Below are 72,089 nucleotides of genomic sequence, written 5' to 3'. Positions count from 1 at the left end.
AAGATAAAGATCTTCGAGGAACATTATGGATTCTACTCATAGAACCCATACCTATTATCCTTCCCCCTTTGACTCCCCCACTGGCCTCTAACCATAAATCTAAATTATTAGTAACAGACGGCTCAGATCCCTCAATATTATCGCCATCACCTGAACTTCTTTGTGATAATGATAGCTCATCATATCTCTCCTATGAAAAATTAAAACCTTAATTAGAGCAAATAGATAAGTAATAAAATCTAAGTTAAAATTAAGATTAAAGATTAAATCAAACCTTAATTATTCTAGCTCTATCTCCACTCCAAGTCTTGTCTTTTTTTTGAAAAGTGCGGACGAAAGTGTCTATAAAATCGGACTCTTTTCCCAAATCCCTAGACTAAAAATAATACGGTTAGAAATAATATAATAACATCAAATATATTAAAAATCTAATTGTAGAGTTGAAAATTTACCAATCTACGTGAATGCTCCTTGATATTTATAGATCCTCCTGCATATATTGCACGTGAGTTTCCAGAATTATAAGCTTGATTTATTTTATTCCGCAAAATTGCAGATCCTAACCCAATTGTCCGTCGTGATAAAGGGAGGCTTTTTTCCAGTACTTTTGGCATGGTTTAATACATGGCGAATGTGATCACCACATTTCTTTTTGAAAATTCTTTTAACTTCCATCTCAAAATAAGGGTCCCAACTAAATAATCGCTGAAATGAAAAAAAACAATAGATTATACATGAACGTAATTGTTTTATATATAAAATAAATTAGTTATACCTTAAACTCGCACCACCATAGTTCTTTTGTGGGTGCTGGTGTGCTTGAGTATGACATTGAGTCTCCTTTCCAAAAGTTATTCACAATTTGATTAATCTCACGAACAACAGTTACTGAATTTTCAAATCTATCATAAAATTACAATAAACAACGTTAAATAATTAAGATAGTTAAAATATAATAATTTTAATACTTACGAGTCTCCAAGAGGGACTATATGCGGTCGAGCGTCGGCAATATCAACGGTTGAGTGTCTGGCAGGTATCAGCGACTCAAGTGGGGAAGGTGAATGGCCATGTGAAGGTCCTGCCGGTGACTGGCCACATGAAGGTCCTGTCGGTGACTGGCCACGTGAAGGTCCTGCCGGGGACGGTCCACGTGAGGGTCCTGCCGGCGACTGGCCATGAGAAGGTTCTGCTGGTGACTGCCCACGAGAAGGTCCTGACGGCGACTGGCCATGTGAAGGTCCTGCCTGAGGGGAGGGCGTAGGTGTTAGGACCTTCGGATGCGGCTAGAGAGGGGGGGGTGTGAATAGCCGACCCCAAATTCGCGTTTCTTTCTACAAATCAAGTTAGCGCAGCGGAAAAATAACAACAGAAACGTAAATGGAGAAATCAAACCTCAAGCACAACGATGTAACGAGGTTCGGAGATGATACTCCTACTCCTCGGCGTGTCCGTAAGGTGGACGAAGCCTATCAATCCGTCGGTGGATGAGACCTCGGAGAACCGGCTAACATGAACTCCTTCTGGGTGGAGAAACCTCACCACAAAGTCTTTGCAACAGCAAAACAGAGGAGTACAACAATAGAGGAAACAAACAAGAACAATAGAAATTGTAAATACACTTGCTTGCCTTCTCGTTGGAGTCCGTTGATGAAGCAGCAGCTTCACGGCTCCAGCAGCTAGAAAACCAGCACGAAGCTCACACGAAGCTTCAGCAAACCGAGAGCTCAGCAAAGCTCAAGAGGAGGAAGAAGAATTAGCAGAAGCAGCTCTTCCAGTGTTCTCTTTCGTTCTTCACTGTAGAGGCCTTATATCATCTGGTATCTCCCTGCAACCTGCGAAGAAGAACAGACGAAAATAGACGAAGCAGATAGAGCCGTTGTGTCGCAACGGCTAGGCCTGGACCGATCAGGCACACTCCTGATCGGTCCAGGAGGTCCCTGATCGGTCTGTGGACCGATCAGGCCTTAGTCTGATCGGTCCCCAGACCGATCCCCAACTATCTATGAGTGTTTCCGAAGCCTGATCGGTTTGTGGACCGATCAGGCTATAGGTGGATCGGTCCACAGACCGATCTCCCTACCTTCTCTGCCTCCTGATCGGTCTGGTGACCGATCAGATTACTTACAGTGAGCTACTGTTTGGTTACTGATCGGTCACCAGACCGATCAGAAAACCCATAGTATCACTGGATCGGTCTGCTGACCGATCCAATGCCCATGTGGATTTAGAGCTTCCCATCCCTAAATCCTAAGGCCTTCCTGGTCTTGAGAACGAGCTACCGAGCTCTCTCTGACCTAGTCTGGAGAGCGAGCTACCGAGCCCTCTTCGACTTCCATGTCCGATCCAGAGAACGAGCTCCCGAGCCCTCTCTGACCTAGTCCGGAGAATGAGCTACCGAGCCCTCTCTGACTTCGTCCGGTCCAGAGAACGAGCTCCCGAGCCCTCTCTGACCTGGTTCGGAGAACGAGCTACCGAGCCCTCTCCGACTTCGTCTGGTCCAGAGAACGAGTTCCCGAGCCCTCTCTGACCTAGTCCGGAGAACGAGCTGTCGAGCCCTCTCCGACTTCCCATGCCAAGCTTCCATGCTTGGACTTCTCCCGTGCCAAGCTCCTTGCTAGGACTTTTTCGTGCCAAGTCTCCATACTTGGACTTTTCCGTGCCAAGTCTCTATACTTGGACTTTTCCCATGCCAAGCTCCCTGCTTGGACTTTTCCGTGCCAAGTCTCCATACTTGGACTTTTCTCGTGCCAAGTCTCCATACTTGGACTTTTCACCAGATGTCTAGTCAACCTTGACCTATCTGGATTTCCCTTGCCTGACTTCACTCACCAGGACTTTCCAACTGCCTGACTTCACTCACCAAGACTTTCCCTTGCCTGGCTTCACTCACCAGGACTTTCCAACTGCCTGGCTTCACTCACCAGGACTTTCCCTTGCCTGGCTTCACTTACCAGGACTTTCACCTGGCTTCACTTACCAGGATTTCCCGAATCAGGTCGACTCACCTCGGGTTAACCAGGTCAACCTCGACCAAAGATTGCACCCACAATCTCCCAAGTTTGTATTCTGTCAAACATCAGAATACAACTTTTCTATTCTCGTCAAACATCAGAATAGGACTTTTCTATTCTCGTCGAACATCAAAATAGAACTTTTCTATTCTCGTCAAACATCAAAATACAACTCGAGTCAGGTCAACTCGAGTCAGGTCAACTAGGTCAACCTTGACCTAAGGTTGCACCAACAATCTCCCCCTTTTTGATGTTTGACAAAAACCATAATCCAGTTAGGTTAACCCGATAACCTAACTTAGGTTTTCCAATGTTCTTCGTTGAACATTCTCCCCAAACTCTAATGTTCTTCCTTGAACATTCTTTGGACATTCTCCCATTCTCCCCCTTTTTGACACACATCAAAAAGAGTGAATCAAGGTCAAGAGTTTCTTCCTAATGAAAGTCCCATACCTTTCATTGAAACCCTTAAATTCCCCCTTGATACTAAAGTCAACAATCAACTTAGTGATAATCCCATATCACTCAAGTCTTTAGAGTAAAAACTCCCCCTAAAAGTCAACTCCCCCTTGACTAATAGGTAAAACTCCCCCTAAAGGTTAACTCCCCCTTGACCATTGCACCAACAATGTCTTGGAGAGTTTCAAACCTTTAGAAATCTAAAATACCAACTTCCAGCTGAAATTTCTGAAATTGCATCCCCTGGACCGATTAGCATCCCCTGGACCGATTAGGGAACCTCCTGATCGGTCACACATCTGATTTCTAAATTTCTACCTCCCGAAATTCAGAAACCCATACAAAATTACAGAAAATTCCAAAAATTATAAAATTTTGAGGATACATTCCTCATAACATATACTATCATGGAAAAATAGTTTTCTATGAAAATAACTTCCATTTTCAAATCTTGATACAAAGTTTAAAAACTTTGAAATAGTTCAAGTTTACCTCAACTTTGTATCAACTTGCTCAATGATGAATGCTATCACTAGAAAAGCTTCATCAAGGTTTTTCAAATCAATTTTGAAATGATTTTAAACCATTCAATTTAGGACCACAATCTTAGGGCTAAGTGTACATGACTTGTACACAAGCTTTCCCTATGATCCTCCGTTTTGAATTAGGCTCATCTAGGTACAAGAGCTATGCACCTTGATCCTAACTCATAATCCTAATATCTCACACACATCTAAGGTGTATCAAACACATCCAAGTCAATTTTGATGTGAGATATGGGTTTAGGTCATCTTAGGCTAAGTTTTCATGCATTTTCTAAACAACAATTTGATCTCCATATCAAATTGTGTTTTTATCCTTAAATCAAATTAATTGATCATAAATGCAAGAGATGATGACATGGCATAAAATAATATCATAAGCGGAAACATGTGCCAATGTCATGATGTCATGTCATAAAGTATGAAACTTAAATAAGACATGACATATAACTAACCTAAGCATTATCATGACATTTCAAATGATAGTAAAATAAATATGATGTCATGACATGGCATATGACAAACAATATATGGAAAATAACATATAAAGGTATAGAAAATACCTAATTCTAGCTTTAGTTGCCATTTTTGATAATTTTGATCATTTTGCCATAAATTCTATATTCCTAAGTGTAATAGACCTAAAAACATATACTCAAGATTTTTAGATCACTATGTGCCAATTCGATTGACCCTAGAAAACTCCTCAAATGTGGTTGACACATCCTAATCACCTTAGGAATAATTTTTAATTTCATTTTCAAGGCTTGATTACACCTTGAAAATTCCTAAAGTGCCACTTTTGCCATGATTAGGTTAACTACTTATTCAAGTAAGGTTGGCACACCCTAAACCATCTAGCGTGATGGAATCACGCTCCTAGGAACCCAATACCTATTTGAGCTCATTGGGTTCACTAAATATTCACTAGGGATGACTTCCCTAGCAACCCTCCTAATGCCCCTCCTAGGCTTTAAAGCCTTGGTCATTTGGGACTCATCAAGATCAACTCTAGGGGTGACTCCCCTTGTGACCTTGGTGATGGTCTTCCTAGCCCTAGGTCTTGTTCCATAATCGAATGGAACATTATGATAAGTGGGCTTGACCACTTGAGACTTAGGTTTGTGACTCAAACCTCTCATGGCCTTGGGCTTTTGCTTTTGACCCTTAGGCCCTAAAGATGATTTCTCCAAATTCTTAAGGGTCTTTTCTAAAGTGTCAAGTCTTGACCTCAAGACTTGATTTTCCTTTTCTAATACCTCAAGTTTTAATTTGTCATTTTTCTTTGAGGTATTCCTAGGCATATGTCTAGTTGTTTTGGGATTCCTACCTAGGTTTTCCTTAACCTTAGATGAGTTAATTCTAGGGTTAGCATTTCTAGAATTGTCCTTACCTAGGCTAACATGTTTGGCACCTAAGCACGTGTATCGGTTACTATAGTTATCATGCTTATTGTTATTGACAATAGCAATAAGGCTACTAGCATGCATCCTACTAGAATTGCAAGAATGTGCCTTAGAGATTACCTTAGGGTTTGCCTTAGTTCCCCCTATAGACGTGCTCGATCTCTTGTCCTTGTGAGGTTGCCTCCCCCTCGGACATTGACTTCTATAATGTCCCCTTCGCTTGCATTGGAAGCACACAACGTGCTCCTTGCTCTTACGTTTCGGGACTCCGGCTTCCTTGACCTTTGGTGCCGGTGGAGTCTTCCTAATCCTCTTTGGACATTTACTCTTGTAATGCCCATATTCCCTACACTCAAAGCACATTATATGTAATTTACTTGAAATTAAATCGCTTGAGTTACCTAGGGTTGAGGATGGATGTAAGCTCTCTTCTTCATCCCTTCCGGAGGTAGAAGCTTCTTCTTGCACCAATCTTGAAGAATAACTCTCCTCCTCTTCTTCCATAGATGTTGAGTAGCCCTCAACTTCTAATTCCTTACCTCCATGATGTGAGCTACTTGGCTCACTTGACTCCTCTTCATGACTTGAATTGGAGCTCTCCTCATGGAACTTAGCCAAGTTGTTCCACAACTCCTTGGCATTGTTGTATCCACCTATCTTACACAAGATATCACTAGGTAATGAAAATTCAAGGATTTTCGTTACCTCGTCGTTGATTGTGGATTGGTGGATTTGTTCTTTTGTCCACTTCTTTTTCTTGAGAAGTTCTCCCTTTCTATCCACCGGAGGAATAAAACCTACTTGTACACAATTCCAATTTGCTAGGTTAGTCATAAGAAAATACTTCATTCTTACCTTCCAATACGCGAAGTCGCAGCACTCGTAGAAGGGTGGAATCGTGATGTCTTCTCCGAGTCGATCCATTCTCTAGCTTGTGCTCCCCCGGGTGTTAATCCGACGAAGAGCAACCTCGCTCTGATACCACTTGTTAGGACCTTCGGATGCGGCTAGAGAGGGGGGGTGTGAATAGCCGACCCCAAATTCGCGTTTCTTTCTACAAATCAAGTTAGCGCAGCGGAAAAATAACAACAGAAACGTAAATGGAGAAATCAAACCTCAAGCACAACGATGTAACGAGGTTCGGAGATGATACTCCTACTCCTCGGCGTGTCCGTAAGGTGGATGAAGCCTATCAATCCGTGGGTGGATGAGACCCCGGAGAACCGGCTAACATGAACTCCTTCTGGGTGGAGAAACCTCACCACAAAGTCTTTGCAATAGCAAAACAGAGGAGTACAACAATAGAGGAAACAAACAAGAACAATAGAAATTGTAAACACACTTGCTTGCCTTCTCGTCGGAGTCCGTTGATGAAGCAGCAGCTTCACGGCTCCAGCAGCTAGAAAACCAGCACGAAGCTCACGCGAAACTTCAGCAAACCGAGAGCTCAGCAAAGCTCAAGAGGAAGAAGAAGAATTAGCAGAAGCAGCTCTTCCAGTGTTCTCTTTCGTTCTTCACTGTAGAGGCCTTATATCATCTAGTATCTCCCTGCAACCTGCGAAGAAGAACAGACGAAAATAGACGAAGCAGAGATAGCCGTTGTGTCGCAATGGCTAGGCCTGGACCGATCAGGCACACTCCTGATCGGTCCAGGAGGTCCTTGATCAGTCTGTGGACCGATCAGGCCCTAGTCTGATCGGTCCCCAGACCGATCCCCAACTATCTGTGAGTGTCGGTTCTGAAGCCTGATCGGTCTGTGGACCGATCAGGCTATAGGTGGATCGGTCCACAGACCGATCCCCCTACCTTCTCAGCCTCTGATCGTTTCCTGATCGGTCACCAGACCGATCAGAAAACCTATAGTATCACTGGATCGGTCTGCTGACCGATCCAATGCCCATGTGGATTTAGAGCTTCCTATCCCTAAATCCTAAGGCCTTCCTGGTCTTGAGAACGAGCTACCGAGCCCTCTCTGACCTAGTCTGGAGAGAGAGCTACCGAGCCCTCTCCGACTTCCATGTCCGATCCAGAGAACGAGCTCCCGAGCCCTCTCTGACCTAGTCCGGAGAACGAGCTACCGAGCCCTCTCTGACTTCGTCCGGTCCAGAGAACGAGCTCCCGAACCCTCTCTGACCTGGTCCGGAGAACGAGCTACCGAGCCCTCTCCGACTTCGTCTGGTCCAGAGAACGAGCTCCCGAGCCCTCTCTGACCTAGTCCGGAGAACGAGCTGTCGAGCCCTCTCCGACTTCCCATGCCAAGCTTCCATACTTGGACTTCTCCCGTGCCAAGCTCCTTGCTTGGACTTTTTCGTGCCAAGTCTCCATGCTTGGACTTTTCCGTGCCAAGTCTCCATACTTGGACTTTTCCCATGCCAAGCTCCCTGCTTGGACTTTTCCGTGCCAAGTCTCCATACTTGGACTTTTCCCGTGCGAAGTCTCCATACTTGGACTTTTCCGTGCCAAGTCTCCATACTTGGACTTTTCTCGTGCCAAGTCTCCATACTTGGACTTTTCACCAGATGTCTAGTCAACCTTGACCTATCTGGATTTTCCTTGCCTGGCTTCACTCACCAGGACTTTCCAACTGCCTGGCTTGACTCACCAGGACTTTCCCTTGCCTGGCTTCACTCACCAGGACTTTCCAACTGCCTGGCTTCACTCACCAAGACTTTCCCTTGCCTGGCTTCACTCACCAGGACTTTCACCTGACTTCACTTACCAGGATTTCCCGAATCAGGTCGACTCACCTCGGGTCAACCAGGTCAACCTCGACCAAAGATTGCACCCACAATCTCCCAAGTTTGTATTCTATCAAACATCAGAATACAACTTTTCTATTCTCGTCAAACATCAGAATAGGACTTTTCTATTCTCGTCGAACATCAAAATAGAACTTTTCTATTCTCGTCAAACATCAAAATACAACTCGAGTCAGGTCAACTCGAGTCAGGTCAACTAGGTCAACCTTGACCTAAGGTTGCACCAACAGTAGGTACCATCCTATCAGATGGTGAATCAGTCTGGCCAATGCTTGAACGGTGTCGTCTATGGCATGCCCGTCGAAACTGCCAACCAAAAATCAAAATTAGAATAAAAAAAATAAAAAACTTAATGCTTGCTAAAGAAATATGAAAAACTTACAATATCTATAATATAAAAATCAGAGAGCGAGAATCTGTAGTGATAATGTCTCACCTCTAATGACCTATAGAAAAAAAAATAGCTCACATATAACATATATAAATTTAATAATGAGATATTATGTAGACAATTAATTAAACTATGAATTTTATAAATTTACAGATTAAAATTAAATATATAAAAAACTTATCGTACATGTTAAAAATCAAAGTTGTCGTCGTCGTCCTCGTCCTCGTCCTCGTCCTCGTCATCATCATCATCAACCTCATGAAATTCACTGGCATCCACATTTATCACTACTCCGCTGGGATCTCGTAATGTTGGAATAATATATTCCTCGGTCTGAAATGTATTTACAATCTCCTCTTGTTGATATGCAATGTCTTCCCAATGTTCCTCTATTTTTTTCCGTGCTTTAGTTTTACAAACAACCCACCAATCCATTTTATCACGTTTCAAGCTAGGGTATGAAGCATAGAACACTTGAATCGCTTGTTGTGCCAAAACAAAAGGTTCATATCTCTTATATAATCTTTTATGATTTATTTCAACCAAATTATAACGTGGATGCACCTTCATCCCTCTGATAGGATCAAACCAACGACACATAAATAAGATAGCTCGCATTTCTGGACCAGGGTATTCTATCTCTATAATTTCATCCAGTAGACCATAAAAGTCATTGCTTACACCTCCATCATTGGATGACTGAACACATACCCCACTATTCATTGTAGTCTTCCCTTTTCCATATTCTTGAGTATGAAAATTATATCCATTTATGAAATATGCTGGCCAAGTGTGTACCATTGCTTTTGGACCCCAAGATAGATGAAATAACATTTGATGTTCGAGGTGATCTTGATTATCATAAACCTAAACTCAAATGAATATGTTATTCATTTAAAAGTTAAAATATACTATACGAATACAGTAAATTAGAATACAAGGTAAAAATTACTTACATATGATTTGAACCAAGGTGCAAATTCTTGATCGCAGAAATGATCAAACTCTAGTGTTGGCATATCAGAATACAAGTTTTGAAAAATCCTATCATAAAAAATTGAATTATAATACCAAAAAGTTACGATAAAAAATTAGGAAAGATATACTAACTCGAAATATGGTGATACTTCTGGACAATTAAGTAAAACATATGTCTGGGTTGCTCGCCATTCTTGATCAGTTAAATATCTTTGCTTACATTGTCCACTCGGTCGACCAAGATAATTAAAAATTGAGAATATGTTCGTATTGGGATCAATAGGACCTTCATCATTTCTTCCAGGTCTCCGTCTTTTGGTCTGAATGTGAGGCTCAAAATAATACGATGCAAAAGTTGTTACTTCCTCCACAATGTATGCATTAACAATAGAGGCTTCAACATGTGCCTTATTTTTTACTTGTTTCTTCAAATGATATAAAAATCTGATTGAAATATAACAATTTGTATTAGATGAATATATATAAAAAAGTTATAAATTTACAACGCATTAATAACGAAGTATATAAGATAAAACAAAATATACCTTTCAAATGGATACATCCATCGAAAATGGACTGGTCCTCCAACTTTGGCCTCATATGGCAAGTGAACCAAAAGATGTTCCATTGAATCAAAAATGAAGGTGGAAAGATTCTTTCTAAATTACACAAAATAATTGGAATGTCTCTTTCTAACTTCTCCATCTGTGAATATCTCAAAACTGTTGAGCAAATATCATGAAGGAAAATGCTTAACTCTGTAATTGTACCCTTTACAAAATTTGGTAAGAGTTCCTTATAAGCAATTGGAATAAGTCTTTCCATAAATATATAACAATCGTGACTTTTCAAACCAATCAATTTGAATTCCTTCATATCGACACATCTCCCAAGATTAGAGACATACCCATCAGGAAATCTCAATGATTTCAACCATTCACAAACAACACGTCTCTGTTCTTTATTCAATGTATAAATTGTCTTTGGCTTTGGTCCCCTACTACTTTCATCCACATCAAGAGTGGGTCGTTTACAAATTAGTCGCATATCTTTTCTTGCATTCAAATTATCTTTTGTTTTTCCGACGATATCCATCACTGTATTTATGAGATTATCAAAAATATTTTTCTCAATATGCATTACATCCAGATTATGATGAATTAAATTACTATACCAATAAGGTAAATCCCAAAATATACTTCGTTTAGTCCATTTATGAGTGCTTCCATATTCATATGTTGTACCATGTGGTTCTTCAATAACAGATGGAAAGTGACGCACTCTATACCAAATATCTTGACCTGTCAATCTTAATGGTGGAGGTGTTCTTTCAATTCTATTCCTAGTGAACTCATCTTTATTCCTTCTGAAATTATGATTTAATGGTAAAAATTGTCTATGACAATCAAAATAACTCGGCTTTCTCCCATATTTCAATCTAATCGACTTTGATCTCTCCATACATATTGGACAACCTAAGATTCCCGCAGTACTCCAACCAGATAGCATACCATAAGCTGGAAAGTCATTAATGGTCCAAAGAAGAGAAGCCTTCATAACAAACATCTGATTAGTATGGACGTCATATGTAGGAAACCCTTCATCCCATAGTTGTTTTAGCTCTGCAATCAGTGGTTGCATATAAACATCTATTAACTTCTTTGGATTTTGCGGGCCAGGCACAACTAATGTTAAAAACATATACGGTGTTTTCATGCACATCCCAGGCGGAAGATTATATGGAGTTAATATAACTGGCCAACAAGAATACTGTCTTCCTGATTTACTAAATGGAGCAAAACCATCAGCACAAAGACCTAACCGAATGTTTCGAGTCTCCTTCTCAAATTCAGGATATGTTCTATCAAAATTTTTTCATGCCTCTGCATCTGATGGATGGCACATTAATCCCTCCTCTGTTCGATGATTTGCATGCCAAGTCATGTGTTGAGCAGTGGTCTTTGATGCATAAAGCCTTTGTAACCTAAGAGTTAATGGCAAATAAAATAACTGACTGTATGATTTACGTCGTTGTTGACTCCTTCTAGAGATCTTGTACCTGTCTTGATTACAGAATCTATAAACATTTGCATCTGCATCATCTCCCCAATATAGCATACAACCGTCTCTGCAAACATCAATTCTTTCCACCGGAAGACCTAATTTTTTCATAAGTTTTTTCATACTGTAAAAATCATTAGGCAGTATATTATCTTGGGCAATGCCTCTTCAATAGCTTGAACAAACTTATTGAAATTATCTTCCGACAAATTAGACTCTGCCTTGATATTCAACAGTCTTGCGGTGAATGATAATTTAGTATGATTGTCACAACCAGTCCATAAAGGTTCATCTGCAGCACTTAACACTTCCTGAAATTTAAGATATGTTTCATTATTCACAATTTCATCAACACCTGGTACTTGTACCTCTTCTAATGGTGATGCATATGTTGTAAACATTTGCTCAACTGTTGGAGGGCAGCTAGAACTGGCACCATGTGGTTCAGGAATTAAATTCGGAGCCGCTGCATCAAATATCTTTCTTTGATATGGATTTAATTGATTATAATAACTTTGATCCCTAGAGACTTGTATGTTGTGTCCATAATAATCCTCATCAGATATGAATGGTTCACCATGACATGTCCAATTATAGTAATTCGGAGTAAAACCAAATCTACAAAGATGCTCTGAAACTTTATTAGATGGTAAAAATTTACCATTATGACACTTTCTGCATGGACATCGTATCTGATTACCATCCATAAACTCAACATTACTAGATGCAAAATTTAAAAACTGTCTCAACCCAGTGATAAACTCATCAGTTAAACCCCCACGGTCAGGTAAATTTTTATTATACATCCAACTTCTTTCATTCTGCATGTTGCCTGTTTCAAATAAAATATAGTAATAAAAACTCCTAAAGCACAAATACTAATGGTCAATATTACTTAGCTCACATACAACTGCAAATAACATATAATAGAGGAAAATAAAAACATGCAATCATTATTAAAATATCATGTGTAAAAAAATATACCTAACAAAGGTAAATAAAACCGAAAGTCTCTCCCAGCCACGTCAAATCCAAACCTGCACAAACAATAATATTAAATTAACAATAAAATAAAAAAGTCTAGAAATTATCAAATATAATCTTGGCCCCAACGGCAAGGCATTGACCCCCGGACAGCTATGCCGCTGTAAGGCACAGACAGCCCACGACCAACCAAGGTCGAGAACAACTAGTCGACATCAAACAATGACCTGTCGATTTACAAACAGAGGTCACCCAATGCTCTCAGCTGCCAGCGGACAGCATCAGTCGCCAGTGGCCAGCCTAAGGCGCCAGCGGGATCACCAACGCCAAACAACAGCTAGGTGAGGCCACCATCAGCCATCCTATGCCGACAGTGGACAGGGAGGCTGCTAGTGGCCAACCTCGGCGCCGTTGAGAGCAGCCAAGAAGCTGCGAGAGCGGCCAGGCGGCGGCGCTAAGGCTAGGCGCCGGCGCGAGGGGTTAGATGCCGCCGTGAGCTACCAGGGGCCGCCGTGAGCTGCCATACGCCGACGCTCGCGGCCGCTCGCGTCCACTCGCGACCAGGCACCAGTCGCGGCCAAGCGCGGCCGCTCGCGGCCAGGCGAGGGCGCGACCAGCCAGGCGCGACCGCGACCGGCCAGGCGACGCCGCGAGCGTCCAGGCGACTCCGCGAGATCGGGAAAAAAAGAGACGCTGTGAGATCGGGAAAAAAAGAAGAGCTAGAACGAGAGAGGCGGCTTACCAGTCCAGAGAAGGGCGAAAAAATCGTCCGCAGCCGCCATCAGGAAAAATTAGGTCAAGAGAAGAGGTGAGGAGAATAGATCGGGCTGGGTCTGGATAAATAATTAGGGTTCTTCCAACAAATTTCCAACAAAAATATTATTTGTTGGATATTTGCAACGGATATGCAATTCGTTGGAAATTTCCAACGAATCTGCAATTCGTTGGCAATTTCCAACGAATTGGAAGATTCATTGGAAATGTTTCCAACGAATCCAAAATTCGTTGGAAATTTCCAATGAATTTCATATTCGTTGGAAACTCTACATATTCTTAAAATCACGGTTGACCGACCTAGAGACCTCCGAATTGATGAAACCGGTTCCTGTGTGCTCCTCTATTTATCCTGACTTCATATGTGTCCTCAAATATTTTTTTTACTTCATATATTTTTTTCCTTTATTTTTTCAATTCTCAATGTGTTGGAAAAATTAAATTCAAGTTTAAAAATTCACAAATCAAAATAAATTAGCTCCGTAATTATTTTTAATTCTTGGATATAATCACGAGAACCTTACGCTCGCCAACAAACTGATTTCCCCTCGTTCTGAGCACTCGAACATCATTTTTTAAATCTACCAAGTTCAACTAAACTCCAATTTCATTTAAAACTCTAACACTTTCATGCTCAAATTCAAATTCATCCAATTGACCTTGATGTTAAAAATTCATCTTATTTCAAAAAAAATATTTGAGCTCATCTATAGAATCAGGAGACCAAGAGGAGCACATAGGAACTTGTTTCATCCGATTCCGAGGTCTCTAGGTCGGTCAAACGGGTTTTTAAGTCACAACAAAATTTTCAACGAATCTGCAATTCGTTGGCAATTTCCAACGAATTGGCAGATTCGTTGGAAATGTTTCCAACAAATCTGCAATTCGTTGGAAATTTCCAACGAATTTCAGATTCGTTGGAAATCCTACATATTCTTAAAATCACGGTTGACCGACCTAGAGACCTCCGAATTGGATGAAACTGGTGTTAGGATCCTTTGTACGGCTAGAGAGGGGGGGTGTGAATAGCCGACCCCAAATCGATCGCGTTTCTTCCTACAATTCGTTAGCGCAGCGGAAAAACAAACAAGGAAACGAAAACAAGAAGATCAAACCTCAACGCGTCGATGTAACGAGGTTCGGAGATGATACTCCTACTCCTCGGCGTGTCCGTAAGGTGGACGAAGCCTCTCAATCCGTCGGTGGATGAGTCCCCGGAGAACCGGCTAATAATATACTCCTTGTGGGTGGAGAAACCTCACCACAATCTTTTGCAACAGCAAACAAAGGAGTACAACAATAGAGACAACAAACAAGAACAATAGAAATTGTAAAACACTTGCTTGCCTCTTGTTGTCGATTGGAACCTTGATGAAGCAGCAGCTGATCCAGCAGCTAGAACACCAGCAAGAAACTCACGCAGAGCTTCAAAGAATGAGAGAGCTCAGGAAAGCTCAAGAGCACACCAGCCGCTCTCGAAGAGCGAAGCTCAAGAAGAAAGGTAGACCCCGCCCTGTAGAAGCCCTCTTTATACCGCGAAGGAGAAACAATGAAGAAACTAGCCGCTTGCGTCGAACGGTTAGAACTCGATCGGTCTACGGACCGATCAGACTGGCCGATCGGTCCCCGCATCGATCCGCCGCACGTAGCTCATCGCAGATCGATCGGCCTATGGACCGATCAGATACCGATCGGTCCGCAGACCGATCCCAACTCCGCCGTGCTTCCGCGACATCGTCTCTGATCGGTCCCCGCATCGATCAGATGGGCCCGATCGGCGGACCGATCACCGCCTTTCTTTTTTGCCGATCGGTCACCGATCGACCAAGAATCGAACAGAGCTTGTTGATCCGATCGGTCACCGACCGATCGAGAAAACAGACACCGATCGGTCTGGTGACCGATCCAGAGCTTGGTTTTTGCCCAAACCAAGTCCCAAGACTTCCAAACCAATATCCGGTCAATCTTGACCTATTGGTACTTCATCCCTAGCATCTGGTCACTCCCTTGACCTGCTAGAACTCCTTGCCAAGTGTCTGGTCAATCCTTTTGACCTACTTGGACTTTCCAACACCAGAAGTCCGATCATCCCTGATCCATCTGGATTTTCCCTTGCCTGGCTTCACTCACCAGGACTTTCACCTGGCTTCACTCACCAGGATTTCCACACTGCCTAACATCCCAGTTAGGACTTTCTCACTGCCTGGCTTCACTCACCAGGACTTTCCCACTGCCTGGCTTCACTCACCAGGACTTTCCACACTGCCTAACATCCCAGTTAGGACTTTCTCATTCACCTAGCTTCACTCACTAGGATTTTCACCTGGCTTCACTCACCAGGATTTTTCCCCCCGTGCCAAACTCCCTGTTTGGACTTTCCCCGTGCCAAGTCTCCATACTTGGACTTTTCGCGTGCCAAGCTTCCTGCTTGGACTTTTCCAGTGCCAAGCTCCCTGCTTGGACTTTTCCGGTGCCAAGTCTCCATACTTGGACTTTTTCCCGAATCAGGTCAACCAGGTCAACCTTACCTACGGTTGCACCAATAATTTCCCAATCATCTATTCTTGTCCCATATCAAGAATAGAACTCTCTCACGAGTGTCAAACATCAACATGTAACACAACTAGGTCAACCTTGACCTAAGGTTGCACCGACAATCTTCCCAAGTCAAACATCAAAATACAACTCGAGTCACGTCAACTCGAGTCGGGTCAACCAGGTCAACCTTGACCTAAGGTTGCACCAACAATCTCCCCCTTTTTGATGTTTGACAAAACCATAATCAAGTTAGGTTAACCCGATAACCTAACTTAGGTTTTCAATCATCTTCCAATGTCCAATGTTCTTTCCTTGAACATTCTCTGGACATTCTCCCCTTAGGTTAACCCAATAACCTAACTTGGGTTCTCCAATAATTCTCCCCCTTTTTGACACACATCAAAAAGAATTCCAATGTTCTTCCTTGAACATTCCTTGACATTCTTCCCCTAGCTTAGGTTAACCCGATAACCTAACTTGGGTTTTCCAATAATTCTCCAATGAACGCTCTCCCCTTTTTGACACACATCAAAAAGAAAAAGGAGAGTATCAAGGTCAAGAGTTTCTTCCTAATGAAAGTCCCATACCTTTCATTGAAACTCTTAATTTCCCCCTTGGTACTAAACTCAACAATCAACTTAGCGATAATCCCATATCACTAATCCTCAAAAATCTTAAGGAGTAAAAACTCCCCCTAAAAGTCAACTCCCCCTTGACTAATAGGTAAAACTCCCCTAAAGATCAACTCCCTTGACCATTGCACCAACATGTCTTGGAGAGTTTCAAACCTTCAAATTCGAAACTCAACTCCAAAACTGAAATTTCAGACACCGCTGAAAATCGAACTCGAGACGCACCGATCGGTCCCTGCATCGATCGAACCACCGGATCGGTCCCCGATCGATCCTCGGATCGGTCCGGTGACCGATCCACTCAATCAGAGATTTCTGATTTCCTTCCCGGAAATTCAAAAACTCCTAATAAATTCCAGAAAATTCCAAAAATCGTAAAATTTTGAGGATACACTCCTCATACCATATTCTATCACGGAAAAATAATTTTCTATGAAAATAGTTTCCATTTTTCAATCTTGATACAAAATTCAAAAGCTTTGAAATAGTTCAAAGTTAAGTCAATTTTGTATCACAATGTCCAATGATGAATGCTATCACTAGGAAAGCTTCATCAAGGTTTTTCAAATCAATTTTAAAATGCTTTTAAAACCATTTGAATTTAGGACCATAATCTTAGGGCTAGATGTACATGACTTGTACACAAGCTTTCCCTATGATCCCCATTTCTTGAATTAGGCTCATCTAGGTACAAGACTATGCACCTTGATCCTAACTCATGATCCTAATATCTCACACACATCTAAGGTGTATCAAACCACATTCAAGTCAATTTGATGTGAGATATGGGTTAAGGTCAACTTAGGCTAAGTTCTCATGCATTTTCTAAACACAAATTTGATCTCAATATCAAAATGTGTTTTTCATCCTTAAATCAATTCAATTGATTATTAATGCAAGAGATGATGACATGGCATAAAATGATATCATAAATGAAAACATGTGCCAATGTCATGATGTCATGGCATAAAGTTTGAAACTAAACTAACACATGACATATAAATAACCTAAGCATTATCATGACATTTCAAATGATCATAAATTAAATATGATGTCATGACATGGCATATGGCAACCAATCATGGCAAGTTAACACAAATAAAATACCTAGATTACCTATCTAAGTATCCTTAATCACTTAGCTAACTTAAATTCTAATCCTAGATTGCCCAAAGTGCTCCAAGAAAATGTCAAAACCCAAATTGGCATTTCTTGATCTCTTGTTTGATTTATACCATTTAAAATTTTACAAGAGTAGCACTTCTAAATTAAGGCCCGGATTGCCTTGATTACCTAAGAGAATATCAAAATCCCAATTTGACATTTTTCTAGGTTTTTCCAAATTGTGCCAATTGAGATTAAAAATGAGATTTCCAATCTTTAGGCACATTTAACTCTTCAAAGGAGTAAATGATAATTCATTTCATTTTCAAAGGTTCACAAAACCTTGAAAATGCTCCTTGAGTGTCAATTCCCTCAAAGTTGGGTTAACTACCCTTCTTATTGGAGTTGACACTCTCTAACCCATTTATGGGTAGAGAAGATGCTCCTAGGAACCCAATACCTATTAGAGCTCATTGGGTTCACTAAATATTCACTAGGGATAACTTCCCTAGCAACCCTCCTAATGACCCTCTTAGGCTTTAAAGCCTTGGTCATTTGGGTCTCATCAAGGTCAACTATAGGGGTGACTCCCCTTGTGACCTTGGTAATGGTCTTCCTAGCCTTAGGTTTTGTTCCATAATCGAATGGAACATTATGATAAGTGGGCTTGACCAATTGGGACTTAGGTTTGTGACCCAAACCTTTCTTGTCCTTGGACATTGGTTTTTGACCCTTAAACCCTAGAGATGACTTCTCTATGTTTTTAAGAGCCTTTTCCAAATTATCAAGTCTTGACCTCAAGACTTGATTTTCCCTCTCTAATACCTCAAGTTTTAATTTGTCATTTTCTCTTGAGATATTCCTAGGCATATGTCTAGTCTTCTTGGGATTTCTACCTAGGTTTTCCTTAACTTTGAAGCGTTAATCCTAGGGTTGGTATTTCTAGTGTTATCCTTACCTAGGCTAACATGTTTAGCTCCTAAGCACATGTATTGGTTCCTAAAGTTAACATGCTTATCATTATTAACAATTGCAACAAAACTACTAGCATGAGTTTTATTAGAATTGCAATAATGAACCTTAGAGGTTACCTTAGGGTTTGCCTTAGCTCCCCCTATCGTTGTGCCCGGTCTCTTGCCCTTGTGAGGTTGCCTCCCCCTCGGACAATGGCTCCTATAGTGTCCCCTTTGCTTGCATTGGAAGCACACGATGTGCTCCTTGCCCTTGCGTTTTGGGACTCCGGCTTCCTTGACTTTTGGCGCCGGTGGAATCTTTCTTACCCTCTTTGGACACTTACTCTTGTAATGTCCATGTTCCCTACACTCAAAGCATATTATATGTAACTTATTTGAAATTGAAATGCTTGAGTTACCTAGGTTTGGGGATGGGTGTGAGCTCTCTTCCTCATCCCTTCCGGAGGTAGATGTCTCTTCTTCTTGCTCCGAACTTGAACAAGAGGAACTCTCCTCCTCTTCTTCCTTGGATGTTGAGTAGCCCTCAACTCCCAATTCGCTCCCTCCATGATGTGAGCTACTTGGCTCACTTAGCTCCTCTTCATGGCTTGAATTTGAGCTCTCCTCATGGAACTTTGCCAAGTTGTTCCACAATTCCTTGGCATCGTTGTATCTACCTATCTTATGCAAGATATCACTAGGTAATGAAAATTCAAGAATTTTCGTTACCTCGTCGTTGATTGTGGATTGGTGGATTTGCTCTTTCGTCCACTCCTTCTTCTTGATAGGTTTTCCTTCCTCATCCATCGGTGGGGAAAACCCTTCTTGTACACAAAACCAATTTAACATATTAGTCCTAAGAAAATACATCATCCTTACCTTCCAATATGTGAAGTTGTCGTGAGACTCGTAGAAGGGTTGAATCGTGACATCTTCTCCATAGAGATCCATCTCTAGCCCGTGCTCCCCCGGGTGTTGATCCGTCGAAGAGCGGCCTCGCTCTGATACCACTTGTTAGGATCCTTTGTACGGCTAGAGAGGGGGGGTGTGAATAGCCGACCCCAAATCGATCGCGTTTCTTCCTACAATTCGTTAGCGCAGCGGAAAAACAAACAAGGAAACGAAAACAAGAAGATCAAACCTCAACGCGTCGATGTAACGAGGTTCGGAGATGATACTCCTACTCCTCGGCGTGTCCGTAAGGTGGACGAAGCCTCTCAATCCGTCGGTGGATGAGTCCCCGGAGAACCGGCTAATAATATACTCCTTGTGGGTGGAGAAACCTCACCACAATCTTTTGCAACAGCAAACAAAGGAGTACAACAATAGAGACAACAAACAAGAACAATAGAAATTGTAAAACACTTGCTTGCCTCTTGTTGTCGACTGGAACCTTGATGAAGCAGCAGCTTCTCAGATCCAGCAGCTAGAACACCAGAGAAACTCACGCAGAGCTTCAGGAAGGATGAGCTCAAGAAGCTCAAGAGCACCCAGTAGTCGAAGAGCGAAGCTCAAGAAGAAAGGTAGACCCCGCCCTGTAGAATTTATACCTGCGAAGGAGAAACAATGAAGAAACTAGCCGTTGCGTCTAGCAGAACCGATCGGTCTACGGACCGATCAGACTTCTCGTCGTCCCGAACTTCGACGAGGGACCGAAGCCTGATCGGCCTATGGACCGATCAGATACCGGATCGGTCCACATCGATCCCAACTCGCCGGCTTCCGACATCGTCTCGATCGGTCCCGCATCGATCAGATCGATCGTGGACCGATCACCGCCTTTCTTTCGCCTCTGTTTGCTGGCGATCGGTCACCGATCGACAAGAATCGAGCTTCGATATCGATCGGTCACCGGCCGATCGAGAAAACAGATCACCGATCGGTCCGGTGACCGATCCAGAGCTTGGTTTTTGCCCAAACCAAGTCCCAAGACTTCCAAACCAATATCCGGTCAACCTTGACCTATTGGTACTTCATCCCTAGCATCTGGTCACTCCCTTGACCTGCTAGAACTCCTTGCCAAGTGTCTGGTCAATCCTTTTGACCTACTTGGACTTTCCAACACCAGAAGTCCGATCATCCCTGATCCATCTGGATTTTCCCTTGCCTGGCTTCACTCACTGGGACTTTCACCGCTTCACTCACCAGGATTTCCCTGCCTAACATCCCGGTTAGGACTTTCTCACTGCCTGGCTTCACTCACCAGGACTTTCCCACTGCCTGGCTTCACTCACCAGGACTTTCCACACTGCCTAACATCCCAGTTAGGACTTTCTCATTCACCTAGCTTCACTCACTAGGATTTTCACCTGGCTTCACTCACCAGGATTTTTCCCCCCGTGCCAAACTCCCTGTTTGGACTTTCCCCGTGCCAAGTCTCCATACTTGGACTTTTCGCGTGCCAAGCTTCCTGCTTGGACTTTTCCAGTGCCAAGCTCCCTGCTTGGACTTTTCCGGTGCCAAGTCTCCATACTTGGACTTTTTCCCGAATCAGGTCAACCAGGTCAACCTTACCTACGGTTGCACCAATAATTTCCCAATCATCTATTCTTGTCCCATATCAAGAATAGAACTCTCTCACGAGTGTCAAACATCAACATGTAACACAACTAGGTCAACCTTGACCTAAGGTTGCACCGACAATCTTCCCAAGTCAAACATCAAAATACAACTCGAGTCACGTCAACTCGAGTCGGGTCAACCAGGTCAACCTTGACCTAAGGTTGCACCAACAACTGGTTCCTGTGTGCTCCTCTATTTATCTTGACTTCATATGTGTCCTCAAATATTTTTTTTACTTCATATATTTTTTTCCTTTATTTTTTCAATCCCCAATGTGTTGGAAAAATTAAATTCAAGTTTAAAAATTCACAAATCAAAATAAATTTGCTCCGTAATTATTTTTAATTCATGGATATAATCACGAGAACCTTACGCTCGCCAACAAACTGATTTCCCCTCGTTCTGAGCACTCGAACATCATTTTTTAAATCTACCAAGTTCAACTAAACTCCAATTTGATTTAAAACTCTAATACTTTCATGCTCAAATTCAAATTCATCCAATTGACCTTGATGTTAAAAATTCATCTTATTTCAAAAAAAATATTTGAGCTCATCTATAGAATCAGGAGACCAAGAGGAGCAGATAGGAACTTGTTTCATCTGATTTTGAGGTCTCTAGGTCGGTCAAACGGGTTTTTAAGCCACTGCAAAATTTCCAACGAATCTGCAATTCGTTGGCAATTTCCAACGAATTGGCAGATTCATTGGAAATGTTTCCAATGAATCCAAAATTCGTTGGAAATTTCCAACGAATTTCATATTCATTGGAAACTCTACATATTCTTAAAATCACGGTTGACCGACCTAGAGACCTCCGAATTGGATGAAACTGGTTCCTGTGTGCTCCTCTATTTATCTTGACTTCATATGTGTCCTCAAATATTTTTTTACTTCATATATTTTTTTCCTTTATTTTTTCAATCCCCAATGTGTTGGAAAAATTAAATTCAAGTTTAAAAATTCACAAATCAAAATAAATTAGCTCCGTAATTATTTTTAATTCATGGATATAATCACGAGAACCTTACGCTCGCCAACAAACTGATTTCCCCTCGTTCTGAACACTCGAACATCATTTTTTAAATCTACCATGTTCAACTAAACTCCAATTTGATTTAAAACTCTAATACTTTCATGCTCAAATTCAAATTCATCCAATTGACCTTGATGTTAAAAATTCATCTTATTTCAAAAAAAATATTTGAGCTCATCAATAGAATCAGGAGACCAAGAGGAGCACATAGGAACTTGTTTCATCCGATTCCGAGGTCTCTAGGTCGGTCAAACGGGTTTTTAAGCCACAACATACTTTCCAACGAATCTGCAATTCGTTGGCAATTTCCAACGAATTGGCAGATTCGTTGGAAATGTTTCCAACGAATCCAAAATTCGTTGGAAATTTCTAACGAATTTCAGATTCATTGGAAATCCTACATATTCTTAAGATCACGGTTGACCCACCTAGAGAGCTCCGAATTGGATGAAACTGGTTCCTCTGTGCTCCTCTATTTATCTTGACTTCATATGTGTCCTCAAATATTTTTTTTACTTCATATATTTTTTCCTATATTTTTTCAAACCCTAATGTGTTGGAAAAATTAAATTCAAGTTTAAAAATTCACAAATCAAAATAAATTAGCTCCGTAATTATTTTTAATTCATGGATTTAATCATGAGAACCTTACGCATGCCAACAAACTGATTTCCCCTCGTTCTGAGTACTCGATCATCATTTTTTAAATCTACCAAGTTCAAATAAACTCCATTTTGATTTAAGACTCTAACACTTTCTTGCTCAAATTCAAATTCATCCAATTGACCTTGATGTTAAAAATTTATCTTAATTAAAAAAAACATTTGAGCTCATCTATAGAATTAGGAGACCAAGAGGAGCACATAGGAACTTGTTTCATCCGATTCCGAGGTCTTTAGGTCAATCAAACAGGTTTTTAAATCACAGCATACTTTCCAACGAATTTGCAATTCGTTGGAAATTTCCAACGAATTAGCAGATTCATTGGAAATGTTTCCAACGAATCCAAAATTCGTTGGAAATGTCCAACGAATTAGCAGATTCGTTGGAAACCACATATTCTTAAAATCACGGTTGACCGATCTAGAGACCTCCGAATTGGATGAAACCGGTTCCTGTGTTCTCCTCTTTTTATCCTGACTTCATATGTGCCCTCAAATATTTTTTTTACTTCATATTTGTTTTCCTTTATTTTTTCAATCCCCAATGTGTTGGAAAAATTAAATTCAAGTTTAAAAATTCACAAATCAAAATAAATTAGCTCCGTAATTATTTTTAATTCTTGGATATAATCACGAGAACGTTACGCACGCCAACAAACTGATTTTCCTTCGTTCTGAGCACTCGAACATCATTTTTTAAATCTACCAAGTTCAACTAAACTCTAATTTGATTTAAAACTCTAACACTTTTATGCTCAAATTCAAATTCATCCAATTGACCTTGATGTTAAAAATTCATCTTATTTCAAAAAAAATATTTGTGCTCATTTATAGAATCAGGAGACCAAGAGGAGCACATAGGAACTTGTTTCATCCGATTCCGAGGTCTCTAGGTCGGTCAAACGGGTTTTTAAGCTACAACAAAATTTCCAACGAATCTGCAATTCGTTGGCAATTTCCAACGAATTGGCAGATTCGTTGGAAATGTTTCCAACAAATATGCAATTCGTTGGAAATTTCCAAAGAATTTCAGATTCGTTGGAAATCCTACATATTCTTAAAATCATGGTTGACCGACCTAGAGACCTCCGAATTGGATAAAACCGGTTCCTGTGTGCTCCTCTATTTATCTTGACTTCATATGTGTCCTCAAATATTTTTTTTACTTCATATATTTTTTTCCTTTATTTTTTCAATCCCCAATGTGTTGGAAAAATTAAATTCAAGTTTAAAAATTCACAAATCAAAATAAATTAGCTCCGTAATTATTTTTAATTCATGGATATAATCACGAGAACCTTACGCTCGCCAACAAACTGATTTCCCCTCGTTCTGAGCACTCGAACATCATTTTTTAAATCTACCAAGTTAAACTAAACTCCAATTTGATTTAAAACTCTAATACTTTCATGCTCAAATTCAAATTCATCCAATTGACCTTGATGTTAAAAATTCATCTTATTAAAAAAAAAATATTTGAGCTCATCTATAGAATCAGGAGACCAAGAGGAGCACATACGAACTTGTTTCATCCGATTCTGAGGTCTCTAGGTCGGTCAAACGGGTTTTTAAATCACAACATACTTTCCAACGAATCTGCAATTCGTTGGCAATTTCCAACGAATTGGCAGATTCGTTGGAAATGTTTCCAACGAATCCAAAATTCGTTGGAAATGTCCAACGAATTAGCAAATTCGTTGGAAATTTCCAACGAATCTGCCAATTCGTTGGAAACATTTCCAACGAATTTAAGCTTCGTTGGAAACTCTACCCTCAAATTTTTGCTGTAAAATTGCGATAAATTATATATTTGTTGAGAAGTTTCAACAAATAATTGTTTCGTTCCAATATTTGCGACGAAAATACTATTCGTTGCAAAAATTTGCAACGAACAAAATATTCGTTGCAAAATTTGCAACGAACAAATTATTCGTTGCAAAATTTGCAACAAATTTTATTTTTTGTTGCTAACTTGCAACAAAATTAGCGACAAAATATCTTTTGTTGATAATTTGCAACGAATTTATTTTGTTGGTAAATTTGTTGCTAATTCGGAATAATTTATTATTTTGTTGCAAATTTTGTTGGAAAGTTTGGAACAAATTTTAAATTCGTTGTAAACTGTCACCCCTAATAGACTGTTTTTTTGTAGTGTTTGCAACAAATTATTTTTGTTGCTAAATTCGTTGCTAATTTGCAATAATTTATTATTTGTCGTAAATTTTGTTTGAAAGTTTGGGACGAAAAATAAAATCATCGCAAACATTCGCCCCTAAAAGACTATTTTTTTGTAGTTAATTAATCCTCTTTTGGCTTATATAAAGGATGCTAAACCTCTCTACCTTCCCACAATTAATCAATCAATCTCTGTTCTTCTTAATTAATTAACATAATTCTCATAATTAATGGTGAGGGAGCAGTTAATCAACAAATTAATTCTAATTAAACTAACCGTATACCCATTCTCAAATATCAATTTGTGGCACTTAGTATTGGCTTTGTTGATAAATACATGAGATAATGACTGTAATGATCGAAATTCAACGGATAATTTCATATTTAGGTTCGACGGTTCCACGTTCAAATTCAAATACCAATTTACAGATTGGGAGAGATGTGGGTACCGTTACTTTTACATTTTTTTTAACTTTAGTAAAAGAAATAGAAAAAGAAAGAAAAGAATATAAACTAAAACTGTTAAGGATATAAGTATCTTACAACCCTTAAAATTTTTTTTTTACTTTCTTAAAAGAAAAAATAAAGAAAAGAAATTAAATGCATAAATTAAATTAAAGCTGACAAGGATTTTAGTTGGTCACAAGCCTTTAATTCTGAAGAAAATTGAATTTTCCATTGCGTGAGATGTAGATTAAGGATTTTTTATGTTGCGGACCAGGGTTAAGCATGATGTTTATTCTACTTCATGAGCAAAAGAATACTTTGCTTTGCTTGTGGCGATGGCAAATGAAAGATGCAGATGATGGTAAGAAAGTTTGCTTCACGATGGTGTACATATCGAAACTAATTTGGTTCACTACCATTCTCTCCACCATTTGATAAACCCATTCACTAGCAAAGAAAATAAGAGGTTGAAGAAATTATATATGTTAGTGTCCCGCGAATTGCAGCATCTATTGCTGCAGGTGCTGCCATCGTCTTCCATGATGGCACAAGGTCGCTTGCTGTGTATCCAAAACCACTTGGCGATGGTTTGTGATAGCCTTTGGGCTATCAATTCAATGATTGAAATCCCTGAGATGGGAGTGCGGTATAACGAATATCCCCCATCATGGGGGAAGCTAGATGTGCCGGTGGAATTTGTAGATTGGGAGATAGACGTGGCTGCAGCAGTTATAGATGTGGGAGAGTTGCTCAGTAGAATCATGGATTGGGAAGCAAGTTTGCATCGTTTCATTGTGGGCAACACCCAACAGGTGAACTTTCGCCATGTTATTCTAGTGGAGCTGAAAGAGATGCTGTGCCACTTGAATTCTCTTGTGCTGAGAGGATCTTCAATGGGTCTTCGGAGGGATCCTATGGGTTCTATGAACCCACTCCGAGAAGACTACTCAATTGTCCTAAAAAATGAGGTGGTGGGTAGAGAGGAAGATCTAGAGAAACTCGTTGCAATCTTTGAACAACAATTAGTATCGTCCAACAATAATGGTGATGATAACAACCCGTTCGTAATTGTCATAGATGGCAAACCAGGAGTTGGGAAGACGACCTTGGCGCATATGATCTACCACCACACTTGGGTACGCCAACAATTTCATCATCGCATTTGGGTGGATCTACCCCTCGTTTCGACATTCAAGATGATTACTATAATTGGAAACGAATTTGTAAGGTCCATAAACAAGGAAGAATATTGTGATCAGAAATTACACCTAGACCTGCCGCTACCAGCCATGTGGGAATATATTAATGAACAACTCTGTGGTAGTAGATACTTGTTGGTGCTTCATTGTGAAAATTTGGTTAGTTTGATGCAACCAGGTGAGTGGAATGAATTGAAGAACATCCTGTTGCGTGTGGGCGGGTGTGGGAGTGGAGTCTTGATCATCTACAAATCATCAACAAAATCAGTTGTAAGAGACACGGGTTTTCTAAATGGGATGAAGGATATTATAACATACTGCTTGAATCCCTTATCGGTGGATGCATGGGTGGAATTATTCAAGAGACAGGCAACAACGACAATCCCCTCATCGAAGCAAGACAAATCAGCGAAGGATGCATGGCTATTCCGAACTTACTTTCCTAGTCAAACTTTTGGGCCAAAGGTTTTTGGATCGTTAAGCCAAAATATTCAGGCACCATTTAAAACTGACTTTCTGTATAATATTTATAAGGTTAGGAATTTTCCACTTGTCATCATACGATTACACCAATACCATCACCTACTCGATGTTGATAATGATTATGATGTCATCTCACACATGTTGACTGCTGAATACCTCATACCAACTGAAGGCCTCGAACGAGGTTGGATTCAACTCTATGCAGGATCTTTAAGATATATAAGCAGGCAACTACCAGCATTAGTGTTTTCAAGGATTATCTACTTGCATATGAAGGTTCCCGAAGATTCAACTATTATTCCAAGGTACTGTCGCTATTTGTGTTTGAAAATTAATCATAGAGCTATACCATTTCGACTACCGACCATGCCAGTTGAGGTGAGCAATAAACTGATAACATTGATTCTACGAGAACATGAGGAAGCGACACAAGAAGATGTTGAGGAAATAACACTTGAAGTATACAAAAAAAGACGCATGAAAACAACAACTGCAATATCAAAGTTCCTTGACAAGATGTCGGTAAGACTTATACATTTGCGTATATTAGTTGTAGAAACTGGTATGATCCAAAGGCTACCCAATGAAGTTAGCAAGTTGGTTAACTTGAGGTACCTCCACCTTTCAAAGCTTAAGATGGAATTACTTCCGAAATCACTTTTTGACCTACATAATTTGCGAATTTTAAGTTTGCTTCGTTGCCAAAAGCTTCAAAAGATACCTGAACGAATCCATCAGCTTAAGAAGTTGCAGATTTTGAAACTAGCTTATTGCACAAAGGTTCAACAGTTGCCAAAATCTGTAACAAGACTCAAATACTTACAAGTGCTTGATGTGGAAGGTTGTTGTTGGCTCAGCAAGCTTCCCGAGGATTTGGTCAGTTTTAAATCATTGAGAATCCTCAACGTCACAAGATGTGCATCCTTGTCTCAAATTCCTCATGGGATTGGGCAATCAATTGACCTTCGTAAGTTGTCAGGAATATTTATCGATGTCAATGGAGGATTTGTGCTCACACAGTTGCAAGCTTTAACAAATCTTCAGGAAATAAGATTACGAAACCTAGAACGAGCAGAGAAGACTCAAACTGAGGTGCTGATGGGCCAACAAAGTCTTTGCGACTTGTCATTGCATTGGGGTGGTGAAGAAGCAGATGAGAGTTCTGAATCAGCTACACCACTGCAGGTACTCGAAGCTCTCCGACCAAACATGCATTTGAAAATGCTAGAAATCATTTCTTTTAAGGGAGTGGAATTTCCTACTTGGATGAGTAAACAACAACTTGTTCGTTTTGATTCTTTGGTTGAAGTGAGACTCATCAATCTCAGGAGGTGTGCTACATTACCATCACTCGGTCAACTTCCCTGTCTCAAGAAGCTTGAGATAAGTGGCATGGATTTAATAAAACACATAGACAATACATTTTATGGTGACGGCGGCACATTTTCTGTGTTGAGAGAGCTCACTTTTTCAGAAATGCTTGCGCTAGAGAAATGGTCTGAGCCGGAAAGAAAAAATGCTTATGTTTTTGACAAGCTTCAACAATTGACACTAATTCAGTGCCCAAAACTCAAGGAAATAGATTTGCATTCTCGGCCTTATCTATTTTTTGGTGGTACAATGAGAGTATGGTTGAACAATGAGATAATATGGTCCGCAGAATTTTGCAATTGGAACAACCTCCGATACATTGAAATAATAGAGATAGTCGGATGCCAAGAGCTAAAATGTCTGCCACAGGGTATGCGAAGCTTTGAGTGTCTATCAAAGATGACAATTAATAGTTGCAACAATTTGACGACTTTGGTAGCATTGGATTCACTTATAGAATTGAACATATATGCTTGCCCACTGCTAGCATTCAACCCAGAAGCATTTACAAGTCTTAGGAGGCTTACAATTAAAGGCTGCCCGAAGATGCAAATGTGAGTGTGATCGTCATCTCCTAGTAAATTTCATTTAATTACTCCTCCTATGCTTCTATTAGTGCCAACAATAACTTCTGGATTAATTATTGCTTCAACCAGCGTAGTTATTTATTCTCTTCTCCCTTATTTGTTCTAACTATTAGATGTTACATAACATCACTGCATATATAATTAAACTTGTTAGATAATTAAACAAAAATTAACTGACTTGTATGATTAGCAATATAAAGTGTTTGTCAACAAAACTTAACAGTGATATGGATCAGAGTATTTGTTCTAACTATTAGATGTGTCATTTTCTTAGCCATTGGACATATTGAAATAAAAAATAAAAAAGGAAAAATTATGAAATTTATTTTTACTTTTATTTACTGTACTTGGATGTTTGACTATAAAGTGTAGTGCAAAGGTTGGAAACTCAGACCAAGATTCATATCCTCAATCAATTTAATGTTATCCAAGTAAATTATAATTGCTTGACTAATAATTGCTTAGCATTTTAGTTTTGATGATGTCTGGAAGAAAAAAGAAGAGAAACGACGGCGGGAAGAAGAAGAAGAAGAGTTCTCTGCACCAAATTGAATGATTCCCTGGACATGTGGCAAGCAATAGTCGACTTTGAGCGGCGGCATAATTAGAAGAATAGAAGATCCTAATTGATGTTGATATGCTTAGTTTATTTTTTTATTTTGTGAAATTAATGTGTGTTTATTGAAACCCTTTATTTGTCATGCATCATTAATTAGATACAAATTATGGCTTGTGAACTTTCTCACTCTTGAGAATTTATGCAATTAATCGAATCGATTACTAATGTTTATCAACAATACAAAACTCTGCATGCATATAGTTAACGATGTCTATGAACTTAGAAAGTTGCTTGATTTGTTAGATGTTTTAAAGTTGATATTATCTTAAATTATTTTATTATTTATTTAATTGATAAATAATAGATAAAGTTAGAACAAGCCTAGCTATTAGATGAACTATTACAATAACAATAAGTGCATCTTTCTATTTTTCTTTGTAAACTAGCCTGTCAACTTATTTGAGGCAACTCAGGCGAAAGATTAGAATGTTATTTGAGACTCCTCAACTCTATATTTTATCTTTATTTAGTTACATAAATTTATTGTCTAAAGTTTTTTTGATAAATTTGGATGCAGTCCCTAATCATAAACTCAATTTTGTTGTAGTCCCCATTGAGCAAATTAAATCTTTATTTTTACTCTCTAATCAAATATAATAGACACTAATATACCTAATTGCTCTTGATATTTTTAGATATAAAAAGTCTAAAAATTAGTATAATTTTTTTTAAAATTCAGCACATTAAATTAGAATTCAGTATATTTTCTATCAAATTGAGTACGACTCTTTTTCCATTTTAATTTGATGAAAAATATACTAGTTTTTTTTTAATGATGATGAATTTAGAAGGAATTATATTAGGTAGGAAAAAAATCATGTTCAATTTGATAGAAAATATACTAGATTCCAGTTTAAAGTGCCGAATTTAAGAGGAACTATATTTATTTTTAGATTTTTTATACTTAAAAAATATGAGGGGATAATTTTAATAGAAATATACTAGATTCTAATTTAAAGTGTTGAATTTAAAAAGAATTATACTCATTTTTGAACTTTTTGTACCTAAAAAATTTGAAGGACAATTAGCTAACAATATTTGCATGAGAGAGTTGAAACAAATGAAATTTTACATGCAAAGAGTGGAAACAAAGCTTTTTAGATATAGGGACTGCATGCAAAGTAAAAGTTGTGATGGGGGATTTTTCTCTAATTTAACCTTTTTTTTAAACATGCAACATAATTATTATTTTGTTAATTTATTTTAATTTTAAATACTTAAAGAACTACTATATTTGTTTAAATTATTTATAATAGATTAAAAATGAGTGGTCATATAAATTTTATGAATCCATGATTTAATTTAATAGGATTTATAAAAAAGTAAAGCTCAATTAACTTAATAAATATACTTAAAAAATTAGATAAGATAAAATGTACCATTATAATTCTTGCACAATTGTTAGGGATGTAAATGAATCAAATGGTTCGCGAGCTATTCGGAGCTCGATTCGGTAAAAAGTTTGTTTGAGTTCGTTCGTTTATCTTATCGAGCCGAGCTTGAGCTCGATTTCGAGCTCGACAGTTTTATCGAGCCGAGCTCGAGCCTAAGGATATTCGGCTCGTGAGCTCGCGAACATGTTCGTTTATAGGCTCGCGAGCCAAAAAAACAAGCCTTAAAACGAGCTTTAAACCGAGCCAAAAAATGAACTCTAAAACGAGCTAAAAAAATGAGCTCTAAAACGAGCCTTAAAATGAGTTTTAAAATGAGTCAAAAAATGAGCTCTAAAATGAGCCAAAAACGAGCTCTAAACGAGCCCGAAAATGAGCCCGAGCTCGCTTAACGAGTTAGGCTCGTTAACTTTGATAATCGAGCTAATAACGAGCCGAGCTCGAACTGTTCGCGAGCTTGATAATTATAAAACGAGCCGAGCTCGAACCTTGTGATAAAAGCTCGATTCGAGCTCGAGCCCGAATATAACTTAAACGAGCCGAGCTTGAGCCTAATACTGTTCGGCTCGGTTCGGCTCGTTTACATCCCTAATAATTGTCTATGGCCTCATTAATGCTCATAAAAATTTATAAATAAATTTATTTATTAATTTATCTATCAAAAATTTTAATTATACATTTATTTTATATGAAAGTTATAATAAATATCTTATAAATTATATAATTATATAGCATTTGTAATATATTAAACTTGGTTTAGAAAAGTTTGAAGGGAGAAAAATAATTAAAGGGTGTCTTAGAGAAATTAGTAATTAGAGAAATTGTCATTTTTCAAATCTAATCTATCAAATTGATAAAAGAAAAAAGAAAATATGATTTAAAATACAGATTCTCCAATTTGATTATTAATAGGACGTATTTCTATGCTCATCATTACTAATTAATGCTCCCAAATATTCAAAATTATATACTCTCCATTTTTTTTAAACAAAATTATTAATTCATGTTAATTAGTTTTTTGTTTTTTTTCCCGGGCCTATAGTACCAAGGTAGGACATCCATATTGTCACTTAGACACCTACAGTTTGATCCCCAATTATGGCATATTTTTAGAAATTTTTCTTTCAAATGGGGGCACAACCAAAATAAAGGATGCTGAGCTATTGGGTTGCCCGTTACATGTGATTCCCGATTGATCCTGATAGCCGGTGGAAAAATTCTCTGGGTCGGGCCGATAACCCTCAGGGCTAGTCAATGAGGCTAACTGTGTTTATCATTTTTTCCTATCTTCGATTTGTCGGCCCTGAAGGCTATAGTGCAGTGGCAGAGCATCCAAGTTGTCACCCAAGTACCCGCGGTTTGATCCCCAGTTATGGTAAATTTGTAAGAATTTTTCCTCCAAATGGGGCATGCAACCAAAGGATGCTTGGCTTCTTGACCGCCCGTCGCGGGCACTTCCTGATTTACCTTGGCGGTCGGTGGAAAAATTCCGTCAGGCTGGACTAGTCACCACAGGCCAGTTGGGTTTATTATTTTTTTTTTCTATCTTCGATTTGTCTGCCCCCAGGGCTATGATATAGTGGTAAGACATTCAAATTGTCACCCAGACACATACGGTTCGATCCACAACTATAGCATATTTGTAGGAATTTTTTTTCAAATGGGACGCACAACCAAAGGTACTGGGCTTCTAGGTTGTTCGCCGCGAGCGCTTCCCGATTTACCCTGATGGCTGGTGGAAAAATTCCATAGGATCAGACCGGTCATCCCAAGACTAGTCAATGAGGCTAACTGGACTTATTATTATTATTTTTTCTATCTTTGATTTGTCCAACAAGCAGCTTAAGTGGGCAAACTTACTGTGAAATTGCAACCAAGCCAACCACGCTTAACAGTTAGCAAAAATTACCATCAAATGGCTGCTTAGCCAACTTTATGTAAGTATCTCGTGTTAATTTTGATGTGGTCAACTAGATTAAGTTAGATCCTACATATTTAATGTCTTGCGTCTGAATGTGCAGGAACTTAGGAACACAAGAAGTTGAGCGAATGATACAGCGGACGAGAAGAATGGCATGAGAATCGAGTTAATAGACTCAATGCATCCGAGTTGACTTATCCAAGTGTTTGGACCAAGTCCAAGCGCACGGATTCTAGGCGCCCAGAGAGGGTCCGGGTACTTGGACTACCAAGGTGCCAAACAGGCGCATCGTCGTTGTGGATCACTTTCGGGTCCATGTCAGCAACAGTCCAAGGGTCTGGATGTGGATAAAACTTTATCACAACCCTGTTGCAAAGCCGTTGTGGAGAGATAGAGTTTGCCATATTGGAGGTTCTCAGATAACCATCCAGGCACTCCGAGTCTGCGACGTCAGCAACAGATAGACTTGACCAAAGCACTATAAATAGAGCCCTAGTTTACCTAGTTCAAAACAACACTTTCTCTGTACTCAAATTTTCTATTCTGATCTTCATTGTCTGTGATCCTGTCGGGAAGCTAAGAAGACGGACCTGCCGGCGTGTCGTGTCTGGAATGTTGACCGCATCTCCGTGACCCAGACGGTGAGCTATCTTCTATGTTGACCAAGTCATAGGAAGACCTCCGGTCAACGCTACATGCAGCCAACGACCAGGTTGCCCCGGTCTCTGGTACCTCGATGCTCGAGGTGGGTCCCGCGAATATATAAGTAGCCGAACAATAACAAAACAATGAAATAAATACAAAATGAGTACGGTGGCGTACCCTGGCCCCGGGGGGGTCCTTGGATGGATTGGCGAGCTGGTTATGGTGCCGATCTAGTCGTCGCAACCGTGGAGGGTAGGTAAATGTCCACCAGATGAGTAGTTGGCTCCGGTGGCTCGAAGCCGAACACGACATGGATCTGTAAGACGACAAGCGGTCCAATCACAGCATCGGCTCGCAGGCCGGAATAGGGGCACGAAGGCCGGAATACAATAGCGGCACGAGGGCCGAAAACCCTCTCGGCTCGCAGGCCGAATCAGATAAATAGTATGAAGTGTAACTCCTCGGGCGGCGGTGCCCGCTCGGGACGGCTGTGGTAGTCGCTGGAGGCATAGTCGGTGGTTGGAGGTGGCATCGGACGCTGGAGTCGGTGGAGGTGGCAACAGCCGCTATAGGCGGTGAGGACAGCCGCTGGAGGCGGCTGCGATGGCAGTGGTCGCTGTAGGCAGCGTCGGGCGCTGTAAGGGGCGGCGGCGGCGGCGGCCGCTGTAGGCGGCGGCGACCGCTGTAGGCGGCGGCGGCCGCTGTAGGCGGCGGCCGCTGTAGGCGGCGGTGGTCGTTGGACTCGGTGACGGTGGCCGGCGACCAGAGGAGCAGGTGGCTCTTGCTGGTGGCGAAGGCAGTGCCCGCTGGAAGGGGGCGACAGCTGCTGTAGGGGATGGTGGTCGACTGAGGCGGTACTCCGTGGCTATTAGAGCGCTGGAGAGGAGCGCAAGAGGGAGAGGGGAAGAAGTGGAGGCTGGTGTAGCCAGCGGCTTGCGTGAAGGGGAAAGGCAACAGTGGCGCTGGAGGCAGGAGGCAAACCCGACGGCGTCGACTCGCTGAGCGGCCCTTCGAGACGTCCTTGGCCACACTGGCCTCTCTAGGCGAGAAGAGAGGGAAAGAAGAGAAAGGGGCTGACGGTGGCAGAGGCAAACCCAGCAAGCCCTCCTCCTGATGGCGGCTGTCGAAGTCCCCCCTCGAGCAGAGCAAGGAGCGAGAGGGAGATAGAGGGAGTGGTGGCTTGCCGGTGAGGAAGGAGAAGGCGACGTCGGCGGCGACGGTGTGGAGAGGTGGTGGTGTTGGCTCTTGCACGTGCCCTAGTGTCGGCGGCAGAAGACCCACGAACCAGCCCCCCTCTAGATGATGAATAGTGCTCCTTTTATCACCAAACCCTTAAAACAGGAAATGATCAAAATGTCCCTCCCTCTTATCTCATCACCATATCAGTCTGAGCTGTCAATATATTGTACGAGATTTCTCCGCCTCCGACTTGTGTCGAAGGAATCTACTAGTTGAGCTTCCTTTGCTTTAGATTAACAACCTCTCCGGTTGCAAACCAAGTAAATCCTTTTTGTCTCATCTTTCTTTTATGCAATTTACTTTTGTTTATTAAAGTGTTTTTATAACCTAACATCGAAAGAAAGAGAAAGGTACTTTGATTTTAATTACAGAGCTATTCAACCTCCCTCTAGCTAGCCACCAAGATCTAGCAAGTAGTATCAGAGCCAAGACACTTTAAAAGGACTAACCGCAATCTAGAGCATACGAAATGGCCGGAGCTAGTATCCATCCACCGAAGTTTGAAAAAGACTTTACGATTTAGAAGAAAAAGATAGAGGTATTTTTTAAAAAAACATATTTTGAAATATTATTAATTATTAAATATGACTTTGTAGAACCTAGAGGTCAACATGAAAAAATAAAGGAGGAACACCTCTGGAACAAGAAAAAATAGATCAACTCTGTGGCAAACGAAAATGTAGAATTTCATCTGCTCAGTGTTCTGTCACCTCAAGAAATCAACCGCATCGAAAATTACACCTCAGCCAAAGAACTCTGGGAGAAATTCCTAGAGCTCCATGAAGGCACCTCGGAAGTAAAGCTAGCGAGAAGGATATTTTCATTAATCAACTAACAAACCTTCTGATGAACAAAGGAAATAAGGTGGCCCAACTCCATGTGAAGATCAAAGAACTAATCACCCAACTCAACAACCTTGGAGAAGTGGTAATGAATCGGGACGTAATCCAGTACATGCTCAACGCCTTCCTGAGAATAATGGAGTGGTTAACTTTAGTAGATGCATATTACATCTAAGGACTTGGAGGTAAGTATCTTAGAAGAACTTTTTTTTAACTTTCGAATTACATGAATCTAGATGTGCAAGAGTGACAAAAGAAATGGAGATAAGCCATAACTTGGCACTGAGAGAAAATAAGAAAGATGAACCTGAGTCAGACTCATCTCTTGGCAAAGATCAACAAGCATATATATGGTAAGAAAGTTTAAAAAAAATAAATCTAACAAATTTAAACTTAATGTTGATCCTTATTTTTAAGTACGCATACCATTTCAAATTGACTTCAATCGCATACCATTTTAGTTGGTCACAAGCCTTTAATTCTGAAGAAAATTGAATTTTCCATTGCGTGAGATGTAGATTAAGGATATTTTATGTTGCGGACCAGGGTAAAGCATGATGTTTATTCTACTCCATGAGCAAAAGAATACTTTGCTTTGCTTGTGGCGATGGCAAATGAAAGATGCAGAAGATGATGGTAAGAAAGCTTGCTTCACGATGGTGTACATATCAAAACTAATTTGGTTCACTACCATTCTCTCCACCATTTGATAAACCCATTCACTAGCAAAGAAAATAAGAAGTTGAAGAGATAATGTCGGTGTTCCACGAATTGAAGCATCTATTGCTGCAGGTGCTGCCATCGTCTTCCCTGATGGCACAAGGTCGCTTGCTGTGTATCCAAAACCACTTGGCCATGGTTTGTGATAACCTTTGGGCCATCAATTCAATGATCGCTTTCCCTGAGATGAGAATGCTGTCTAAAAATTTTTCAGAAAGATGGGCGAACTTTGGCAAGGTGTTAGATGTGCCTCCAGAATTTGAAGATTGGGAGAGAGATGTGGCTGTAGCAGTTATAGATGTGGGAGAGTTGCTCAGTAGAATCATGGATTGGGAAGTAAGTTTGCATCGTTCCATTGTGGGCAACACCCAACAGGTGAACTTTCGCCATGTTATTCTAGTAGAGCTGAAAGAGATGTTGTGCAGCTTGAATTCTCTTGTGCTGAGAGGATCTTCAATGGGTCTTCGGAGGGACCCTATGGGTTCTATGAACCCACTCCGAGAAGACTACTCAATTGTCCTAAAAAATGAGGTGGTGGATAGAGAGGAAGATCTAGAGAAATTCATTGCAATCTTGGAACAACAACTAGTATCATCCAACAACAATGATGATGATGACGACCCGTTCGTAATTGTAATAGATGGCGAACAAGGAGTTGGGAAGACGACCTTGGCTCATATGATCTACCACCATACTTGGGTTTGCCAACAATTTCATCATCGCATTTGGGTGGATCTTCCCCTCGTTTCGACATTCAAGACGATTAATATTATTGGAAACGAATTTGTAAGGTCCATAAACAAGGAAGAATATTGTGATCAGAAATTACACCTAGACCTGCCGCTACCAGCCATGTGGGAATATATTAATGAACAACTCTGCGGTAGTAGATACTTGTTGGTGCTTCATTGTGAAAATTTGGTTAGTTTGATGCAACCGGCTGAGTGGAATGAATTGAAAAACATCTTATTGCGTGTGGGCGGGCCGAGGAGTGGAGTCTTGATCATCGACAAATCATCAACACAATCAGCTTTTAGAGATATGGTTTTTTTAAATGGGATGAAGGATATTATAACATACTGCTTGAATCCCTTATCGAAGGATGCATGGGTGGAATTATTCAAGAGACAGGCAGCAACGACAATCCCCTCATTGAAGCAGGACAAATCAAAGAAGGATGCATGGCGCTTCCGAAATTACTTTCCTAGTCATACTTCTGGGGTAAAGGTTTTTGGATTGTTAAGCCAGAATGCAACAGCTGCAACTCACTTGCTTAATGATATTTATATGGTTAGGAATTTTCCACTTGTCATCATACGATTACACCAATACCATCACCTACTTGATGTTTATAATGATTATGATGTTATCTTACACATGTTGACTGCTGAATACCTCATACCAACTGAAGGCCTCGAACGAGGTTGGATTCAGCTCTATGCAAGATCTTTAAGATATATAAACAGGCGAGAACTAGCATTACGATTATCAAGGATGGTCTACTTGCATATGAAGGTTCCCGAAGATTCAACTATTATTTCAAGGTGTTGTCGCTATTTGTGTTTGAAAATTAGTCATAGAGCTATACCATTTCGACTACCGACCATGCCAGTTGAGGTGAGCAATAAACTGATAACATTGATTCTACGAGAACAAGAGGAAGCGACACAAGAAGATGTTGAGGAAATAACACTTCAATTATATAAAAAAAGGCGCATGAAAGCAACAACTGCAATATCAAAGTTCCTCAACAAGATGTCGGTAAGACTCGTACATTTGCGTATATTAGTTGTAGAAACTGGTATGATCCAAAGGCTACCCAATGAAGTTAGCAAGTTGGTTAACTTGAGATACCTCCACCTTTCAAAGCTTAAGATGGAATTACTTCCGAAATCACTTTTTGACCTACCAAATTTACGAATTTTAAGTTTGCTTCGCTGCCAAAAGCTTCAAAAGATACCTGAACGAATCCATCAGCTTAAGAAGTTGCAGATTTTGAAACTAGCTTATTGTACAAAGCTTCAACAGTTGCCCAAATCTATAACAAGACTCAAAAACTTAGAAGCGCTTGATGTGGAAGGTTGTTGTTGGCTCAGCAAGCTCCCCGAGGATTTGGTCAATTTTAAATCATTGAGAATCCTCAACATCACAAGATGTGCATCCTTGTCTCAAATTCCTCATGGGATCGGGCAATCAATTAGCCTTCGTAAGTTGTCAGGAATATTTATCGGTGTCAATGGAGGATTTGTGCTCACCCAGTTGCAAACTTTAACAAATCTTCTGGAAATAAGATTACGAAACCTAGAACGAGTAGAGAAGACGCAAACTGAGTTGCTGATGGGCCAACAAAGTCTTCGCGACTTGTCATTGCATTGGGATGGTGAAGAAGCAGATGAGAGTTCTGAATTAGCTCCGTCACAGCAGGTACTTGAAGCTCTCCAACCCAATGTGCATTTGAAAATGCTAGAGATCATTTCTTATAAGGGAGTGGAATTTCCTACTTGGATGAGTAAACAACAACTTGCTCTTTTCGATTCTTTAGTTGAAGTGAGACTCATCAATCTCAAGAGGTGTGCTACATTACCATCACTCGGTCAACTTCCTTGTCTTGAGAAGCTTGAGATAAGTGGCATGGATTTAATAAAACACATAGACAATACATTTTATGGTGACGGCGACACATTTTCTGTGCTGAGAGAGCTCACTTTTTTAGAAATGCTTGCGCTAGAGAAATGGTCTATGCCGGAAAGAAAAAATGTTCATGTTTTTAACAAGCTTGAACGATTGACACTAATTCAGTGCCCAAAACTCAAGGAAATAGATTTGCATTCTCGACCTTGTCTATTTTTTGGTGTTACAATAAGAGTATGGTTGAACAATGAGACAATATGGTCTGTTGAATTTTACAGTTGGGAGAACCTCCAATACATTGAAATAATAGAGATAGTCGGTTGCCAAGAGCTGAGATGTCTGCCACAGGGTATGCAAAGCTTGAAGCATCTATCTGAGATGACAATTAACAGTTGTAGCAATTTGACGACTTTGGTAGCATTGCATTCACTTGAAGAATTGAACATATATGCTTGCCCACTGCTACCATTCAACCTAGAAGCATTTAGGGAACTTAGGAGGCTTACAATTAAAGGCTGCCCGAAGATGCAAATGTAAGTGTGATCGTCATCTCCTAGTAAATTTCATTTAATTACTCCTCCTATGCTTCTGTTAGTGCCAACAATAACTTCTGGATTAATTATTGCTTCAACCAGAGTAGTTATTTATTCTCTTCTCCCTTATTTGTTCTACCTATTAGATGTTACATACCATCACTGCATATATAATTAAACTTGTTACTTAGAAAATTATACAGAAATTAACTGACTTGTATGATTAGTAATATAAAGTGTTTGTCAACAAAACTTAACAGTGATATGGAAGATTGATCCATGTACCATTTTCTTAGCCATTAGACATATTGAAATAAAAAATAAAAAGAGGGAAATTATGAAATTTATTTGTACTTTTATTTATTGTACTTAGATGTTTGACTATAAAGTGTAGTGTTGGAAACTCAGACCAAGATTCGTATCCTCGATCAATTTAATGTTATCCAAGCGCTAATTATAATTGCATGACTAATAATTGCTTAGCATTTTAGTTTTCATGATGTCTGGAAGAAAAAAGATGAGAGACCATGGTGGGAAAAAGAAAAGGAGAAACGATGGTGGGAAGAAGAAGAAGAATAAGAAGAAGAAGACGAAGCTAAGGAGAAGTTTAAAGAAACAATGACGGGCAAAAGAAAACAGAAGATGATTAAAAATAATAATTACTTTTATTTATTGAATGATTCCCTGGACATGTGGCAAGCAATAGTCGACTTCGAGCGGTGGCATAATTAGAAGAATAGAAGATCTTAATTGATGTCGATATGCTTAGTTTATTTTTTATTTTGTGAAATTAATGTGTGTTTATTGAAACCCTTTATTTGTCATGCATCATTAATTAGACACAAATTATAACTTGTGAACTTTCTCACTCTTGAGAATTTATGCAACTAATCAGATGGATTTACTAATGTTTATCAACAATACAAAACTCTGCATGCATATAGTTAACGATGTCTATGAACTTAGAAAGTTGCTTAATTTGTTGGATGTTTTAAAGTTGATATTATCTTAAATTATTTTATTATTTATTTAATTGATAAATATTATATAAAGTTAGACCAAGCCAATTAGATGAACTATTACAATAACAATAAGTGCATCTTTCTCTTTTTCTTTGTAAACTATAGCATGTTAACCTATTCGAGCCAACTTAGGCTAAAGATTAGAATGTTATTTGAGACTTCGATCTGAACTCTATATTTTATCTTTATTTAGTTACATGAATTTATTGTCTAAAGTTTTTTTAAACATGTAACATAATTATTATTTTGTTAATTTATTTTAAATTTAAATACATAAAGAAATGCTATATTTGTTTAAATTATTTATAATAGATTAAAAATGAGTGGCCATAAAAGTTTTATGAATCCATGATTTAATTTAATAGAATTTATAAAAAATTAAAGTAAAGCTCAATTAACTTAATAAATATACTTAAAAAATTAGATAAGATAAAATGTACCATTAAAATTCTTGCATAATTGTGTATGGCCTCATTAATGCTCATAAAAAAATTATATAAAAAATTATTTATTAATTTATCTAATTTATTTTTATATAAAAATTATAATAAATATCTTATAAATTATATAATTATATAGTATTTGTAATATATTAAATTTGGTTTAGAAAAGTTTGAAGGGAGAAAAAAATAAGGGTGTCTTAGAGAAATTGCTTTTTCAAACCTAATCTATTAAATTGATAAAAAAAAATCTGATTTAAAATACATATTATCCAATTGGATTATTAATAGCACGTTTTTCTTTGCTCATCGTTACTAATTAATTAATGCTCCCAAATATTCAAAATTATATGCTCTAGTGTTTTTAAACAAAAACTATGTGTTCATATTACGTTTTCAAAAGTATATCCCTTGGTCCTTCACATCTACCTTGTCTATCTTTGATTTGTCTGTGCCTGGGGTTATGGTGCCATGTTCAGATTGTCACTTAGGCATTCACAGTTTGATTCTCAGTTATAAGATATTTTTAGGAATTTTTTTTCTAAATAAACGCAACTAAATGATATCGAGCTGGGCTACGCTTCCCTTCATGACAAGTGGAAAAATTCAATAAAAAATTTATCAATTTTTTCTATCGTTGATATGTCAAATAAGTGATGGCTCAACAAGCTGCTTAAGTGGGCTAACTTGCCGTGAAAGTGCAACCAAGCCACCACATTTAGCAGATAACAAAAATCACGATCAAATGGTTGCTTAACCAACTTTGTTGCGGAATATATCCTAGTGGTCAAGTGACCGCTTGGCCATGATTTCACCGTCGGCTCGACTGCAAAACGGCTATGATTTGTGGCCACGATTTTACAATTAGGAGGAGGTTGGAAATATATTTTGAGAAATCTATATGTGATTTAATAATTTGAAAAAGTAGAATTTGTGATTTAGACATTTAGGGTACTATTTTATCATGATAAACATAATATTCCGTTTGATATGATTGAAAAAATTAAATAAAAATCTTCCTCTTCAATATTACATAGATTAATGGGTATTTATTTTAAAGATGGATAAATTTGTGATTTAATTAAATAATTTACTTTAAAATTAAAATTTTAGAAATTTTGATCTCTAATGCCCCAAAAAATGATTAATCAGTCGAATTTAGGATGATCGACTTAGTTCTATGGAAATTTTCTATCGACTGTCAGAGTAAATAGATGAAGTGCACGTAAAGATCTAAATTTTCTATCGGCTATCAAAGTAAATCGGTGAAGTGCACGTAAAGATCTATTCTAACAGTTAATATTCTCAAGTCCGCTATATATTAAGAAGAAAAATTCTCAATAACACTTAATTATGGTATGTTGCTAATGGTCACGAAAGATGACGTGTGATCTTTATTTTCTACCTCAAATTATTCTCCAACCGAACTCTATGTGCGAAATTAATTTTACATTAAGCAGCAAGCGTTAATGATTATCTTGGAGCTTACATAGACAAACCTCATTAGTTTTCTTCTGATTGGGTTTGGGGGGAGAGGAGCTCCAACTTCACTTTCCTCTCTGTTTTGGCCGTAAAAAGACGAGTGTCACATCCCCTAGATCATAAAAAATGATCCAAGAAATCTAGCCTCCACCCGGACCTCCCCTTCCTCTTCAATATCATATGGATTAATGGGTATTTATTTTAAAGACGGATAAATTTATGAATTTGTGATTTAATTAAATAATTTACTTTAAAATTTTAGAATACCCCTTCCTTGTTGGCACAGCTAGCCCACCTGCAGCACCGCTGTCATCGATCGCGGCGTCTCCACCGTTGCTGTAGTTGCTCTAATTCCCCTGCAGAAGCAAATCGAACGGCGAGTGTTAGCTCAATAGAAACCTAACTAAGCGTCTTAATTAATTAGACTAATGACCTTACTTATCCCCGTTTTAAGCCTTATTCCTCAGATGAGAGAATGCCTAGGGAGACAGGTGGAGCCAATTTCATACAGATCAACTTGGGTCCAGTGGTTTAAGTCCTGGGGGAGACCGTGCAAGTGCTCCATGGATCAACCTCATCGAATAGGAACCGTGCGATGGAGATTGGACGACGGATTGAGTCAACATGAAGTGGCAGTGACTTGTCAACGTATCATTGTCGTCGAGTTGAATTGACTCGAGTCGTCGGTGGCCACAAATTGACTCCTTAAGGACCTTATGTCGTACCTCTGTATATGCTTGAATTTTTTTTTTATTTAATAATATAATCTAACCCCCAAATTTTAAAAATAAAATCTTACTAATATAAACGGAAATTAAAAAAAATAATTCAAATGCACGTTGCTGCGGACGAGTCCCCGCACACCTAAGCATGGACGGATGTGGCGGACAGGTATCGGTCACCATAACAGGTCCATGTGTGTGCAATGGGATAATTTGTATAGTTTGGATTTAAACGGATGGTAGGAGGCTCTCGTGGATAAGTTATCAGATATTTTTGTGATGGGGTGACCTCTGGTTATATGTATCTACCTAAATTATAATATGGGGACGGTAAATTTAAAAAGAGATTATAATCAATTATGATCATATCATAATCACGATTCAACTATAATTATAAATGATTCATCCTCAGATTTATTTTTTTTATGGATCAAGAGATATGTAATTGCAAATGAGATCTCGGCTCCCTTTATCATCTAAAGATTTTTTAAACATGTAACATAATTATTATTTTTTTGTTAATTTAAAATTTGAATATATATATATATATATATACTATAGTTTTTAAAATGATCTATAATAGGTAATGGCGATATAAGTTTTATTTATTAAATCAATGATTTAATTTAATAGGATGATCCTATCATATCACTTTTTGAGCTCAATAAAAAAGTACAGCTCAATTAACTTTTCAATAAATATACTTAAAAATTAGATAAGATAAATGTATACAAGTACATTCTTACTATAATTAATTATAAATAAATCTATAATTGTCTATGGCCTCATTAATGCTCATAAATAATTAATAAATAAATTGATTTATTAATTTATCTATCTAAAATTTAATTATAAATTTATTTTTATATAAAAATTATAATAAATATCTTATAAATTGTATAATTATATACTATTTGTAATATATTAAACTTGGTTTAGGAAAGTTTAGAGGGAGAAAAATAATAAAAAGTCTCTTAGAGAAATTAGTAATTAGAGAGATTGCCATTTTTGAAACCGATTCTATTAAATTGATAATAAAAATATGATTTAAAATATAGATTATCCAATTTGATTATTAATAGGACGTTCTTATGTGCTCATCATAACTAATGCTCCCAAATACTCAAAATTATATACTCTACTTTTTTTTTAAAAAATATATATATATATTGATCCTATCGGGAAGCTGAGAAGACGAACCTGTCGGAATGACGTGTCTGGAAGGTTGACCGCATCCCCATGACCCGGTTGATGATCTGTCCACTGCGTTGACCAAGTCGTCTGAAGTCTTCCGGGCAACTGTACCTGCAGCCAGTGACCGGGTTGCCCCGGTCTCTGGTACCTCGGTGCTCGAGGAGGATCCCCCAAATGCATAAGCAGCCGCATAATAACATGCTAATAAAATAAGCATGAAACGAGTGCAATGACGTACCCTGGCCCAGGGGGGCGCCCTCAGGTGGATGGATGAGCTGATCGGACCACTGATCGAGTCGTAGCGGCCCTGCCGGATGGATGGATATGAGTCAGCAACGGAGCCGGATCTAGGAGCAGCGACGGGGAATCTGGTATGCCGTGTATCCACAAAGAGGCCTCTAAGTCAAAACATATCATCGGCTCGCAGGTCGGGCCACGACACACACTGACGGCTCATAGACCAGCTGATAAAATGTCTCACCATCATAGCAACAATACAAATAGCAGAGCGTCGCGGCTCGATGGCCGGAAAACACGACGGAAGTCCAGAGACACCGCGGAGAGCCGGATCTATGCCAAAAACAGTGGAGACAACTACTATACAGCCAACAGAGTCAACTATGGGAGTGCCGGAGTCTGCTGTAGGCTCGCCGGAAATGGCTGTAACGACGAAACACGACGAAAGTCCAGAGACACCGCGGAGAGCCGGATCTATGCCAAAAGCAGTGGAGACAACTACTATACAGCAAACAGAGTCAACTATGGGAGTGCCGGAGTCTGTTGTAGGCTCGCCGGAAATGGCTGTAACGACGATGGCTACGGGAGGCTAAGGCAGCGGCCGGCAGATGTGTCGGCCACTGGAGGGGACGATGCTGGACCCCTTGAGACGCTGGGTGCCGGAGATGCTGTAAGGGGCAACGGAAGCCGCTATAGGCGGCGGTGCTGACTGCTGGACTCAGCGGTGATCGCTGGACTCAGCGCTAGGAAGGAGTCACCGGCGCTGTGGAGCGCGGTAGAGAAGAAGTCGGTGCTGTTTCGCGGCGGTCGCGGCTCGAAGAACACCAAGCGCCACCTGTGTTTGACGGCGATGCTCAACCAAAAACCACCCCTCTGTGGAGGGGAGAAGAGATGGAGACCAGCGATATGCGGCGGTCGACGATCAGCGTTGGCGCTGGCGCTGAAAGGAGGTAGGGGAGAGAAGAAAAGCAGCGCCGGTGGCTGCGTCAGACGCCGACGAAGTACGCAAGGAGCAGCTCCCTCCTTGGCTGGCGGCGGTCTGAAAAAAAACCCCCTTTGGCTTCCTCTTTTTTCCCCTCTTAAAACCTAAATCCCCCCCTCCTTAAAGACCAAAATGTCCTTTACTCATTCCCTAATTACTCTCATGCCATAAGGGCCACATCCGTATCATATATATATATATATATATATATATATTAATTCTATTAGTTTTTCAGAAATATCCCTTCGTCCTTCACATCTGCCTTCTCTATCTTCGGTTTGTCCAATAACCAGCTTAAGTGGGGCGAACTTGCTGTGAAATTGCAGCCAAGCAACCACATTTTGGCAGTTTTCAGAAATCACCATCAAATGGTTGCTTAACCGTCAGCTCGACCGTAAAAGTGTCTTGATTTATGGGCTTTTTGTTAGCCTGTTTTGAGCAACTATGCATACAAGAAACAGAGGTTGGAAAGATATTTTGAGAAATCTATATGTGATTTAATAATTTGAAAAGTAGAATTTATTATTTAGGCATTTAGATTACTTTATCCTGACAAACTTCTTCATTAATCACAAATTGAAAAGAATAATTTATCATTTTTCATGTTAGTAAATTTCAGCGAGATTAATAGATTAATTTAGTAAAATATTTTAATCAAATTATATAGATATAGGAAATTCTTCATTCTTTTTGTATATAACATAATATTTCATTTGACATGATTGAAAAAATTAAATAAAAATCTTTCTCTTCAATATTACATAGATTATATTAATGGGTATTTATTTTAAAGATGAATAAATTTATGAATTTGTGATTTAATGAAATAATTTACGTTAAAATTAAAATTTAATAAATTTTGATCTCTAATGCCCAGAAACTTTAGCAGGTCGCTAATGGTCGGGAAAGGTGGCTTGAGATCTTTATTTTCTACATCAAATTATTCTCCACGGTTAGTGCGCAAACTTTTAATTTTACGTTTCAATTTATTCTCAATTTCGTTCAAATAATGAATGAAACAATCTAATGCTTTAAATTTATGAGAAATTAAATATACATGACTAAAACATATGAAGTCATGATCAATAAATGTAATGAAATAAGAACTCTCATTTCTAGCTTTCAGATTCATTGGGCCATAAATATCCGAACGAATTAATTGCAATGGTGATTCAACCCTAATAGTCTTTTCAAATAGTTTCCTAGTTGTCTTTCCAGCAAGACAATACTTACATATAGACAAGTTAATTTTACCATGAGTGCCTAAAAGACCCTCCTTAGCCAATCTATTCATTCGTTCTTGTCCTATATGTCTTAGTCTAGCATGCCAAATTTCATCATTAACATTAGCGATCCTGTCTGAAAGTCGAGGCGACGGAACTTAGGGATGTGGTGCTCCTGCTGACCGCGCGTAGACTCCGATCGAACCTGCAACCACAACTACGTCAGTGTCGAGCCACAGAAGGGGTCCCCGGTGTTGACCCTCCGACGCTCAAGTTAGTCACCGACGATATGTGGAAGCAGCGGAGCAAAGAAACGAAGAAGACAATAGTAACAACAGTAATGTGTGTATACCTCCGCTGAAGCTTCGAACCCCCCTTTATATAGAGCTCCTGTAGCGCGCGTGCACGCTTCCCAAGGCATACAAGCTTCTCAAAGCTTTTTTTTGAAAAGACGTGTCAGTAAAGCGCCCCTAACACAATACCTTAACGAGCCGAGCATATCTCTGAAGCGACAGTGGAAGCTTCCGCTGTACGATCTTCTATCTGACTCTGCCGCCGACCATGCCGTCTGTTGGCGGCACCAGCTCCCAAAAGGATTTTACCAGCTAATGTCCTGTGTCTTTTACTGGGTCGAGCGGGATAGTCGCTCAGCTCGAGTCTTCACTGTCTGCTTGGATGAGTATACTATCTGGCCGAGCGAGAAGGCCGCTCGGCTGTTACTTCTATTGTCCTGGCCGATAGGCTCACTACCTGGCCGAGCGGGATAGCTGCTCGGCCACCCTTATGTTTCTGTGCACAGTATGCTCAGTCATAAATCTGCTCCGCTATTCTGTCTCGCAAATCAATGTAAGGCCGAGCGGGTTAGCCGCTCGGCCCACTTCTGCATATACCTGATGTTTGCCCCTTTGCTGAGTGTCGGGTGCTTGGTGTGTGGCCGAGCCATGAGTGATGTTGGGTCGGACCTTCTTTCTCCCGGTTAGGCGACCCACTTGCCTGATCGGCCGGTGAAGACGGGGCGTTGATCGCCTTGACTTTGACATCCACCGTGGCGTTAACCTTCCACTCGGTGGACCCCTCCTTATCACCGCATGACACATGCCTCCCCCTCAAGTCTAGTCAAAGGAGGTTGCAAGTCCGACTGACTGGACAAGTGTTTGAAGTTTTCCTCCCGATCAACTGATGGTCTTCCCTGGACTCCAATCGGCATAACACGTCACGGCGATCCGCTGTGCCACGGCTATTGGCCGATCGGTTTATTGAAGAATGTCGACCGGCCGTAGGTCTGCTCCCTTAAGCCGACTGGTGTAACTGGTCTTTGCACTTGTAACATTTTCCCTTCGGCTTCTGGAGCGAGCGCGGTCAACGTTGACGTCACCTAAATTTCTGGGAATTCGTGCAAATCCTCGCGCATTAAGGCTGAGCATGCCCCATGCCTGTTAATGGCTTGCATTAATTGTCGACCCGTGGGAATGCGCCACGGGTCAAACTCGCTGTCGCCGCACGCCTAACGCGACAGGCACTGAGGTGATGTTTTGCGGTTTAAATTCAACGGCCAGATCCGTGTCTTGGTTTTCACGACCTAGATCGGATGGTTCCGGTCGGCCGAGCCCGAGGCTTATAAGCCCGCTGCGTCTTTGTTTCCTTTACGCTCTCGTCTTCCTCAATGCTTCCGGCGACCCTGCTCCTGTGCCACTTGCTTCGGCGATTCCTTGCGTTTCTTTCTCAGCGACTTGCTCCCCAGTAAGCTTTCTCCTCCACCGTTTATGCTTTCGATCTTTCTTTCTATTCCGACGTCCTCCCAGTGGCCTTTTTGTTCTTTCGATCGTATCTCTTCGCTGTTTTCTTTGCGTTGCAATGGAAAATTCTTCCTAGCCGCTGGCCCCCGCTCCTGGACTCTGGTACACCACCATGGAGTCTAGGTTTGATGCGGACAAAGCTAAGAGCCTCAAGAACGCTTTCGAAATTCCTTCTGATCACGAGATCATTTTGGCTTCTTTGTCCGATCGGCCAAATGCTTCTCCGACCAACACCATCTGCTTGTTCAGGGATCATTTCTTGGTTGGTCTCCGATTTCCTGTTCATCCTTTCATTGTCGAAATTTGTAATTACTTTCGCGTTTCCCTTCCCCAACTCGTGCCGAACTCCTTCCACCTTCTGTGCGGCGCCATTGTTTTGTTCCGGCTGCATGACATCCCTCTTACTCCCCGAGTTTTCCACTACTTCTATTACCCCAAACAGTCTGAACTGGGGACCTTTCTATTTCAGTCATGGGCCGAGTTAGTTTTCTTTGATAAAATGCTGACTTCCAATAAACACTGGAAGGAGTATTTCTTTTTCTTGCATCTTCTCGAGCGGCCGAACTTCCTAACCCGCTGGCAAACCAGATTGTCACCTCAGGCCGACCTAAAGCGATACAAGAGCCGCTCAGATTATCTCCATGCCGCATCCATGCTGGTTGGTCAGAAGTACGGCATCCACAAGTTGTTGCTTGAGGGTGTTCTGTACATCTTCGGTCTGAGTCCGATCCGCACTCGGCTCCCGAACAGCCTACGTATGAGGTTACTTTACGTTCTTCCTTTGATTTTAACTGATTTTTCTACCTCTTTTACAGTCAAAGTCATGTTACGCGCTCGGATGACCGGCCAAGCGAAGCTCCAGGACTCTGTGATCAATGAGGTTGCTACTGAAGAACTAGCGAGCTGCGGCCTACAGCCAGTTAGCTCTCAAGACGAGAGTGCGGCGACCCCTGCCTTGGCTAGTGGAGGGGCGGCTAGACGAACACCTAGCGTCAAGATTGCTGGCGGCTCACAATAGCCATCTGAGCGGCTGTCCGTCAGCCGAGTAGAGTGTTCAAGATCCTCCGGCGAGCCACTATCAAGGTGCAAGAGGAGCCGAGCAGAACCCTCACGTTCTGCTACCTCAGTGGTGAGGTCCACCGAATGGGTCGGAACCTTGACCCCCACCACAATTCCCGAGACTGCGATCACGATTTCTTCTGACCGGACACCCTCAGTAGCTGAGATGCCCCAGGAGGCTATACCGCAGAGCCCATGACCTTCATGCCGCCATCCTCACAGCCAGCGAGGGTTCTGCGGTCTTCCATCCTTCCGGTGTCTGCGTCCCGACCCTCTGGCCCAGAGGGCTCGGCTCACTCGGCCCCGAGCGGCCGATATTCTATCACAACGATCCTCCATCTGTCAATGGAGAAATACAGCGAGCTGATCACCCAGTCGCGCACCCCCGAGCATCAAATCATCACTCGGGGCCCGCTCGCCCAAGTCTAGGAGGAAGCAAGAGACCGAGCGGTGGTGATGCCTTCGGGTGCGCTCGCCAACAGTCACACCCAAATGTCAATTGGAGTAAGTGTTCCTTATTGCAATTACCTTACCTCTGATCGACTATAACCCTTTTCCTGATTGCAATATTGGGTGGAGAGCCTGGTCATCTGCCACAGGCTTGCACATTTGGAGGACGAGCCCAAGAAGCTCAAGATCTCGAGCAACGCATCCTCCTCCCAAGGGTCATTGACTGTAGAGGTCAATAAGTTAAAGGCCAGCCTGGAGAGAACCACTAAGATCCTCAAGGCCGAGCGGGCAAAGTCCGCAGATCAAGAGGTGATGCTGACTCGACTCAACAAGCAAGTCACTACCTTTGACAAGAAGATCGAGTCGGCCAACGCTAGGAAGAACCGGCCCATTGAGGACCAGGAGTTGTAGAATAAGGATACCCGGGACCTCTCCTAGAAGCTTAAGAAGGTTAAAGATTTTCTGGTGACCGAGTGAGCAAGCTGGTCAGCTGAGGAAGCGCCTCTCTATGGCCAGCTCTCCGATAAAGACACAGCGCTAAAGCTTGCTAAGGATGAGCTGGAGAAAACAAAGATTGAGTTGTAGGGCTCCCGAGCGGCGATAAAGATCTACCAAGACACCGAGCAGGCCCAATTTGAATTGATGAAATAGAGCTACATCTGCTCGGACACATTTAACAATAAAGTCATCACCCACTTTCTCTGACTTTTTGACCTCGCGGTCGTCGGAACGATCAAACAACTCTAGGCAGACGGTCATCTTCCTACCGCTCTGAAGGACTCAGTGATCAGCCGAGACAAGCTAACCTAGTCGTTACCCGACGATGCCCTGGATTACCTCGAGTGAGGAGCTTCTGTAAAACTTTTGTTAGTTTCAATGCCCCTTCGCTCGATCAGCGAAACTTTTGTTTGCAATATATGTGACTCTTCCAGCGAAGCTTCTCAGTCAGTATCTCATCTTCATAAACTTCCCGACCGGTCATACTTTTAATACATAATGTCAATCGGGCAGCCTATCTGGAGTTCGAAATCGCAGTCGGTAGTGTGGACTCCTCTAGTTGTAGTCTCTCGGCCGTCATAAGATACCTGAGTTTAAGGTCACCGCTCGACTGTCGATGAATACAAGCTTTGAAGCTTTACCTCCTGGGTTTAACGTCGCCGCTCGATGATTTGACAAAGTCTTGAGTTTAAGGTCGCCACTCGAGTGTTGGTAAAGATATGCGTTTAATGTTGCTGCTCAACGATTTGATGAAGTCTTGGGTTTAAGGTCGCCGCTCGATCTTTGATGGAGACTGTAAGATATCGCAAAATAAATAATAAATGTTATTGAAAGAAAAATCTTATTGGATTTTTCAAAAATTTTTAGAATTTTTTTTTTGGATTTAAACGGAGTCCGCACGACCCATTTTGAGGGGATAAGTCGGTGGAGTTAAGTGGAAGTCTGTTTAGAATACCCTTAAGTGGGAGTTGATTGAGGAATAATTTAGGGTTTAATTTTCTTAACCCTAAGTGGATTATGTTTATAAGGTTTTCGCGCTCACCAGACCCGATTCTTCCTCTCTTTCTCCCTCTCGCGCGCGGAGGACTCGACACCGAGGGATTTCTCCGGCGATCTCATCTTCGTCGCGTCACCGAGGGGAAACATCACAGATCTCGACGTCTCCGACCATCTCCAACGGAGCGATTCTCTCTTCAGCTGGGCTTGCGTGCGCGACAGTGACTTGACAGGGGGGGCTAGGGCACGACGGTGAGGAGTCGATTCTCATCTTTCCTGACTGATTGAGTCCTGTCCGATTCTCCTTCTCAATCGGTTCTCTTGGAGTGCATTCCGAATCTCCACCAGATGAGATTGATTGCGCGACACCAACTGGAGGCGATCGATTGAGGTAAGGGCAGAGTCGGGTAATGCTATGAGTTCAAGAATCTTCTGTGAATTTGTTTCTTCTCATGATATTCTTCCTGATGCAGGAAGAAGGATGCTTCGGATCAACCTAGTGATGGATGTTCCTTGAGCAGGACTTCATCTTCTCTATTTCTTGTGGTTGTTAGGGCCTTGGGTGAAGAGGTGGAGGGTTGTTGAGGTGAGTTTGGAACTGTGAGTTAGGGTTTCAATAAATCCTTTGCTATATGATTGGATTTATGAATTTTGGAAGAATTGGTGTAGGTATTCTGTTGTAGCTCCCGGATAGTGGATGGCTGGATGTTAGCTACTGGATTGCTGCCCTACGTCAAGGTAAATGCCTTACAGTGATGTATTGTTGGGTTACTCATTTGTAGGTTGCTAAATTAAGTTTTTCTAATGGGTTGTAGGGTTTTGTGCTTGCTTAGGTTATGAGTGGTGTGATGTGGATTGGTTGATATTGTAGATTAAGGATTAAGGTTTTGCCTCTAGTGGTAAGTATTGTTTTGGTTGATATAGATTATTATGTGATCATTTTTAGGAGCATTGGATTGGTTGTTGATTGGATTATCAGATGAGGTAGGTTGATGATTTGGTTGTTTGGTTGATGTGGATTTATGATGGAGATTTGAGCTTATGATAGGTTTTATGGTTGATATCATTATGTGGTGGGTTGGTAATTAAGAGAATAGATTTATTATTGGATTAAATGTGTTGTTTTGGGGGAGTTTTGGAGGTGTATCATCTATGACCTAATCTAATTAGGTTATATTATGATTAAGGTTAGTTGGAGGATTAATCCATAATCATGTTTGATTAGGGTTATCCTAATTAGGTGGGGGAAAGTTGTTTAGTTATTTACTTCATATGTAACTGGCTAAATACATTATATGATTGCAGGACTTTGGTTTGAGACGAGTGTCTTGACATGGGATTTCCGGATCACGATCGACAGATTTAAGGCGGGTATTTCTTCCTTGGCTCTATGTAGATTTTTATTGAGCTTAGTGCATGGTTATTATGTGATGGTTTAGGCTGCTTTACCTTATATCGTGTTCGTTGGTTATTTTCCTGCTTGATACTTATGCTTGACCCTTGTGATGATCTATTTAATTCTTATACAGTCTACACTTTGGATTATCTATACTCTGTGGTATTTGTGCACATGTAGAGTGTGTATGGTAGTGTATGGTTCGTTGGCAGTGTTCATATGATGATTGCCCATTTGTATGTCGTGTACACATTTGTCCGGTGTGATGATTAGAGGAGTTGTGTTGATTGTATGTTTGTGGTTTATACACGTGTCTAATGTGTTTATTATTGGAGGATACATGTTGATTGTACTTACGTTCTGTGCATATGTGTCCAGTGGGATTATTGGAGATTTTTGGTTGATTATACGTGTGTAGTTGTGTACATGTGTTTGGTGGGATGTGTGGGTTTACCATGACGATTATATTCATGTTGTGGAGTGCTTATGTGGAGTTAGAGTTTGCATGGATGATGACGGTGTCTGTATCATGATTATATATATATCATGTTCATCATTCATTGCATACTAACGACTATCGTCTCCTTTGTAGTTGAGAGGGTTGTCAGTCTTTTATAGTTGTCCACTCTACCACTGATGGAGAGTGGTAGCTGGGAGTGGAGCTATGTCCTGTCGCGCTTACTTAGCTGCTCAGTATTTTTACTCTGTCAGCCTCGACCACTCTGGAGTAGTGGATCTTGAGGGTACAGTAGTCAGAGGGCTTGAGTTGTGAGTAGTCAGGGACCCTTAGCTATGTAGTTAGATAACTACATAGTATACTGTCGCCTCAGTCGCTTTATAGCGGTTACATGCGTGAGGCTTGTACGGTTTGTCACGGACCCAAGCCTCTCGGCCATCATGGGTCGTGGTGTCTGGAGAGGTGGCGGGGGTGACCATGGAGCATGCATACACATTTGCATATGATGTGCGGTGCGTCGGTGGATATATATTTGCATACATGCCTAGTAGATACTAGTTGCATGTGATTGTGGTTGTTGCACTTGTTTGAGATATGATTGTTGCATATGGTTGTCATGCTGTATACATGTCATTTATTTTACATGTATATGCAGTCGTATTTATATTGCACAGGTGTCACGGGTATATCTGTTGCAGATCCGGTGAGTTTACTGATCATTGTACTATGTGTCGATTCCAGATTGGGTATGTATCTGTCCTTATGTTAGTTGTGGTTGGTACAGTTTATATGTCAGGTTATTATGTCAGGTATGTTCAGATGCATTGATTATGATAGTATGATCATGTTCTTTATTCTCTACTGAGACTGTATACTTGTGATCTCCATGTTGTTTATGGACCATGCACTATCTTGTCTATTACCCGCTGAGTTACCTAGACTCACCACCGCATTTGTACATTTATGTTTTCAGGTAGCAGGTAGATGGTTGGTGTGTCGCTTGGAGTATCTTGTCTGCCGGGTCCTACGTCACATCTGAAGACCGTGCTTGTTTTCTTTTGTATATTCTTTTCTTATTTTTGGCATTGTATTTTTGTATAGCCATGTGGCTATCTTATGGTTTTAGTGTTGTATTTGTGTTTAAGCCGTGCCGGCATGCATTGTATTTATTTGTGTTGTGTGGGCTTTCCTTCGTTTTTTCGCTGTGTTTTAGTACAGCCGTGTGGGCTGTTTTATATATAACTGCGTGGTTGTGATTGTTTCATTCCAACCGTGTGAGCTGTTATTATAACTGCGTGGTTGTGTATATAAATATTCCAGCCGCATGTGGCTGATGTATTTTGCTTGTAGTGATGCTTCAGATTGTCACCGGTATAGGGGAGATGCTGCCGGATTTTTGTCTGGCAGAGACTCCTTTGGGGCGTGACAGAGACATGTGTTTAAGGTCGTTGCTCAACCGTTGATGATGATAGGGGTTTAAGGTCGCCGCTCGACCGTTGATGGAGACACGCATTTAACGTCTCCGCTCGATGATTTGACGAATTTTCGGGTTTAAGGTTGCCGCTCGACTGTTGATGGAGACACGCGTTTAAGGTCGCCGCTCGACCGTTGATGACGACAGGGGTTTAAGGTTGCCGCTCGACCGTTGATGGAGACACGCATTTAACGTCTCCGCTAGACGATTTTACGAAGTCTCGGGTTTAAGGTCGCCGCTCGACCGTTGATGGAGACACGTGTTTAAGGTCGCCACTTTACCGTTGATGACGACAGGGGTTTAAGGTCATCGCTCGATCGTTGATGGAGACATGCATTTAACGCCGCCGCTCGACGATTTGACAAAGTCTAGGGTTTAAGGTCGCCGCTCGACCGTTGATGGAGACACGCATTTAACGTCGCCGCTTGACAATTTGACGAAGTATTAGGTTTAAGGTCATCGCTCGACCATTGATGACGACAGGGGTTTAAGGTCGCTGCTCGACCGTTGATGGAGACATGAGTTTAACGTCGCCGCTCGACGATTTGACGTGCACCTGTAAGACCGTTAGAGTCGATAGAGGGGGGGGGTGAATATCGATTCGAAAATATCGAGTATAAGCGCAGCGGAAAAGTAAAGTAGACACAATTGTTTTTACTTCGTTCGGAGCCTGTGACGACTCCTACTCGAAGGCCCGTGGTCCTTGACCACTTTCGTTGGGCAATCACTAGCAATTCGAATATAATTACAAAATGAATACAGGAAATGCTAATGAAACAAAGTAATACCGACAAGGAAATTAAGAAAAACGAAGAAGCACTTTGTCGGAGCTTTGTTAGCGTCGCAGGAACGTAGAGCAGCAGGACCAGCAGTCGAAAAGTTCTCAGTTGATGATTGATTCTGAAGCTCCTGACTGGGGCTTCTTTTATATGCTATCCCGGGCGCCTGGATCCCTTCCGGGCGCCTGGAATGTGACGTAGCTGCACAAACCATGATGCTCCACGTGGCGACGACTCGGCTGGATGAAATTTGCCTTCCGGGCGCCCGGATCCCTTCCGGGCGCCCGGACCTCCGGGCGCCCGGACCCCTCTTCTCCAGAAAGTCCTTCTCCTGCAAGAAAAGGTTAGTCCGAGGCAAATGTACCCTGCAGCAAAGAGTGTTAGCACAGTTTTATAGATGAGCAAAGTATGACTTAGATTCCGTCTTTCCGAGACCGGAATCTAGTCACGATCTCGACTTAGATATCCGAAATGGATCTAAGCCGGATCGACGCCTAATGTTCCCTACCCGGGAACGCGTCCTCGCAGTCACTCCCCTCCAGTGACTTACCTCACTTACCTGCCAGACGTCCGGTCAGCCCGTCGACCCGTCTGGACTTCTCGCCAAGCGTCCGGTCAGCCCGTCGACCCGCTTGGACTTCTCGCCAGCTATCCGGTCAGCCCGTCGACCTAGCTGGACTTCTCGCCAAGCGTCCGGTCAGCCCGTCGACCCGCTTGGACTTCTCGCCAGCTATCCGGTCAGCCCGTCGACCTAGCTGGACTTTTCCTGCACACTTGATAAAAGTGTCAGACAACAACAAACCTAACTTAACCTGATTTGTCATTCATCAAAACCTGAGTTAGACCGTTAGTGCTAACCGCACCAACAATCTCCCCCTTTTTGATGGAATGACAACCTGGTTAAGTTAGTGATAAAAAGTATGCAAAAATCAAGCATGATTTTTGAGGTTTTTAAGGTTTAAGTTAGTTTTTTTAAGTTTGCATTTAGTTGCCCTAACTTAACCAACCCAACTCTCCCCCTTTGGCATTCATCAAACAACAAGGGTAAACAATCATAGCGAGAAATACTGAAAACAATAATACCTTGAACAATAACTGAGTTTTTAAATCCAAGAGAAGATCAAATTGACTTGGGGGGTATAAAGTTTTGAAAATTTGTTTAAAGCATTAGCTTTTAGCTTTTAGAAAAAAAATGCTAAGTTTAGATAGGTTAATTTTCAAACATAAGTGTATAAGGTCTAAAAAAAATTTTTCAAAACAAGTTTCAACTTTGAAATGCTACTTAAACATAAGTTTTCAAAACCAAAATCCCAAAGCTAAGTTTGAAAAGTCTATTTTTCAAAACTAATTGAAATTTATTTTTCAACACTAAGTGTACAAGATTCAATTTTCAAAACAAGGAAAATAACTTTGAGAAGCTTAGTTTGTAAACTAAATTTTGTAAAATTTATCCTTCAAATTAAATTGTCAAAATTAAGTAAAGTCAAATCTTTAAGAAGTAGACTCAGGACAATTTTCAAAGTAAAATTAAGTTTAAATCTTTACTTTTAGTTTTCAAAGGAGTTTGATAAACGTAAGAAAAAATTTTTTTGGAATGTTTTTGTAAAGTTTGCTTTTCAAAATCAAATTTTTCAAAGTTTAAAAGTATTAGATTCAAAACTATGGTTTAAAATACTTGAAAAGTTCAGTTTTCAAAGAATAGGTAAAAAGGATAAAAAGTTTGTGAGTTTAAAAATTTCACAACAAATTATTTTTAAACTTTGATTTTCAAAATTAAGTTTAAAATTCAATTTGGAAAACTAAAGTAGTTTTATTTCTCCCCCTGAATTTGATATTTAACTTCAACCAGCTGTCTAACCAATTAGGTACTAACTAACTATTAGAAAATAGTAGCTTTCACTTGGTTAGTCAGATTAAGTTAATTATAATCAGTCAGTGTTTGACTCGACTGATAAACTTTAATCTGATTAATATTTGAATTGTATTTAACGTCCAGACTTATACTGATGCACTGAAATAAGCATCTTAAGTCCAGACAGATGGCCTATGCATCTCACCCCTTTCTATGTTTATCAACCACAAGCAAGGTAAACCTAAGGTGTTGGTGAGATGCTCAAGAACTAAACCTATGGGTACATGCTTTCTAAGGATGTAAGACTAGTGTAAGGCCAAAACTGTTTTTGAAAGTTTAAAAATGGAAATTTTGAAAACAAACAAGTTTAGCCTACAAGTTGATAAAATCAGTTTTGAAAGTATTTATGAAGGATCCTAGTCTATTGAGCAAGAACATATTCAATGTAAGTTTGAAATGTCACTAGATAAATTCAAAAATATTTTACAAATAGTGTAGCTACAGAAGTAGGTCATCACTAAAGCTACTGAGATGCTGAAGAGGGTGGTCCAGATCCCAAGGATCGAAGAAGTGTCATCAGCTCAGTGTGGCGGCCCGTAACTCGGCAACCTCTCGCCGGTATGTCCCGATGAAAATCGGAGTTCTCCTGCTGGAGACCGCCATGGCTCTCTCGGTCATACGGTCGGCTAGAGTGCGGGAGCGTGTCGTGGTGCTCGAGCTGGGGTGGTGGTGGAGCCGGTGCGGCTTCCTCCGGAAATAGTGCGAGCATGAACTCGTCCATCTGTGCGTCTGGATCGGGCTGGTGCTGTGCCCCCCTCCGCCAAGTCATAGTCCCGTCATCTCTATCTACCTGGATGCCGGCTAAGGAGAAGTTCCGAGAGGATATAACATCGAACTCGGTCATATGGGCAACGTCTCCTCTAGTGACATCAATGTGCAGTGAGGACATATAGGCTGTCAAAATGTGACCAAATGGCATATGGACTCGACTGTCAGTCACGTATCCGGCTGCGTAAGTGATGGTGGAGAAGATATGTAGGCTAATGTCAATCTCCAACCTATGAATCAGGGCATAAAGTAGGAATGAATGGAATGGGCGCATCACAGCGATGTCCTGAGTGGTCAGTGGTAAAATACAAAGAACTACAACTCTATAAAGAGCGTAGTCCTGGACTCTAAGTTCTACTGACCTAAACTGTGTCACAGTGGGATCTCTCTCTCCCAAAAAAAAAATACGAATACATCGTATCGAGAGTAATATGTGAGTAGGGATCGTCGAACGGTAGATCCCTTGGAGGATAGCACAAAAAGGGGCAAGTAGAAGGACGCAACTCTAAAAACTCTCTGATAGTCGTAGGGGAAAATACGATATCAGTGCCTGCTGCCCTAGTGGTATAGGTGAAGTCATCTACTTTTACTAAGTTATTGCAAAATTCGGCAAATAGACTTATGTTTATTGGACTGGTACATTCTACAAGGTTCCTTAAATTGTAGTGGCCTATAACCTCTAAGGCAGAGGGACATGACCTTAGGAAGAACGCTCTATCTATGCAGGTAGTCCTAATGGCCTTATAGATGGTGGACTCAAATTTAATCCTAAGTTCGTCTGTGGGAAACTTAGGGTCTGTACTAGCATTGGAGGGTCCAGCACCAGTATTTGTTCGTTTCTTACTGTATATAAAGAATATATAAAAAAAATTTAGAAGACAACAAAAAGAATATTTTAGAGAGGGGAAGAATATTTTACCGAGGAGCCATCGAAAAAAATATAGATTTGACGACCTCGGTTGAATCGCAACAGCGTCTTCACCGCACGGAAATTTAATTTAGAGTACTTTCGCACTGAGGTTCAAAGTGAACCTTGGCAAAAGTGAGAATGAGTGGGGCAGAGGTTGGGGGCGCCTGCTGCCCCTTATTTATAGGGCACTCCGGGCGCCTGGAATGGTTTTTGACTTTTTTTTTTTTTTTTTTTTTTTAATTGAGATGAAAACTAATTTAGGTTTTAGAATTTTAAGTTTTAAGATTAAAATTTTGAAATTGATTTAAGTTTTTTAAAATTTTGAAATTAATTTAAGTTTTTGAAATTAAAATCTTGAAAACTTAATTTAAGTTTAAAGTTAAATTTTGAGTTTAATTTTTAAGTTTAAAATTAAAATTTTTGAAATTCATTTTTAAGTTTAAAATTAAGATTTTTGAAATTCATTTTTAAGTTTAAAAAAAATTTGAAATTAATTTTTAAGTTTAAAATTAAAACTTTTGAAATTAATTTTTAAGTTTAAAATTTTGAAAATAATTTTTTTAAGTTTAAAATTAAAATTTTTGAAATTAATTTTTAAGTTTAAAATTAAAATTTTTGAAATTCATTTTTAAGTTTAAAATTAAGATTTTGAAATTAATTTTTATGTTTAAAATTTTTAAGTTTAAAATTAAAATTTTGAAATTAATTTTTAAGTTTAAAATTAAAATTTTGAAATTAATTTTTATGTTTAAAATTTTGAAAATAATTTTTTAAGATTAAATTTTTTGAAAATAACTTTTTTAAATTTAAAATTAAATTAAGCCTTATTCATCTCACCCGATCTATATTATCAATCAGGGAATCCTATGATTTTGTGAGATGAAATTGGTTTGATTACAGACTTTTGGTTTAACTTGTGTTAGATTCAGATTTAGTTTTGGTTTCCACAAATAGGTATTCTTCGGATAAACTTCTAAGCTTGGTGAGTCACAGGGACATCATTAGAAGTAACCAACCTTTCGAAGTTTTCCGAATAGTCCTATCCACGGAACTTAGTACTAAATCTTGATCTAACTGATTAGGATTCGTTTAAGGGTAGCTTCGGTCAGTTCCACTTGGCCAAATGCACCAGATCGAAGCCATATCTTTCTAGACATGCGATGCCCAAGCTTCCCTAACGTACTATCATCCAAAAACTTCACGACCATGAGTCAAGTTAACCTCGGTCTCTTTTTAACTAATCCGATTACCCTGCAGGGTTAGTTTGTTTTGGGTTACCCCGGGTATGTTAGTTTTGGAGGTGCCTGCTATGAGCCTCCCCTGAATTATTGGCCATTAATTTAGATTTTGGGTTTGTGTCGATTCTTTTTATAGTTATAATCAACTTGGTGATAGTCTAAGTTTTGTGGAGTTTTGAATTTTGATTTTAAGTTAAATTTATTTTTTAGTTTTTGATCTGATTTATTCAAGTTTATATAATGTATTTTATCTTTAGGTATATAGAATTGATTAAGTCCTACTTGCGTGGTTAAGCATGCTTTCGGGACCCAAGCTTGTTTAGTTGCTTTGTGTTGGTTTAATAATGATTTAAAGGTTTTGTTTGATTTTGACTTATATCCAAGTCCGGTTTTATTATAGCATGCCTTTTGGTTATTTAGAATTAAATCTAAATTTTTAGATCTTGTTGTGAATTTTTCCAACAATTCTTTTAACTTATTAATTTCACTTTTCAATGATAAATTCTCCTCCTCAAGTGTTCGGTCTTGAGTTGGATTCGAATTTTTTAATTGTTCCTTGAGGTTTTGATTTTCCTCAAGAAGCGATTTATTTTCATTTTCCAATTTAACTAATTTTTTATTTAAACACGAGATAATTCTAAAGAATTTATGATTTAAGTTTAGGTATACCTCTTCGGAACCTTCGGAAACGAGTGCGGACTCGTGGCTCGATTCGGGTTCGGACCCGTCTTCCGATTCGTCTTCCGTTTCAGCTTCGCGAGCCATCAACGCGAGGTGACTTTGGTGCTTTTGCCTTTCTTCTTCCGATTCGTCTGAGGAGGAATCGTCCCATGTTGCTTTGAGGGCTTTCTTCTTTGTTGACTTTGGTTTGTCAAGTTTCAATCTTGGGCATTCGTTCTTGTAGTGCCCCTTTTTGTTACATCCGAAACATGTGACATTTCTTGAGTCGGCTGGCGAACTGATCTTCTGAAGATCCTGTTTGCTGAAGTTTCTCTTTTTCCTGGTGAACATTTTCCTTACCAGGTTCACCAGGTGTTCTTCGTCTTCAGAGTCTTGATCGGAATCTTCTTCAGATTCGGGTTTGTTCTTCTTTTCTTTAGAGGAACCTGCGAATAAAGCTACACCTTTCTCGACCCCGGCGTTAGTTTGCTCATGAAGTTCTAATTCACAGAAGAGTTCATCCAATTTTAATTTAGATAAATTTTTTGAAATTTTGTAGGCATCTACAATTGATGCCCACAAATTATTTCGCGGAAAAGCATTTAACGCGTACCTTATTAAGTCTCGGTTCTCCATTTGGTGTCCTATCGCGTGGAGACCGTTGAGGATATCTTTGACCCTCGCGTGGAGCTGACTTGCCGTTTCTCCTTCCTGCATTTTTATATTAAAAATTTTATTTAACAGCAAATCTCTTTTTGTTACCTTCGCGTCGCTTGTTCCTTCGTGCAGCTCGATCAGTTTATCCCAGAGCTCCTTAGCGTTTTCATGCGGTCCGACCCGGTTCAGTTCTTCTCGTGTTAGTCCGCAGTGTAGAGTGTTGATGGCTTTGTTTTCAATTGATGCCTTTTTCTTTAAATCATTTGTCCATTCTTCAGGGTCTATTATTTTCCGGAGTTGTCTACTGGAATTTTATAAGCCTTTGTGACGCTCATCCATTGGTCGTAGTCTGTCTTCATGTAGACCTCCATTCTTCTCTTCCAAGACGAAAAGCCGTTGAATAGGGAGGACGAACAATCTTGAAGCCTTCTTGTTGAGACATCTTATCCTGCACACTAAATTAACTGGAACAAAAAATCCCAAGACTTCGCCTTGGATTAGCAGGGGAAAAATAGAAACTCTAAGTGTAACGAAAAAAATCTTCAAAAAGATAATAATATCAGTTTGAATTAAAAATATTTCACCCCCGTCTGATTGGTGGTTGCACCAAATCGAGCGACTGCTCCGATACCACTTGTAAGACCGTTAGAGTCGATAGAGGGGTGAATATCGATTCGAAAATATCGAGTATAAGCGCAATGGAAAAGTAAAGTAGACACAATTGTTTTTACTTCCGAGCCTGTGACGACTCCTACTCAAGGCCCGTGGTCCTGACCACTTTCGTTGGGCAATCACTAGCAATTCAATATAATTACAAAATGAATACAGAAATGCTAATGAAACAAAGTAATACCGACAAGGAAATTAAGAAAACGAAGAAGCACTTTGTCTGAGCTTTGTTAGCGTCGCAGAACGAGAGCGGCAGGACCAAGAATGAAAAGTTCTCGATTGATGATTGATTCAAGCTCCCGACCGGGCTTCTTTATATGCTATCCCGGCGCCGATCCTTCCGGCGCCGAATGACGAGTGCACAAACCATGATGCTCCACGTGGCGACGACTCTGGATGAAATTTGCCTCCGGACGCCTGGATCCTTCCGGCGCCGGACCCCAGAAAGTCCTTCTCCTGCAAGAAAAGGTTAGTCCGAGGCAAATGTACCCTGCAGCAAAGAGTGTTAGCACAGTTTTATAGATGAGCAAAGTATGACTTAGATTCCGTCTTTCCGAGACCGGAATCTAGTCACGATCTCGACTTAGATATCCGAAATGGATCTAAGCCGGATCGACGCCTAATGTTCCCTACCTGGGAACGCATCCTCGCAGTCACTCCCCTCCAGTGACATACCTCACTTACCTGCCAGACATCCGGTCAGCCCGTCGACCCGCTTGGACTTCTCGCCAGCTATCCGGTCAGCCCGTCGACCTAGCTGGACTTCTCGCCAAGCGTCCGGTCAGCCCGTCGACCCGCTTGGACTTCTCGCCAGCTATCCGGTCAGCCCGTCGACCTAGCTGGACTTTTCCTGCACACTTGATAAAAGTGTCAGACAACAACAAACCTAACTTAACCTGATTTGTCATTCATCAAAACCTGAGTTAGACCGTTAGTGCTAACCGCACCAACAGCACCCACGTTTAATGTCACCGCTCGACGATTTGATGAAGTCTCCGGTTTAAGGTCACCGCTCGACCGTTGATGACGACAAGGGTTTAAGGTCGCCACTCGATCGTTGATGGAGACACGCGTTTAACATCGTCGCTCGACGATTTGACGTGCACCCGCATTTAACGTCATCGCTCGACGATTTGACGTGTAGTTCGGCATAGAGTTTTTAAAAGCCTTGGTTGTTTTTCATTTTTATCCTGCATTCAAAGGGTATAAGGATGCAAAAATACATTCTATTACACTGGCACACCTCTTATCTGGTTCGGTAAGGTTGGAGATAGTTCGCACTACATGGTCGTTCGAGCCGTCTTCCATCCTCATCCTCCAAGTAGTAGACACTTGACCGGAGCTTTTTTACAACCTTGAAGGGTCTGGCCCACGGAACCTCGAGCTTGGTGATGTCGCCAACCGACTTGACCTTCTTCCAAATGAGATCACCGACCTGGAAGAACCATGGGATCACCCTCCAGTTGTAGTTTTACTTTATCCGCTGCCAGTACGCCTTTAGCCGAATGGTCGCTTTGGCACGCAATTCGTCTACCAAGTCCAACTCCAAAAGCCTCCGTTTGACATTACCCTCGTCGTAGTGATGCACCCGATCGTATTCCACTTCGACCTTCAGGGAGACTAATGCCTCGCCGCCATACACCAGGTGGAAAGGGGTTGCCTCAGTTCCTTTCTCTGGGGTCGTGCGGATTGCCCATAGCACGCTCAGGAGCTCGTCGACCCAACTATCTCTGACGTGGTCGAGCCGAGCTCGTAGGATTCAGAGAATCTATCGATTGGTGTAACAACCCAAATTTCCTCATTTCGAGTCCTAATAGTAATTAAAAATATTTAGAAATACCTTATAAATATCCTAGAGATTTTTAGAAATTTTTAGAGTATTTTTATGTAATTTTTGGAAGTCGTTTGATATTTTTACTAAACGAAAGAAGTTTTGACAAAAATAATGTCCAAGCCGAGATTCTAACTGGAGACCTCGGATTAAGCAGAACCCTAAGCGAATCCGACTGACCAGGTGTGCAAGCGGGCGATGTTGATCATATAAGGGACGATATATATATTTAAAGGGTAGTTGATAATAGAAATATGAGATATTAAGAGGGGAAGTTGAGTTATTTGCTGCGTGACCTAACCCTCTCCCTTCTCCTTCCTCGCGTGCGACGACGGCATTTCTGCCCGAGCGAAAACAAACGAAGCCTTAGCTTAGTTTTTGGCGGCCGACGAGTGGCTAACTCCGGAAGTTCTTCACCAAAACGAGGTCCTCTCGTTGAGGAGGAGCAATAAGCACGAAGCAGAGGTCGAGAGCTCGAGTTTTCCCGAAGCCCTAGCTGCCTTTCTCCGGTTGTGAGTCCAAGAAACTATTGTAAGTGCTTCCTCACTTGCAGTAGAGTAGCTCCGGATTCTTGTTTTTGAGTTTTGCTATGGAGATTGTGGTTTAGGGCTTGTTGCCGTGAGATTCAAAGAAAGAACAAGAGAGAGGAACGATTAATATAGTTGGGCATGTAATTTAAATCCTTTCACTTTCAGTACATCAGATTTAGACATGCTGTAGATGGGTTTATGTTTGGCCTTTCGGTTCAGATTTTTAGACTTTTGTTTGGAGTTGCTGCCATGAAGCTTAATTCAGATTTTGATCGGATCAGTGAATTGTTTCTGATGGCGTGATATTCTTTGAATAGTTTGCTAATGGTTGTGGTTTGATTCTGTGGGTGAAATGGGATTGCAGGTGGAGTTTTTATCTATTTCTAAATGTTGTAGGTGTTAAATTCCATTTTAGTTTCTTAATAGGTATGCCTGCTGCTAGTTGTCTCTATATTTTGTAGGTATTGAAATATGTTCCAATTCTTCACCATGTGTGTAAGTCTTTAGTTGTTCTGTCAGGTATTGAAATATGGGTAGGAACTAAATTTTCCATTTCTTTCATCTCCTTCACGAATGCACAATTTTGTGTCTTCTTTAAAGGATAGAAAGTATACAGAATGAACGAAATGTGCTAATGATAAAAGTATAACATGAACAAATAGGTTGCTAATGGTTGGGAAAGGTGGCTTGAGATCTTTATTTTCTACATCAAATTATTCTCCACGGTTAGTGCGCAAATTTTTAATTTTATGTTTCAATTGATTCTCAACTTCATTCAAATAATGAATGAAGCAATCTAATGCTTCAGATTTATGAGAAATCAAATATACATGACCAAAACATGTAAAGTCATCAATAAATATAATGAAATAAGTACTCTTATTTCTAGTCTTCAGATTAATTGGACCTCAAATATCCAAACAAATTAATTACAATGGTGATTCAGCCCTAATAGTCTTTCCAAATAGTTTCATAGTTGCCTTTCCAGCAAGGCAATACTCACTTATAGACAAGTTAATTTTAGTATGAGTTAATCTATTCATTCGTTCTTGTCCTATATGTCTTAGTCTAGCATGCCAAATTTCATCATTAACATCAACATTACTAGTAAGAGCAATGTTTGAAAAATAACCATCATTATCAAAAACCATAAAACCATTTATTACATAAGCATGCCCAATTAACACAGTTAATTCGAAGTTCCACACAACGACTATAAAAATTTACACAATAACCTAAATCAAGAAGACAAGTGACAAAAACTAGATTTCGTCGAATCTCAGGAGCATACAGGATATCATATAGAAACAAGGTTCGCCCACCACATAGGTTGAGCTTGCAAGTGTCAATTCCTTTGACTTCAATTCTTGCATTGTTTCCCACATATATCCATTTGTTGTCAGCTGGTACCCAGCGGTACTCCACATATGTAGCTCGATCACGAGTTACATGATTCGTTGCTCCTGAATCTATAATCCAAAAAGGTCATAACCCAAAATCTCTTCATTTAGGATATGAAGTTTCATCAATCAACTAGACCAGATACCACAATCGAACACACTTCAATTTGACTGCTAAGTCTAGAACTCAAACATCAATCAACTCCTACACTGACTTCGACCATTACTAAAGTCAACTTCGCCTATAGTAAGATCCTACCCTCGCCTAGGTACATTAAATTCTCAACACTCTCACAAAGTTATATCTACTTTGAAGCCATCTTCCAATAGGTCCCACATGTTTTAGCTACACCCTAGCCCACAACTCCTCAACATGATATACATCATGTCGTTGCTTTCGAAGTCAGCTTTCCTTGGCTCCACTTCGATGTTCTTTGTCCTACAATCTCTCAAATGCTCCATGTCATCTTTCACTAATCTTCTTGGACCTCTAGCCTATTGGTACAATTTTCCTTGGGTCAAGGTTGACCAAGTTGGCTAAGCTTGTATTGACTCGAGCTTAAGTTTTGATGTTTAACAATATGTGAGAGAGAAGTCAAATAGGTCAATACTTGTCTGGAAAGTTCTAACTAGAGGTTAGATAATAGGAAGTCCTAGCGGGGATAGACCATTAATGGCCTAGTTTGGAACTAGGCGGTGGAAGTCCAAGCGGGGCTAGGTGGTTGAAGACCTAGTTGGGAACTAGGCGATGGAAGTTCTAGTGGGGCTAAGAGGTTGAAGACCTAGTTGGGAACTAGGCGATGGAAATTCTAGTGGGGCTAGGCAATGGAAAAGTCTAAGTCGGTCAAAGGTGGACTGAACGCTTAATGAATAAATCCTAGCAGGGCTAGGCAAATTGAAAAGTCCAAGTGGGTCAAAAATTGACCGAATACTTGGCGGTCAGAAGTTCAACATGGAGTTGGCATGCAACTAGGAAGTTTCTGTTCGAGTGTATACTAAAAGCCTAGCTTTTGTAAACATTTATTTGTTGAAATAAAAGAATCACATTGGTCAATATCTACATTTATTTGTTAAATGTAATTGTTCAATTAATTTATATAGTAGACAACATGGAGTGTGGTGTCACACTCAGAAGATCATGTTGTCCGTTCTCGATAAATTATAAAAAGTTGCTCAAGACTAAGATAGAAAGGAACAAACTATCAGAATAGTCGTAGTGTAATTAAGTATTAGTTTATCTTGACTAATAAATTACACTGATACACTTTAAGTGTATTAAGTAGGACCATTTAGGTAAGTTCTTTTTGTATTGACTTAATAAAAGAACTAAACCTTAGTTATTATGGAAGTGTGTGCTCTTAATCCTAATATAATAACAAGCACATATATTTAATATTTATTTCTTTGACTTATCAAAGGGTGAGGTTTAGCTCGAAAAATCAATATGTCCGATAAGTTGGGAAATGATATTACTTATAGTGTGTGTTGTTGATTATAGAAGGAATCTGTGTCCTAGTTATCTAGGTTGACAATGTCCCCAAGAGGAGCTCATAAGGATTGCCATGTTAAACCCTGCAGGTGGACTTAGTCCGACATGACAATAAAGTTGAGTGGTACTACTCTTGGAGCTAGATATTAATTAAGTGAGTTGTCAGTAATTTACTTAATTAGTGGACATTCGTAATCTTAAACACAGGGAGACTAACACACTCATGATAAGAAAGAGCCCATAATGTAATTTGGGATTGATGCGGTAGTGCGGTAATAACTCTCTAGTGGAATGAGTTATTATCGATGAACTTGAGTTGTGTGTTCGGGGCGAGCACGGGATACTCAAGCTCATCAGAAGGCCAAAACCAATTTCACCTCTAGGTCCCTGTCATAGTCTCATTATAGCCTCAAGCCCATCCAAATGTAAGGCTCTTCTTGGTGTGCAAGAAGGGGGCCGGACCATTGCTTGGTGACCAAGCAATGGCAGGCCACATCCTCTTATAGGGGCCGACCCTATTGCTTGGTGATCAAGCTTGTAGGGGCCGACCAATATTAATTCAAATAGGAGGGTTGTTTTGAATTTTTAAAATCTTCTCTTTGTAGAAAACTATAAGTTTTAAAAGAGAGATTTTAATTTTAAAAATTTTCCTTATTTGAATTTGGCCACATGTTTTAATAGAGAGTTTTAAAAGTTTTAAAACTTTCCTTTTTTAACCATCTTCATGGTTTAAGAAAAAAAGGGAGATAAGTTTTAAAAATTAAAATTTTCTATCATTATGTTAAAAAAAGAAAATTTTATAAGAGAGTTTTTAAATTTTAAAACATGGTTTTAATTTTTAGAAACTTTTCTTTTTTAACTTCAACTTTAGGAAAGAGAGCTTGTAAATTTTATAAGAAGATTTCTTCTTGTAAAATTTTATAAAAATTATATTTCCTTTATTCCCTTGATGAGGTGGCCGGCCACCTTGCTTGGTGCCCAAGCAAGGGGCCGGCCATAATAAAATAAAATAAAATCATCACTAAATCAAATTTGGTGATTGATTCAATCAAGAGGAAAGAAAAGGAAAAATTAAAAGGAAAAAGGAAAAACTCTTGAATGATTTTATTTTTTGTTAAAAGTTTTTCCTTATTTGCTTTGGGCAAGTAATATAAAAGAAGGGGTGAGGGGGCTTCATAAAAGACAATTCTTATTCTCTTGCTTGGAGGCCTTTTGGTGGTCGGCCCTCACCTTTCTCCTTTTCCCTTTGCTCTCTTCTCCTTGGTGGTGGTGGTGGCCGAATTCTAGAGAAAGAGGAAGGATTCTTTTGGGTGGTGTTCATCTTGGAGGATCGTCGCCCACACGACGTCCAAGGCGAGGCGAGGAATACGGTAGAAGATCTCGAGATCATTAGCTTACAAAGAGAAGGTATAACTAGTAGTTTTCTTCCGCATCATACTAGTTATTTTCTTTGTAAGAATTCTAAATACAAGAGGCAATTAGATCTAGTTTTTCGAAATAGTTTTTTCGAGTTTGTGTTTTTATTTTTTTTCGAATTTGTGATTCGATTGTTCTTTTTGGTTAACCTAGAGTTATTTAAAGAAATAAATATTAGCTTTCCTTAAAAGGCTTTGCCTAGGCGGTGATGGTTGCTCCCATATCTAAGAAAGCCATGTGCATATCTAAGAAAGCCATGTGCCTCGCCATGCAGTCCTAGAAGCCAATTTTGGAAATTAATATTTATGGAATTAATAACTTTGGTAGATTTGAATCAATAATGTTAAGTTTCGCTTGCGATTCAAATCTAAACCATTAAGAACAGATAAGTTAAATTTGGAATCAATGATGTTAAGTTCCGTCTGCGATTCCTAATTTAACTTCTAAAGAACACAATAGGTTATTTAAGGAAAGGTTCGACACTTGTACAAAAATTTTTGTACAGTGGAACCGGTACGTTTTCCTAGGACTAACCAACAATTGGTATCAGAGCTAGGGTTTGCCTCTGTGTATTTTAGAATTCAAATAGGTTATGCACATGTCATACATAATTTTGGCAGGAAAATAGTAGGATGCGCTAACTCTTTGGTTGCAGGCTCCAACTATTATGGCTTATTGATGTTGTGTGTGATTGGACCCTTGGACATGTCAAGGGCATTATTTGTGTGCATGATTGTATGTATCAAATACAGCAGGAGCTATATTAATTTTAGAATTTTTATTTTTGTTCGATCTAGAATACATGTACATTCCCTCGTGGAATATAGGATCGATAAATGTAAAATTCCATTTTGTTACTGATCGGATTCTTGCAAGGCGTGGTACTTTTGGAGCACCAGAGGCGCAGCGGAATAAGAAGCAAGATGGATGCAACAACTCGACCTGATGGCAGTGGCTAAAAATGACAGCAGCTAGGGTTGGAGCACACTGAAGACAGTGATTGAAAAAACCATAATAGTTGGAAAATTAATTTCCAAATTTATTGCTTTTATTTACTATGATGTTTATATGCATGTGATGTATGCTAGGATAGGTTAAAAATCCTCAATTTTAAATAACTAAGTGGGAGAGGGATTTTAATAAATCCCATGGTGTCCATTACTGGTTTGTAAGTGATGCAACAAGCCTGCGTGTTGGCTCTGAGTGCCTCCCTCCACAACGGATGGGTTTGTTGCGGATCACTAGATCAAACTTCCTTTTATGGATGGTTATAGGAAATTATTTAGGAGCGTGTGATTTTCTTCAACTGAAGGGGCACCATCCTATTTAATGTACTTAGTATCAAGTAATGGTATACATTTAGACACATTCAATAGTGTCCTCCCCAACGGAGTCACTGCTATTGTCTTGTGTGACCAAAGTGAAACCAACTATTAATTTTATCTGTCATAAAGTTAGGATGACAAGATAATAAAATTAATGGGTCTCACCCTCCTCTTACAAATGTTGAATTTGTATACATCCACACTAACGTGGCATGCAATATTCACGATAATTTGAGGTGTTGGTTAATTTAAAATAGTATTGTTGGAGCAATCAATATTATTCTAAATTTAGAGTCTTGACCAAAGTTTATTTTTGTGATTCTTAGGATGACTTTCAACCCACTAGCCATTATACTGAAAGAGAACAAACTTACTGGTCCCAATTATATTGATTGGAAAAGAAACCTGGACATTGTTCTTACTGCTGAGAGCTATAAGTTTGTACTGACTGAGGCTTGCCCTGATGCACCTGACGGTGATTCTACCCCAGAGGAGATAGAGTATCATAAGAAATGGGTAAAAGATGATGAGATGACGCGGTGTTACATTTTGGAATCTATGTCAAATGTATTGCAACATCAGCATCAAGATTTACCAACAGCTTATGATATAATGAACAATTTCAAAGAACTCTTTGGGCACCAGAGTCGGACTGCTAGGCAAGAGGCAATGAGAAAGCTAATGACAGCCACCATGTCTGAGGGGACACCCGTAAGGGACCATATCCACAAAATGATGGCGTATCTGAATGAAATACAAGTCCTTGGAGGAAAAATCGATAGGGAAACCCAGGTCGATATAATTCTCCAAACGCTACCCAGAAGTTTTGAGCAGTTCCGCCTGAACTATAACATGAACAAAAGAGAGTATATGTTGGCGGAACTTCTGACAGAACTACATGCAGCAGAAGGAATATTTCGTCAAAGTTCTCAGATTCACTATGCTGAAAATGGTTCTACTTCTAAACCAAAAGGCAAGAAGAAGAAGAAACAGGTCTTTTCAACAAAGAAGGTGAATAAAACTCTGGGTACAGGACAGAAAGCTGGAATGAAGAAGCCGAAGGGCAAGTGCTTCATCTGTAAGCAGTCTGGACATTAGAAAGCGGACTGTCCTCGTATGAACCAGAACAATAAAGGTATATCTCATACTATAGTAGTTGAAATATGTTTAGTGGTGTTATCTACCAGCACCTGGTGTGTAGATACGGGAGCCACTGATCATGTCTGCAATTCTTTGCAGGAGTTCCAGGAAACCCAACGACTATTTGATGGAGAGATAACAGTCTACATGGGCAATGCTACTAAGGTGACGGCTGTTGCAGTGGGAGACGCCTACTTATCATTTGATAGGGATAGAAATTTGATTTTAAGAAATTGTCTTTATGTACCTAGTTTTAGAAAGAATTTAATTTCAGTTTCTA

General features: G+C 40.1%; 2 protein-coding genes and 1 long non-coding RNA gene across 3 annotated transcripts; 2 read left to right on the top strand and 1 right to left on the bottom strand.

Annotated features, from left to right (window-relative positions):
* The first annotated feature begins 26,060 nt into the window (after positions 1-26,060).
* On the top strand, positions 26,061-29,087 carry LOC122014200 (putative disease resistance protein RGA4). The gene has a single exon (XM_042570377.1). It carries the CDS (start codon positions 26,061-26,063, stop codon positions 29,085-29,087), a length of 3,027 nt encoding a protein of 1,008 aa, XP_042426311.1.
* Positions 29,088-36,526: 7,439 nt separating this feature from the next.
* Positions 36,527-39,661, top strand: LOC122014199 (putative disease resistance protein RGA4). Its single transcript, XM_042570376.1, has one exon. It carries the CDS (start codon positions 36,527-36,529, stop codon positions 39,659-39,661), a length of 3,135 nt encoding a protein of 1,044 aa, XP_042426310.1.
* Positions 39,662-42,473: 2,812 nt separating this feature from the next.
* Positions 42,474-45,803, bottom strand: LOC122016013. Its single transcript, XR_006121032.1, has 3 exons — positions 44,524-45,803; positions 42,851-42,957; positions 42,474-42,769 (listed from the first exon to the last, which is right to left on the bottom strand). It is a non-coding gene; the product is annotated as an uncharacterized LOC122016013 (long non-coding RNA).
* Positions 45,804-72,089: the final 26,286 nt, after the last annotated feature.

The sequence above is a fragment of the Zingiber officinale genome, chromosome 8B (assembly GCF_018446385.1).
Source record: "Zingiber officinale cultivar Zhangliang chromosome 8B, Zo_v1.1, whole genome shotgun sequence".
NCBI classification, from domain to species: domain Eukaryota; kingdom Viridiplantae; phylum Streptophyta; class Magnoliopsida; order Zingiberales; family Zingiberaceae; genus Zingiber; species Zingiber officinale.
The sequence above is the reverse complement of the archived record's forward strand: the minus strand, read 5'-3'. Positions and strand labels throughout refer to the sequence as shown.

Coding starts and splice junctions, on each gene's coding strand:
- LOC122014200 (XM_042570377.1), top strand. CDS start 26,061: ATGGTTTGTGATAGCCTTTGGGCTATCAATTCAATGATTGAAATCCCT.
- LOC122014199 (XM_042570376.1), top strand. CDS start 36,527: ATGTCGGTGTTCCACGAATTGAAGCATCTATTGCTGCAGGTGCTGCCA.